The 66,043-nt window shown below is 41.5% G+C and overlaps 1 protein-coding gene across 1 annotated transcript; it reads left to right on the top strand.

Annotated features, from left to right (window-relative positions):
- The first annotated feature begins 6,891 nt into the window (after positions 1-6,891).
- LOC126455493 (uncharacterized) lies at positions 6,892-64,455 on the top strand. Its single transcript, XM_050091244.1, has 2 exons — positions 6,892-7,042; positions 64,153-64,455. The coding sequence occupies exons 1-2, from the start codon at positions 6,894-6,896 to the stop codon at positions 64,391-64,393; spliced, it is 390 nt and encodes a 129-aa protein (XP_049947201.1). The 5' UTR covers positions 6,892-6,893; the 3' UTR covers positions 64,394-64,455.
- The last annotated feature ends 1,588 nt before the right edge of the window (positions 64,456-66,043 follow it).

The raw sequence follows: 66,043 nt of genomic DNA, 5'->3' as shown, positions 1-66,043 counted from the left end.
ATAAACCTACACATTTTATCATCTTGAATGTCTACTGTATAAGTATGTCCATATAAACACAAATGAGGTGCGAGAGCGCTAATCATTTCGCAGAAAGTATGAAACTATCACTTGGGAGTCTTGGCAGTTTCGTATTTCCTGCAGCAAATGCGCTGCTTTCGTGTTGTGTGACTTACATACTATTCAATTGGCTGAGGACAGCCATAGCTGAAGACAGAAGAACCACCACGAACGGAAATGGAGGTGGGAGCAAACTGCAGAAACAACGAATATGCTACTGGGATTCCCACATTCCGTTAGTATGGGTAATATACCCATCCTGCTAATTTCCATGCACACAAAGGGAATCATTGTGGATAATAGGCACAGTGACTATAGACTCACAGATAACACCAAATAATTCAAATAAATTACAAAATATAACAGAAAAAATTTCGCCTTTCAAGGTGTTTCGAACCGTTACTATAACGTCACCATGTTTCCCAGCCCTTCCCGTTCACCACTGCACTATCAGTGATATGTCAAACAGATTGCTTGCAATTATACCTAGATCAAATTTGTGTATATATCTAATAACTGTCACTCTACGCCTTTTTTTATTCAGAATGTTGTAGGCTTACTTGCGTTTCTTAATACGATTACTGTACATGAAAAGAGAAGCGTACGTTATAAAAAAAGTGTAATTTAACCGAATGATTTTCACATATTTATTATTTTGAATGTGAATAGTATGCGTTGTTTCATTGTTTGGTTAGTGTTTATAAAGCCGATGTACGCCATTTCGTAGTAGGACAGTCAGCCAGAAACGCAGCTTTATTTTCGGATAACTTAAGCTTCATTCTATTGCTTGTTAAAAATATTTCGCCACTCTTGAAAGTGTTTCATTAAGTGTTATGTTGTGTTTCAGTGTCCGTGCCGAGCCCGAATCTCGTACGACACAGAGCGGAATGAAACATCACTGTTTCGATACAATTAGTCCGTTCCAAGCGCAGGTGGACTGAAACAGCCTTATTTTGAAACAACGATACAGTTTCTGTGTCTGGCTCGAGATCGAATCTGGTGTGGTTATCCGAGACAGGGGCGGAATGAAACACCACTGTTTCGAAACAGTGCACAGCCGTTCCGAAACACTGAAACAGTTCCACGTATCGATACATTGTATCGAAACATAGAAACAGTGGCCAAGTCTATTGTGGAGGATGATCAGTGACAGTAAACCCGAGGCGTTGGCTTGTTGCCGCGCTCGTGTGTGGTGTGGCATTGTGATGCTGCAAGATGAACTATTCGAAATCGTGCTTTCAGTTTTCTGAGCTGTTTCTCACTCACACACCAACGTAGTTACGTTACACACCGCCATGTTACACCCTATAATTGAGAGCCCTCTAGCGGCAAAGGGTTGTAGGTTGCGTCAGCGAAGCGGGAAAGTCGAGCAAGTAATGTGCATGACGTGTAACATTTCAACCGATGCTGAAAACAGAAAAAAATTGGAAGCATTACCTTTCAGCACTCCTTCCTAGATATACAGCCTCATATTCGACAGGTGTCGCAGATTTGCTATGGGATAAGATTACAATACAGTGCAGAAAGAATTTAAAGTTTTAGTTGACGATGAAAGCGCAAAAAATTACAACGATCGACAGTCGAGATTCATTGTCGTGTACACCAAGACGCACAGTGTTCAAAATTCTCAAGCGTGTAACACACAATGAAACTGATGGTACGAAACGTAAATTTTGTGAAGCACATGCATCATTCCTCTGTCAGTTGCAACAGTTTACCCACAGTAAGACACTGCATGGAGAGAAAAAACTTATTTACGATCTTATGCGGATGCATTTAAAAAGAAAATCGCATTGTGAATGGGACAAAAAAATACTGTCCATTTGCCTAAGCTCACTGGTGTTAAAGAAAACGAAAGATTTGAAGAAGTCATTGTGGTCTTGAAACAATTACAAGGGCAGTTTTCTAAACGTTTTTAGTACGACGCCAATTTTGCATCTGTGTTCGAGACCTTTGCTGTTTCAGTTGAAAGCGCTCCTGTGGATGTGCAGATGCAACTGACTGGTCTGCAGTGTAATTCCTGTCTGAAAGATAAATTCTTTTGTGTTAAAACAGTCCAGGAGAGTTTCCACGTATTCATAATTAGATTGCAAGCGCGTGAAGTATTTCCATCAACTCGTGCGTGTGACTAAGTCATTCATAATTACATCATAATCTTAAGTGCGAAAATCTGTGAAACTGTCTTGTGTCTGTCCGCATGCTGACAGATTGTGCCAGATAAAATTATGTCGTCAGCGCTCAAAAAGTATTTAGTAGCCAACGTTTGTTTCGTTTATGATCTACGTTGCTGAGAAATATGAAACCAAGTCGTATGCAATGCGACTGCATTGCCAGTTGAATGCGGCGCGTTTGCAGTGTGTCCGTCTTCAGCTGCTCATACTCGGCGCAGCATGGCAGTGGGGTTAAGTGCGCAGCCAGGCAAGAGAGCTATGGCATGCTAGCTAAAGCCCTTCTCGTGTGCGAAATTCTTTGGCTCTCCCTGGTATAGATTAATGACTAAACATAACGTAACAAATGACACATGTGTGCAGTTGCTGAAAATGGCTGTGAACCACACACACAAAAAAAGCTTTTTGCGTACTAGAATTTGTGCAAAGAGTTTTCTGTTTCTAACACAGTCTATGCTTACTACTTCTGTCAATGGCATCATCAATCTCAATATGCTGCAGCTGTAACTTTGACTCAAGCTCCAACTTGAAACTGATGGCAGGTATTTCATTTTTCAACGAGATGGCGTCCCTCCACATTTCCACGGTTGTGTACGAGATTATCTGAATGAGACGTTGCCACGTTGCTGGATAGGCACTACTCGAGTGGCAACCACGGTCGCTGGTCTTCACGCTTTGGAAATTTTTCTTGTGGGGTTACATCAAAGACTCCTCTGTCACAGAACCCTGAAGATTTACGACACCACATCGCAACTGCTCTTCTTACTCTTACTCTTGATGTGCTGGTTCGGGTATGGGCAGAATTGGACAATCGATTAGATGTGTGTCGTGCGATGAAGGATGGACATGTAGAGCATTTATATATTAAAAAAATTTGAGAGCAGGTCTTCCACGAACTTCGTAATTTATTACATTGTTCTCGGCCATTTACCTGCATCGCTTGTTTGAAATGTTTCATGGACTTCAAAACTACTCTATATAGGACGTGCTCAATAAGGTTGCCATACATTCTTACACATTTTTTCTGCCTTCCTTCCCAAAGAATCACACACTAGAGTGAGCACACATGACTGCCCCCGGATTTGCTCACATGTGTGGAACACATCCTTCTGTAACGGGTACACACTGTCGATAGTGATGAAGGCTGGTAAACGAGAGACTATGCATTCTCAAAGCCAGATATCTAGTACAGTTCTGTAATCCTAATCATACATGCAGGGTGTTTTAAAGTCTTTGCTGCAAACGTCTTGTGGTGATAGATCACGTCATGAGGAATAACTTTTATTATGGACAAACTGTTCACTGACACTTCCTGACTATACCAAACGTTGTTTAATACTTATTATGTACATGAGAAGTGATAAAGCATAGGCACTCTGCAGTGTTTGTATGCAGCGTGTTGCCTGTCATCTAGTCATATGCTCCACATGAAGGATGGTAGCCCAGACAAAACTGAAGCCCCTGATTCCCCTCTAAAATGATTTGCTCCGGTTGGAGACACCCATTCTTGTGGTTTTCTTGCGGAAAATCACTATCAGTTTACCGAGTTAATTAGTGTGCTACGCACCTGATAAGCTGGTTTGGTGAAATCTCGTAGTTCCAGAGTTTTCAAATACTAAGCTGGGAAGCAGCAGTGAGCAGTTTTTCTCAAACAAAAGTTATTTATTCCCTGTAACATGATCTGTCACCCATAGACACTAGTAACAAAGACTCTGAAACACCCCGTATATTGCCATGTACCTAATGTGTGGAATCAAAGTTCGTATCAAGTACTACGTATCGATTATATTGTTGCAGTTTTCTTAACATTCAATGGATTAACAGATTTCAACGACAATTGTCCATATAGGAGCGCCCAAATTTATAATCCATTCCCGTAGTGAGGTTTCTCATTGTAGACGCCATCCTTCTTATAACTGTTGAGCAACTTCTGACGTTCCCGTCACTTCCACCCATGCGCGCTCAACTATTACAACCTACGTGTTGAAATTACATCGGCTCTAATGTAAATAGCTCTTATAATCTTCAGTCTCTTTCATACTAATTTCGTACAGTAGGTTGACGACATAATATTTTTTAATATCCCTTCATTCAGCGACTGCATTTAAGTCTACATGTTAAGCCTACAGTTAAAATTGAAGCGATACGCTTTTTCTAATCAGCATTTGTGTTCACAATTCCGTGAGGTTCAACAACGTAAAGGATGGCTTGTGCAACCACCAAGTGAGTACTGAAGAAATATACTGACAGATAACGCTGATTTCAAAAATGACGTGGAACGATGAAAATAATGTGGCAGTGGTACTGATCACCAAGGTTCACTCAAGCCAGATTAATTAATTAATTAATTCATTCATTGTGTTCCAGAGATCCCTCCAAGGATGAGAATATTCACGGGTGTGAAAAAAGTCAAGATATGCATTAACCAAATACAAATAAAGCTAGATCTTTCGAAGTTGTATTAAATAGCTAGTTTGTATCTCCTATTGGTACCTTAATATTTCCAGAATGAAATTTCACTGTGCAGCGTTGATCGGAAACTTCCTGGCAGATTAAAACTGTGTTCTGGACCTTAGGTAAAGGTCTTAGGTTAGAGTTCTGACTCGACAAAAAGTTTTAATTTGCCAGGAAATTTCAAATCAAGCAGAGCGCCCAGGCTGCAGCTAAGTCTGGTAATCACAGCATCCATTCCTCCTGGAGTGCTCGTACCACAAGATGTGCAGGAGAATTTCTGTGAAGTTTGGAAGGTAGGAGATAACTGGTGGAAGAAAAGCTGTGAAGGGGGAGGGGTGGGTTGCGTATCGTGCTTGGATAGTTCAGTCGACAGAGCACAGAGCACTTGCCATCAATAGGCAAAGGTCGCAGGTCCTGGTCTAGCACACAGTTTGAATCTGAGAGGAAGTTCCGAATCACCTTAAAATTTGTTTCATTACGTTGGTATTTTTAGAGAAAATACTTACCTACATTTGAAGTCTGTTTACAGTACATTACTGCTATGCAGCTTTACGGTAAACTCTACTGCTTTCCATACAGCAGACAGGCATCATCAATCCTTGAGTCTAGATAGTTAGATAACTTGTCAAAAAGGAAATGGTTAGTTAGACACGTGTTGTGTGGTCCAGTTATAGGATATTCGGAGAAGCTGGCTATGCGTGAATAGCACTTTTTAATTCACACGTCCAACAACTGGCTTAACGCTGTTTCAGTCAGTCGTCCTTTCAAACAGTAACATACGGAAACCTGGTATATATTGACGTATTGAAAACCTCATTAACTGGATACTGGGAACGTAGGAAATCTCCAAATGTAGGAAGGAATCGCAAGACATTGCATATCCCGTTAGACCACTCGTGGTGATGAGATTAGCAGCGAAAACTGAGGGGAAAAACGTTTTCCACTATAATCATAACAAATTTTGAAGCTTTCAGTGTGTTTCAGGATTGCAAAACATGGTCGTACTTCTAGATACCGGAGAAGAGTAAAGGAATCAATAAAAAAATCTCAGTTTTTGTCAAGTGTGCCCCTGTTCCTCATATTTTTCAAGTTTATTCGTATGAAATATAAAATCAGTGAAAAAACAATCTAGACCGCGATGGTTATTTTATTAATATGACTGGTTTCGGCCTAGTCTTAGACCATCTTCATACAGCACCAACAGCAAAAGTTGACGATGTTAATTTAACTCAGTCGTTGAGCAGTTTCAGCGACTGAGGTTAAATGACTGTTCTACAAATTGTCAGCTTCAGCTGATGGTGCTGTCTGAAAATAGCCTAAGACTAGGCTGAAAGCAGTAGTTCTAATAAAATAACCATCGCGATCTAGACTATTTTTCACTGATTTTATATAGCTTCCAAAATAGCCGTTTCCCAAAAATGTTACCAAAAATTTTGTATATGAAACTGGTTGCAGGATACTCAGCGGCAACGCTTTCATTACTTGTACATACTATCTTCATTCCTTACGAGTAAACTACTGTAAAGTATACCTACTAGTGCAGTACTCCATGATTTGTTACACAGCCTTTTCCTGAGTACTTCCAATCTTCCAGCCCATACCGCACTGGACAACGCTCCAGGCCGGCCGCGGTGGTCTAGCGGTTCTAGGCGCGCAGTCCGGAACCACGCGGCTGCTACGGTCGCAGGTTCGAATCCTGCCTCGGGCATGGATGTGTGTGATGTCCTTGGGTTAGTTAGGCTTAAGTAGTTCTATGTTCTAGGGGACTGATGACCACAGATGTTAAGTCCCATAGTGCTCAGAGCCACCATTTGAACCACAACGCTCCAGGCTCCCGAAGAAATCGGCAGACCTGTATGGGAAGATGATGTTTTGTTGCAATGTCAGCATTCCTGAGGAAGCGTGGAAACAAGGATGTAAGTATAATAAAGGTTTTCTTCGTAACGGCTACGAGGACCCCACCATCGGAAGTCATGTACTTTTAGGTAGGTTGACTGACTCATCTATGCGGTAAATTATAACCCGCTCCGTACTGTTTACGTACGCTATTTTAGCGCTAATGTGGGAGATTAACGAAATACACAGTCGTTCTTTCGCGGTCGTACTACTGATGAAGCCAATCGATTCGCAGTAGCCTTTCGGCTGTTTCTATGGTTACAAAACAAACGCTGTAGTGAGAGCGCGTTCAGTCGGTGAGCAAACAGCTACGAGATGGGCGATGAAGTAAAAGAGGCGCAACCTTCCTTCGTGTACCAGCCGAAGCGCAAAGTATGGGACATCAAGGAGAGGGTACAGTTCCCCGAGCTATTCAGAAGCACTGATTCAATACACCCCAGCTACACTGGCTTTATTCTCCCGTAGTAAGTATACCTTATTTGGGATTAAGCATTACAGTTCACACCACTGGATTTCCGTTTACTTCTTCACGTTGGTTAATTTCTCTAATTAATGTAAAGGTTCCGATCATAGAATATCTGTTAGTTTAGTGATTCACCTTAAAGATGTTAGTTGTCGATTAAGAGTTGAACCTAATGAGTTCAGTAAGGGGGAAGTTTCTGATTGTTGCAAGTAGTTCAACATAAAACTTTGATGATTAACTAAAGTATCAATAAACTTAGTTTTGGGAGAGATTTGCATATATGCTTCTCTTTAAACGATAGGTTTTACCTAACTTTTTGTGAAAAAATTGGAAATACGAGCAGCATGTTGTAAACAGAATTCATAGTTCTCACTAATTAGAGCCTATAGGTCATACGTAATAAACTTTCAAGAAAGTTAGTTTCATACGAGGAATATAATACCTCAAACATAAAAAAGGTTTATTATATAATATAGTGTCATCTCCTACGTTTGTTACCGCGGATGCACTGTAGTACATTAACGCGAAAATAAAACTTTAAACTGTACACTCAGGGCACTATTACAAGAAGATTAAAGTCTTTTGATACTAGCTGAAATTACCAACTTCAACTGTTGCTTTTTTCCCGTAGGAGAGCAGAAGCAATATGATAAACACAAAAGTATTCATTATCTATTCGAGAGCCTTTCGTTGTCTCCTTACCTGAGAAAAGTTGTCCACTTTACTCGCTCCTAGGTAGTACAGGTGAAAGCTGGACAATAAATTGTAATTTTCTACGAGTTTAGAAAGTCTGTATCTGCCAAATGCAGTTTCTTGCCAAACTGTAGCAGGGTGGATTGCCGAAACAAGAGAAATCTGAACACGTTACCTACCAGGTAGGAGGAAAACAGTTTACATACGAGATTCAACTGTATGCAGCACGTACCAGTCTACACAGAAAAAAATTTTGGAAGAAAGTTCATACCATCTTAAAATTATAATTAGTTTTTACTTTAAAAAATTCATTTACGCAACATCTCCGCACTGGTCCTACACTAAGACAATTTACTTTTAAACTCCAAGAATATATCTTGTTATAATGAAACAGGTACATTTTCCAAAGGTCGCAGTAAATGAAATAGTTTGAAGTTTAAAAGAGACGACTATCTGAATTGGCAATATTGCTTAGTTCAGAACGATTTCCTCTTATGGCGACTGTTGATGTACGACGTTTTTTTTCTTACCTCAAGATAATAATACTAAAAGATACATTCAATTTCATTAGTTGTGTTACACTTTGCCATGTTTTTTAACTGATAGATCAGTCATTTTGTCAAGATTCCATTCATGTTGTGTTTGGCATCTAGGATCAAAAAGTCCTTCTTAAGAAATATTTAACAACGGAGCTTTATTCTTTAGCCTAAGTGTATGGAACCATTTCATCAGTGTTCATAACGCCGCTTTCAGAACTTCCAAACATTTTAATATTTACGTACAATAAACAAAATACCGCCAAGATCTCGACGATATTTTGCATTTGTATCGCTGGGAACATCATTGGAAGCCCCTCATAATGGCAATTTTTAAACGTAATTCGCCTTCTTTTGAGTAGCGTGTAGACCTACTAATTTTTCACCTCTAGGCATCGATTATGCCCAAATCGTCTAGAGTTTGTTTTCCACATTCTCATCTTCACCTGGTGCTAAAAGGTTTTCGCCTCTTACGCTCATTCCAGTGTGAAACTTGTTATCCTTCTACATCTCAGCACGTGTCGCATTAACGTAGCCCTTCTTGTCGCAACTTTTGCCGTGTATATTTTTCCTTCTCGAGTTTCCCCCGTACCTCTTCGTCTTGCTCGTCATCTGTCCACTTAAATTTTAAAGTTAACTGAATTTTCCGTCGGTACTTGGCGGACAATGATAACATTATTAAAAATTATATTTATTCGTTTACGAATCGGCTTTTGATTGCGAGATTCAGCTCTCACCTGACGGTGGCCTAAGGAGCCGAAGTGTTTAACATTTACTATTATTACTTAAATTTGAACATACTTCGGCAGTATTGCCTTTCCAGTGCTTCTAGGTTCTTCTTTAGTTTTCTCGTAGTTAACTGTTCAGACCAGTACACTGCTGTGCTGCAGACGTACAGCCCAAGAGTCTTTTTTCTTATTTCATTGCTACTAGAGCCCACATTACCTGTTGAATCTCTACGTCCCTGCCCCAGTTTGTTTTTGGTACGTTCATGTGATGTAATCTTGCTTTCTTTTACTGTTGTGGTTTTCCCAGTTCTGATGTTTTGGCAATAGTTTGGTTTCCTCTTGATTCGTCCTACATGTTACATATACTATCACTTCCGTTCGATAGTTTATTTAAGTCTTCTCGACTATCGTTTAGAAGGGTTACAACATCTTACATCACAGGCGAAGAAAATATGTATGTCTTTCAGTGTTAAGTCACTTCTTGCTAGATGTCTGATTACCTTGTGCATCAGCTAGACTGAACTAAGCCTTTTGCAGGTCTCATAATTCGTACATTTCTGCTAATGATTCGCGAGAAAAAACAAAAGTGACAGTTTGCGTAAAACCGGTTTCAGAAATAGCCTTCGAAAGCAAGTATTCCGTTACGATACACACTTTTGCAAGCTTTATAGTCGTCAGTCAACAAGAATCGATAAATTATATACTTCAAGTTATGCAGACATGGGGAAGCAGGTATTAATTTAACAAAGATACTTCCGACAAACAGCAAACGTAGTTCCAGGTATGAAGAATGAAATGAAATGATCGTATGGCATTGTTGGCCGGGAGGCCCCATGCGGGGAAGTTCGGCCGCTGTATTGCAAGTCCTTTTTAGCTGACGCCACTTCGGCGACTTGCGAGTCAATGATGATGAAAGACACACACCACACCCAGTCATCACGAGGCATAGAAAATCCCTGACCCCGCCGGGAATCGAACCCGGGACCCCGTGCGCGGGAAGCGAGAACGCTACCGCATGGCCACGAACTGCAGACAATGTCTGCATAGCTCCTGCCGCTTACATTTATTTGAATCTGCTTGCTGTATTCAAACCTTGGTCTCCTCTATAACTTTACTTCCCTCTTACTAGAAAATCAACTATGCCTATTCCCATCCTTTATTCTATTAAAATATCCCTTCTTTTTGTCAAGTTGTACCACAGATCTCTTTTGTCTTCAGTTCTATTCAGTACCTCTTCGTTAGGAACTCTATATACCTTCCTACTCTTCAGCATTTTTCTGTAATTCCGTATATCGAAGCTTCTATTTTTTTTTTCGTTTTACTGTTTATTGTCCACGTATCACTTCCATACAACGCTGCATTCCAGGCAAATATGTCCAAAAAGTCTTCCTAGCGCTTAAGGGGGTAGCCCTTTTTGAACGCATGAAAAGTAAGTGATATTCGTGATTTTTTTCGAGTAAAATAAAAAGTAATGCTTAATGTGTTGATATGATTTTATTCCTTACACTTTTGTCTTTAGGATTTTTTTTCCCACATCGGAGGCTTGCTGTAAACTCCGCGACCTGGTGGAAGGACCCCCTACAGCTGGAACATTTGTTATCGGCGGGAATTCCCGAAGCCCTCCTGCTGGACTTGTAGCAAAATAATCACAGGACCATACTGAAATCCTTCCAGACCCATAAGAACGTCCTCCTCCATCTTCTTTGTGGCCATGGTGGTCTTGCGAGCCTCTTTGGCAACTTCTATCATTCGCTCTTCTGATCGCTCGATATGATTTTTGTCCGCTTTTGTGGAGAAGTTTTAACAGGGTGGTCCGATATCATGTTCGAGCACGTCCATAATTTTCATAATGCCTGTTAGCACGTCGTTGGAATTACAAGCTGCCACATTGGCCGCAATGTCAACATTCTTTTCCCCGCTGTGATTGGTTTTCGGAGATAGTTTTTCACAAATCGTCTTGTAACTCGATAAAGGGTTTCTGGCGAACTTGGGATGAACACAGCAATAAAGTGGACATTCCTGGAATGTTTTAGGCAAAAACAATCGATTTTCTGAAATCTTCAAAGAGGACTACTCCCTTAAACACATGTTCGATGTAACATATTTCTATTTTTCAGAATAGCTTCTCTTGTCATTGCCAGCCTGCAGTTAATATCTTCTTTTCTTCTGCCCCCATCCGTTATTTTTCTGCCTGAATAAGAAAACTCGTCAACTGATTTCAGCATCTCCTTTCCTGTTATAATTCCGCCAGCATCACCTGACTTAATTCGACCACACTACATTACTCTTGTTCTACTTTTACTGGTGCTCATCTTGTAACCTGTTTTCAAGAATCTGTACTTTCAGTCTCTCATCGGCAAACCTTAAAGTTTTAATTTCTTCTCCATGTACTTCTTTTTTTCTGCTTGTGTCGTTGCTTTTTCTTTGCTACTTGTCATAGATCGCGACAGGACAAAATGGAGGACAGGCTCCAACCCTACGCCACATCTTTCTCAACCACTGCTGAAATTCCATATGTTTTGACTACTGTAACTGCAGTGTTGTTTCTACAGATAACCTATCTCTCTCTACATTTTGCTCCCGATGATTTCAGAATTTGACAGAGTGTTTTCCAGTTAATAGCTTCAAAAGTATTTTCTAAGCTTGCAAATAATACGCGATGTGATTAGAAAGTAATGGGACTCTTTGTTTTTCTTAAAGAACCTTTGTTTGTTCATCAACATCAACTATGTTCTCCTCAAATATAATGCACTTGTGCCAGCGCTTTTTCCAGTCTTGGAAGCTCTTCTGAACTCACTTTTCGTCACATTGTGCAGCTCCTTCAGCGATTCTGTTTTTATTTCATGAATGGTGGCAAAACGACGTCCTTCCACGGTTCTCTTCAACCTCGGAGTAGAAAGAAGTCGCAGTGGGCTATGTCTGGCGGATACGGTGGCTGAGGCCATATAACGGTTTTGTTTTTCACCAGAAAATCACGAACAAACATTGAGGTGCGAGCGGAAGCATTATCATGATGTAATTTCCACGAGTGGTTTTGCCACAGCTTTGCTCTTTTTTTTCCGGACTGCTTCACACAGACGGCTCATAACTTCCAGCTGGTAGTCCTTATTGACCGTACTACCACAAGGCGGCAACTCATGATGGACCTGTCACGCTGTAATCGAAGGAGACGAAGCTAGAAATGTGATCGAACTTGTCGAATTTCTTTCGATCTTGGCTTTTCAGGCAGTTTACATTGGAAAGATTGGGCCACAGTTTCGACTTCATACCCGTACACCCATGTTTCGTCACCTGTTACAACCCGCGTTAGAAATTCTCGATCTTTGTCTACTTCATTCAGTAATTCGTGAGCGATGTCTACGAGACGTAGTTTTTGACCGAAATTCAATAATTTCGGAAGAAACTGCTGCTGCACGTTTCATGCTCAAAACATTTTTAAAAAAATTGCTTGGCATGAGCCAGAGGATATACCGACATCATCAGAAATCTCTCTAATGGTGATTCGGCGATTTTCATGGAACAATTTTCTTTACTTCTTCGACAACGTTGTCAGTAATTGATGTGGTAGGGAGTCAACGGCGGTGAGCGTCTTCAACGTCTTTTAGACCCTCTTTGAAACATTTATACCAGACTTAATTCTTTAATTCTTGTCTTCCTCATAGTAGATTCGCCAAAAGCCGCAGTCAGCATTTCGTATGCGGTTCTGCACTTCATTCAATTAATGATGCAGAATTTAACGCAAATTCTTGATCCATCTTTCTCGGAAGTGAAAGCTCGCCGATCTTTCGAAGGCACGTACAACAATACACTAAATATTCGGAACAGCTTAAAATGCAGACATGCGTCAGGGAATGTGTAGCAGCAAGATAAAAAATACGAGACTCGGATGTATAGAGCGCGCGGAATTTAAAAAAAAATGTTTTTCTCTTTCTTCATTTATTTTGTGAGAAAGGTCACAAGATCACTATTACCTCTAGTGTCCATAACAAGCGACGTGCGCAGTAATTAGCACACTGAATTCGAATCCGGGAGGACGACCATTCAAATCCCCGTGCAGCCATCCAGGTTTAAGTTTACTGTGATTTCCCTAAATGGCTGAAGGCAAATACCAGGATAATTCTTTTGAAACAGCATCGGCAGTTTCCTTTACCATTTCTCCCTAATTCGAACTTGTGTTCCGTGTCTAATGACCTCGGGACGTTAATCACTAATCTTCTTTCCTTCCTTCCTGCGAGTGTCCATATGAAATGATCGTGTGGCAACATAACCGAATGATACACATCAGTTGCTTCAAAAGTCGCCTGCGGAAACTATATCTACAAGCAGTGCTTCTGAATGTAATAAGATCAAGCCTAGTAGTATTGTGAGAAGCAATAACGACGGAAATGTTGCTGTGAAACTAAATATGCTGTCAAGACTTTTGAAGAGTGCTGTGAAATGTGAGTACTGCAATTGTGAAGATAGTGTTGACATTTCTGAGGACATTTCAGCAAGGAAGGGTTTTTCAAGTCGGTTAGTGATTGCCTGTAACTCGTGTAAGATGCACAGTGATACTGTGACTTCGCCATTAACTGATAGTCGACATTACAGTGTAAATACTCAGCTTGCTTATGCGATGCTATGTATTGGAAGGGGAAGGAGAGCTGCCCAGACATTTTGTGTAGTGATGGATTTGCCTCCACCTCTGCTGAGGTTTGACAGGTACAGTAAATTAATACATAATGCTTTATGTGGTGTAAGTGAACATTCAATGAAATGAGTAGCAGAAGAAGCAATAGCCTAGTATGAGAATACAGACATTGTAGCAGCATTTGATGCATCCTGGCAGAAGAGAGGTCATACTTCTCTGAATGGGGCTGTAACTGCCACATTTATTGGAACTGGTAAGATACTAGATTATGAATGTCTAAGAAAGCACTACCAGGGTTGTTCAAGTAAGTTTATTGGCATCCATGTTTGTGTAAAGAACTTTGATGGCCCAAGTGGAAATGGCCCAAGTGGAAACATGGAAACGAAAAGAGTTCTAAACATTTTTAGAAGATCAGAGGTCAGTCGTGGTGTGAGATATGTAGGCTACCTTGGGGACAGAGACTGTAAAGGACACACTACTGTTGTTAATGACAGACCATAAGGGGACACACTGATAGAAAAGCTTGAATGTGTTGGGCATGTGCAAAAAAGAATGGGAGCTTGGCTGAGAAAATTATGTAAAGACTTCAGTGGAGAGAAATTGTCAGACAGAAAACACATAGGTGGTCCAGGTCGTCTACAAAAAGTGAAATTAGTTCTTTGACTCAATATTACAGACTAGCAAGAAGGAGAAATGTAGGAGATTTGGTGAACATGTGACGAGCTATTTGAGCAACATGGTTTCACAGAGTGCCAACAGATGAAACCCCACAGCATGGCTTGTGTCCAAAAGGGGACGATTCGTCGTGTAAGTACTGGTTCAGCAATGCTACAGGCATACAATGTACCCACAAGCATTCCTTACCACTTGCTGTAATGGAGGCAATTAGGCCTATATATAGGGATTGGCAAATAAAAATCTTATGAGGAAATGTATGCATGGTCTCTCTCAGAATGCAAATGAAAGCTTCAACAGCTGTATATGGGAGAAAATACCCTAAAATGTATTTGATGGGCTGACAGTGCTGAAGACTGGTGTAATGGATGCAATAATAACATTCAGTGATGGTGCAATTTCAAGGATCAATATTATGAAGAAATTGAACATCCAGATGGGAAGAAATATGGCTTCAGCTCTAACTGCTATTGATGAGCGGCGGATATCCGAAGCAGAGACAGCTGCAGAAGCTGCTACCAAGGGGTCAAAGGATAAAGAAAAGAATGAAAAGAGAGTATGGAGGATAAGGAAACAGGACAACTGGAGTATGCAGCTGGAATGTTCTACGTGAGCATAGTGGCAAGTTAATAAATCTTTAAATCTTCTTTTGCGATTTACTGAAAACCTGAATTTTTATCATTCAGGTACACTTTTCTCCTAAATGACTAAGGTTAAACTCACAAAACTGGAACAGATATTTAGAATGACCTCTACCTCCCTTGCCTACTATTTCCTGAAAAATTTATAACATGATGATGATGTCGGTGATATATGAGCTACATTTTTAAATATTTTTGTTGTAGTAAAATAAATTACTTGCCTTTTTCACAGATCAGCACCAGGGCAGGAAATTGGAGGCATAAAACACTTTGTGAATGTTGTATGTACTCTGACTTTTTTTCCAAGCTGTGCAGTCAGTGGTTCCAAAGAAAATGGTACCGCGGTGAAAAAGTGTTCCGTTTTTTATACTATTATCGATATTGTTGTCAGTTCCAATATATAATAAATACCGCAATGATTTTTTGGGAAATGCTTTGACTAATGACCCTAATTGTGTGTAAACTTTTGAGCTATCTCTCATTTATAGATCAGCTGGACTGTGAGCGTGAAGATAATGTTAAAAAAGCAGCCCGTTCAGGGGCGTTCCCCTTAAAGGGTCGTTACAAAAAAGGAACTTAAACTCTTGGGTTATGGAGTGTCCCTGTCACCTGGAGTGACAGGCGTGCCAAAAATTCGAGAAATAGCTTCAGTAGATATTTAAACAGACGTGACAAGTCTCCGAAGGGTTGAGACTACAAATTACAGCGAGTTGTTGGAGTGAGCTGCCGGCAGAATCCAGTTTATGAGCGTAGATAGTGAGTCATACTTCATTCGTCCGGATGACGACGCGTGTTGGGCATACCTCTCTGGGCTTCGAGGAGGCGCGCCAGCCCCAGATCGAATCAACAAGTTCCCAGGTTCAAGGTCCCGGTCTAGCACACATTTTTAATCTATCAGCAAGTTGTAAGAGCAATTTCCATGCAAGGAACGGTGTAAGATTCCGTCGCCAATGTTTCAGGATCCATAATCATATAACCCCATGAAGATTCCTTCTGTTTTGTTCAGCCATGCATCATATTTTATTTTTTGAAATTTCTCTAGGTGTATGACACTAAAGAAATAACAATTCCAAGGGATGAAACTTCCTGGCAGATTAAAACTGTGTGCCGGACCGAGACTCGAACTCGGGACCTTTGCCCTTCGCAGGCAAGTGCTCTAGCAACTGAGTTACCCAAACACGACTCACGCTCCGTCCTCGCAGCTTTAATTCCGCCAGTTCCTCGTCTCCTACCTTCCAAACTTCAGAGAAGCTCTCCTGTGAACCTCTCCGATGTAGAGTGAAAATTTCATTCTAGAAACATCCCCCAGGCTGTGGCTAAGCCATTTCTCCGCAATATCCTTTCTTCCAGGAGTGCTAGTTCTGCAAGGTTCGCAGGAGAGCTTCTGTGAAGTTTGGAAGGTAGGAGACGAGTTACTGGCGGAATTAAAGTTGTGAGGACGGGGCGTGAGTCGTACTGGGGTAGCTCAGTTGGTAGGGCACTTGCTCGCGAAAGGCAAAGGTCCCGAGTTCGAGTCTCGGTCCAGCACACAGTTTTAATCTGCCAGGAAGTTTCATATCAGCGCACACTCTGCTGTAGAGTGAAAACTTCATTCTAATTCCAAGGAATCTTTAAAATCATCAAGACGATGATTTAACTACAAATTGTTCAAAAAAGGTTCAAATGGCTCTGAGCGCTGTGGGACTCAACAGCTATGGTCATCAGTCCCCTAGAACTTAGAACTACTTAAACCTAACTAACCTAAGGACATCACACAACACCCAGTCATCACGAGGCAGAGAAAATCCCTGACCCCTCCGGGAATCGAACCCGGGAACCCGGGCGTGGGAAGCGAGAACGCTACCGCACGACCACGAGCTGCGGACTCTACAAATGGTGTAGAGCTACGTTTATTGGGGGAGAACTCAAATTGTCTCTAATGTCGATCCGTGGTTTTGCATATCCGCCAATAGGCTATTTAGAAACATAGCCATTGAAGTGCCCACGGCCAACCGGAAGGTGACTGTTTTCAAATGTCGCGGCATTTCCTGCCAGTAGAAGCTTCCATAGTAAGCGACTGCTCTGATCCTAGGTCTCAGTCTCTCCAGTTCATGACCTGGAAGTCGTCTTCCTAACATGGTAGCTAGAGTTTGAATATAAGAATCAAGGTTTCATTTAGTGCTCATTTGCGGTTGACGGCGATCTCACCCTCGATCGAAATATTTGCATTTACGGCAGTTTGTATCGAAAGCAGTTGTGTCTGTATGCTTAACTACTGCGATATACTCAGTGCAGAAACACAGTAGGTTCCGAACTTGATGCAACAGTACAGGAAACGCTGCAAACAAGTAATGTAAATGCACAGGGACGCTACTCACAGGGCAACGGTCCTATCCGATATGTCAAATCTTACCCTCAAATTTTTCGCACTGGAAGAATACTTCGAAACAGATGTACTGTCAAAATTTTAGCTGCTAAGGAGCTGACGCTGACGCTAAACATACGGACCTGAACCATGGCCCGAGGTATGGGGTCTAAGCTTAGTATAGCTGTTCCTCCAAGATCCTAATGGGTTGGAATGGTGTTGCCTCTCGTTCTGGATGGTCCTTGCGTGTTGCCTGGTCGTAGATCCTGGTTGCCAGCATGCAGGCATGCTGGCGGTGACGTTGGATGTTCCTGTGGTACTAGGTGTTCTTCCCATCTCGCGCTATGTTGTTCAGCGCGGACTCCAGCTCGGGTGTGAGCTTCTTCTCTCCATCTCCGAATTCTTTCTTCATCCGCGCGACCGCGTCCTCCAAGATGAAGCCCCAGTCCCGCGGCGTGAAGATCGGGTTCGAGTTTATGGTGTGGAGGTCGTTCTTCGTGACGAATTCGAACATAATTGCCCGATATCCGCCACGAAGCTCGAACGGCCGGTGTGGAAGCGGTGGCTTCCGTTTCCCTTCCGCTTGCGCCAAAAGGTACGCTTTTCGCTGGACGTCGTACCGCCCATCTCGCACCATGGTCGCGATCTTCTTCAGGACCGCTGGGAGGTTGGTGACGTCCGGGAAGGGGATGGTTTCGGAGTACATCCCTCCCCACTCTTGTTTGTCCTGCTGCTGCTTCTTCTTCTCCGCAACCGGCTGTGGCGGCGGCGGCGGCGGGACAGGCTGCACCACGTCCATGGGCGTCTCTCCGGTTTCCTGTATTGCTACAGGTTCCGGGGCGACGTCCGTTTGCGTGGACACGTCCACCCCAGCTTGTCGTACCACCGTAGGGTGGCATCAGGGGCGGGTGGCTTCTTTTGCAGCGTTCTTATTTCTTCCCGCAACTCTTGCAGCTGCCGGTGAAGACCGACGATCTCCTGCATTGCCGCTCTCTTTGCCGCCATCGTGGCTTTGAGGGCGGCCACGGTCTCGTCGGCGGCGGCGCTGGGCGGGATTGCGGCCGTCCCGTTTCCCCCTTTGAGAGGGGGTGGCGGGACGGCTGCTCCTCAATAAATCAGAAGCAGCCAAATGTGTACTTTCTGATTCAAAAGCTGAAGGAGGAGGCAGTGAATGCTATTTTTGAAATTAAAAAAGATTCCATTGGCCTATCTCTTCAAAAAAGAAAGAAAAGGTACACAGATCTTGACAAAAGATTGAAAGACATTATGAAAACATATGAAGACACTGGAGATTTAAAAAGGTATTTAAAATCTCTAGCCTTTTTACAAAAAATTGAATAAGAAATTACGATTGATAAGAAAAAAGGTTATCAATTTGCTACTGTAATGTCGAACAGCAACAACAACAACAAAAACAACACAAAATAAACAAGAACAATAACAACAAAAACAACAAAAAATAAATAAAATGAAAAAATGAAAAAAAAATTAAACATGCCTATGTACTACGTGCATAGCCAGTCCTAAGCCTGGATAAAATGTGAAGGGATGTTCTTATTTTCATGTCAGTGGGATAGTTCACGGTTTCGATATTTATTTGTAGTCGGAAACAAGAGCGTCAACACGGAGGGGGTCTAGAGATTCGAAAAGTTGGATGACAAAAAATTTACCGTTCTATGTGAAAAATTCTGGGATTTGCTGTGGGCCTTAAAAATATTGTTGTTTTATAACGGTATGTGTAAATACAGCACACATTTTACCAGCATCAATAATTTCGCAAAGTTAACTTGCCGATTCTTGAGTTTCGTCATATATGTCATACGAAACTAATTATTTGTATTTCACAAAAGTACGCTTTTAACGGTATTTCTAAAGTTCTGGTACAAAATCTGCTATTTACTGAATTTTTAACTCAACAAAACTGAAATTTTACTTGGTAAATTTCTTACATAACATGGTCACTCGTCCAGTGAAGCTTCCAGAATTTTGGTGAGGAAGGCCGAATGAGGACTCACACACCTGGTTGCCCAATTTTCTGTCAGAGTCTTTTAAACACGATCATATTTGCCTTTATTGTGCTCCAACAGGAGCATTTTTCAGCTGATTATTATGTAGTTCATTTTATAAAGATGAAATTCCAACTAGATGAACTCTGGTGGAGTCATCTGTATGAAGCAAAGAATTTTATCATCAGTAGACATCAAGAACATTACTCTAATTATCGAGACTTTATACGCCGCATCTAACCATAGGAAAATATTCTGTAATTACATTCAGATGAACACGCCCATTGTCGCGTAAATCCTTATCTAATTAATGACAGTAAACCCAGCGTTACCCGGATATTTATTTATCCCAGTTTTATGTCAGTTCATCCCCTCTTCCCTCATCTCTCTTGTCCATTTAGTCCTATCTCGTCTCTCTATCCACCTCCTCCTTCTGCCCTTCCGTCTCTTTCCATCTCCTCCATCTGCCCCCCTCTCTCACAACACTTCCTCCTCCTCTCCATCCTCCTCTCCTTCTCCATCCATCTTCCCATCTCTGTCCACCTCCTCCTCCACTTTTTCTAATAGTACATCAAATTCACAATAACACTCCTAATTTATGTATTTATTACAGTGTTCCATTAGTCATTCACCACCTTCCCCCTTTCTCTGTTTACCTGCTGCTCCCTCTCTCTTTTAATCTGCTTCTCTCACTTCTCTGGATGCACCTCCTCCCCCTTCTCCGCGCCTATCACGTTCTCCTCTCTCTGTATATCTCCTCCTCGCCTCTGCCATGCCATCTCCTCTTTCCCCATCTATGAAAAAATACGTATATCTGCCAACTTTCATTCTGATTGACGAAACGATGTTGAATTTATTTAAAGGTAGGCCAACCCTCCGCCATCCAGCATACGTTGGCTTGTATAAATGCCTTCACCACGAAAACATACATACATGAGCCAACTCCCAAGCTGATCAGTCAAACAGCGTGTAATTCTGTTGTAAGGTACCCTCCGCCATACACCGTATGAAATTTCACGTAGACGGTGAGGTTCCCCTTGTTTTGAAGATCAAATGTACAAAATTTCATCAAGATCGGAGCAACACTGTGGATTTTGTTCAAACCCGTAAGTAAAGTACCCTCCACCATGCACTGAACGAAGTTTTATATAGACAGTGACCTTCCTCTTGGTTTGGGAAATAGGGATTCATTTTTATACACCCCGCTCGCCATTTGCCGACTTAGTTGAGAAACATAAATAATAGATTCGAACAACAGAAATCATGTAATGATTTCTGTCGTATAAGGGGCAACATAGCTATTAGATAATAGCAACGAGATTACGAGAGCAGTCACTTTCAGTGTTACGTAAAATAACGTTATACCTTGTAAATTATCACGACACAAAACGAAGATGATAAGCAATGTGGGACTTCCTTCCGTTTGCGTCCGAAACTCTCGAACTCTTGTGCGGTGAGGAGGGTGGGAGGGGACAGCAAGGGGAGCCTCTTTTGCCGGCCCGGGCCTCTGACAGGTTTAGTGCGCCCCTGCTCATAGGAAACCCCACGGTAGGAACCCCCACGACACCCACTGAGCCACCTTTACAATAACAGGCCGCAAAAGAAACGAACACCTTGTCCTGTACAATAAGAAACGTGCAGACCTTCTTTGACCTTTCTCGACGTATGTCGTCAATCCTATGTGATAAGGATTCCACACCACACAACAGTAGTCCAAAAGAGGACGGACAAGTGTAGTGTAGGCAGTCTCTTAAGTAGAACTGTTGCATATTAATATTGTTCTGCCAACAAAATGAAGTCTTTGGTTTGCCTTCCTAACAACATTTTCTATGGGTTCTTTCCTATTTAAGTTGTTCATAATTGAATTCCTAGATATTCAGTTGAATTTACAGCCCTTAGATTTGATTGATTTATCACGTATAGTCCAGTCAAATAGCAGATATACCTTGGTAGGACATGTTCTGAGACATCGAGGGATCACCAATTTAGTATTGGAGGGCAGCGTGGAGGGTAAAAATCGTAGAGGGAGACCAAGAGATGAATACATTAAAGAGATTCAGAAGGATGTAGATTTCAGTAGGTACTGGGAGATGAAGAAGCTTGCACAGGATAGAGTAGCATGGAGAGCTGCATCAAACCAGTCTCAGGACTGAAGACCACAACAACAACAACACCTTGCAAAAGGTGGGTAGAAGAGTTTATTTTTTCAACTCGTTCATATGGTTGGAAAGATTAGAAAACCGAGTTTTTCCAACAAAATTTCGCTTGGGAAAACTTTCTGCAGTCAAAAAAGTTGGAGATTTCAGTCCTTTTTTCAGTTTTTTCAAAATATCTCTGTTTCATTTGCGCCTATCGCTTTGACGTTTCGTTTCTTTTTTAAACAGCACAAAATTCTCTACAAATTTTATTCTTGCCATTTTTTTCTACTCCCAATATCTAAGGCGCTACAGCGCCTCAAAAAATACTAATTTTTCAAATTTTGAGCATAGTGGCAAGATACCTTATTTTTGAACACTATTTTTTCAGTTTCTGTTTGTGTAGTATAAATACATTATACATCATGTTATATGTTGGAATTCACCACCTCACTTTCAGGTATTCAATTTCTCTGTATGCAACATGAGGATTGCTGGGCACCCAACTATTGTGATTCTTACATCACTGCCTGAAGTTCACTATGGGCCACCTCAGCCCTGGTATTTGTAAAACTATAAATATAAAAATACATCATTAAGACACACACACACACACACACACACACACACACACACACACACATACACAAAATAAATTGTCTCAGGAAACTGAACTATTATTATCTGCAATAGGCAACCTAATTAGGTAGGTAATTATTCTTGTATATAAAAGCCACACAGTTGACATTAAAAATAAGTAGCTTTATTACAATTAAAATGCATTGTAAGTTACTAAAAAATGTTGACAGTTCTGGGTGCGTAATACTTGGAATATCGCACTTTAGCCCACTTGAGACAGATATGAGCATCACTTCCAACGTTTTGATGGGCCAGGTTCCTCAGTGTCACCAGAAATACCTTGATACGGATTCAGGGTCTGTACATAGAGTTGATCCCAGATTGACCTCTTCTTTAAACAGCGAGTCAGGCGCAGCAAGTTCGTTGATTTCGTCAGCATTTTCCTCAACATCCTCCATAACATCTTCTTCACTGTCTTCATATAATTTTGGCACGCTTTCACAGTTGACCCCAATACATTTCTTGCAAATTGAAGAACATTTCAAACTCGCTTTTCTGCAGGAGCACACTCCGCCACAGTTCAGCTTGCATGAGCATGAGACAATGTGAAGAAGTGCTTCAGGTGCTGGATCTTGGCTCATTATAATGGGTATTGGACCGTGGTCACTGTAATTCCAGCCCCATTTCTCAGGAGGTTTCCAATTTCCCATCCAACTTTGGACTTGTTGGTAAGTCCGCAACGAATGATGTGCAGCATCTTGTGTAGGTGGCAACCGTGCAAGATTCAGTTTGCTTTTTGTGGCAGACTTGGCGAATAGTTGGTACCGCAAATGGTCTGGTGTGTGGGAACTGCTGATACCTCCACTATACAATGCGATAGTAACCTGTTCTCCTGCTATTATTATTTCTTCACGGGTAGCATGTGGTTTATTGAACGTGCAAAGCTCAGAGGTTAGGTGTTAATTTTTCGCAACAATATTGCAGCACTAATTTTTCCTTGACCAAAAAAAGCGGATGTTGTATCACATCCGCTAAAGGCGTGAGTGAACAGAATATATTCACTGTCAAACTTGTAAGATGCAGTGGAAAACCACTTGCCTTCTGCATTTCCTCTTCCTGGCTTTAAGAAAAATAAGTTTTCAATGCCTTGCCCCAAACCGGTCATGAGCACAAGCAGGTCAACAACTTCTCCTACAATGACAACACTTCCAAAATCTTTGGTTCTTGAAATGGCAGATGTTACAATCATAGCGTTTGCATCTTCTTGTGCCTGGTGCACTTCAATGCTACACTCCAGAAATTCCTTTTTAAGAAGTGTGATCAAACGCATCTTGTTTCGTTCGTTGTCCTGAGGGACTTGGTTCACCATCTCTGATTCAACCACAACGTCAACTGAAGAATGTTTTTTGGACCTACGAATCCTCTCAGCACTCTTTGTGCTACATTTGTCTCTCTCACATGGATACCCATTAAATACAATAGTAAATGGAGATCCAAAATGACGTTGCAGGTAAGAAACATAGCTTTTTGGGCTATTGACTTGAAGCAAACATTTCGAGTCGAAGTCACTTTGTGGATAAGGTACCCTCCATCAATGACAAAAAATTTACTCGGTCCACCTGACTTCACATCTTCCACTGGAACGAAGGCATTGTAGAATGAAGATTTTATTCCTTTTCGCATGCCTTTTCCTGAGAATAGGGACATTAGGTAAAGAGCAAGTACATATTTCAGAAAGGCTTTTAACTCTTCTTCACTTTGTTTCATTAAACAAATCCTTTGGAAAAGAGTTAAAGGATCAACAGGAGTAGTTTTAGTGCTCCCAGCTTTCACAGAATTGCACGCAGAAAGGAGAGTCACAACTTTATCTTTTCTACGGAACTTTACATTGTGGAAATTGTCGCCAACTGTTCTTTTCAACCCTTTTTCCCCCTCTTCGTGACACATATGACAATTAACATCCTCCGTTCCGACAACACCACTGCTGATAGACATTATAAAATCACTTTCAGGGAAGGGAGGGTGCACTGAAAACCATTCACGCAGCTTACGCAAGTCTGTGCCATCTCGTTCGATGCGTCAACTTCTTGCAACTACATGCTGTTCTGATGTTACTGCGCTCACTTCGCAATACGACTCAATTTCTTCACAAATGTTCTGCATGTGAATCATACCTAATGTCCATCTGGTTAATACGCTATCCGTAATTCCTCGGCCAGAAGTAAGTCCTCCAGAACTTTTCATGGTTCTCATCAATGTTTGTTCTATAGTCATGTCAGAAGGAACCCCTGACCAATACTTTTCTGATCGCCGGATTGTGAAATGTTCTTTCGTTGTGAACTTCTCATATTCTGATAAATCCATTTTTTCCTCGAGTTTCAACATATCCTGTAAGTAGAGGTGGCCACTTTTAGCGTACATAAGATGTCCAGCTGAATGGAAGTAGAGAAGCATTTTTCGCACGCTCTCAAGATGAAGTTTCCTATTGCCTGATCGATCCGTTTCAATAAATTGTTTCATGAGAGTGACCATCTTGTAGTACTGAACCCATAATTTTGCTGTGGATCCCTTACTTTCAATCGTTTTCAGGGCAGTTACAAATTTTTTTATGACTTGTTCCCTGAGAACACTGGTATCCTGGCCAAATGACAGTTCTGACTCACCACAAGGAGAAGACAAGTCATCCAATGTCCCACGTTCATCTTCTGTTAGCTCAATGTGATCCCACATATAGAGATGGGTCGAACTCGTTCATTCCCGTGAACTACTTCATTCATTTCAGTCTTTGCCGTGAAGCGTTCAAATGAAGTAGTTCTTTCATGAAGTACGGAAGGCTGGCGAAGTTGCCCAGTTCGCCGCTCAGCCGCGGCTATGCTCGCTTCGCCTCGCTCGTACAATAAAGCTTCGTAATACTTCATAATTTTACCAACAGATGGCCGAACTATGCAGTAACGTGCACGCAACGTTTTACGCTCTTACAGTGTCTGAGAGTTAAATAGAGCATGGTCGAAGGGGACAAAGGAAAGATAAACAGAGAAACCTGTCACATATAAAGAAGGTATTACATTTAATCTTGCTCGACATTTTCTCATGAAGCGCCCAAGTCTTTATCTGCCAAGTGAAACCTTATTTGTTGTATTCATGGACTGAAAACTAGGGCTACCAACGAAATGCAGTCCAATTTTGTTCCTTTTAAAATTTAATCCAAAACAGAATGAGTATGTTAACCACTGTTACAAAGTCTATATACCTACGTTAAGTAATTATTCAGAAGTTTTCCTGTAGATTTTATTTTTGTTGAGAATAATAACCCTCCAAATTCAAAACGTAAACTGCCACCCGTAGTCATTGGTATGATTTCAGGTAAAATCCCTCTTTATTTTCTTTGGAAAGCAGTTTTTGTGTCTGTTCACTCTTATACAATGGCTAGTAACTCGCGATCGCGTAAAAGCAGTGAAATTTGTGGTTTCTTCGCCGATTTAGGTGATGGGAAAGCAAAGTGCAATTGTTGTTCTAAGTGTATTTCATATAAAGGAGGAAATACATTTAATCTAGCTCGTCATGTTCGAGAGCTGCATCCAACAGTGTCATTGTCAGTCAGGCGCTTAGCGCCCCCTGCTCCTGCATCTTCCAATATTTCTTGGACAAAAAACCCGGACAATCCGGAACCAACATCAGCAAATGCCAGAAGCGAACAGCAGTTGGCGCCAGAAAATAACAGTATCACTTCAGTATCAGAAAGCAGACATCAATATCACGGAACATTACCTATGTATTTTCCGAAACCTCTTTCTAACAAAAGAAATCAGGAGATAGATTTCGCACTTCTGCAGACTGTTGTAAAGGATTATTTGCCCTTCAACATAGTGGAAAGCAAACATTTCCAAAGTTTTGCAGCAAACTGAATGGTGCTTACAGAATGCCATCTCGGAACACCATTTCCTATGCACTGCTACAATAACAGTACACCATGATGAAAGAAATTGTGAGAGTCAAAATTAATTCTGCGGAAGCGGTTGTGCTGACAATGGATGGGTGGACCTCAACTACAAATGAGAGTTATTTGTCGGTGACAGCACACTACGTTAAAGACCTGGAGCTGGCGTCTTCTCTCCTAGAGTGCTTTAAATACGATGAAAGGCACACGTCAGAAAAACTCTCGGAAGAACTGCTACGTGTCACAAGGGAATGGGGCATTCAAGAAAAAGTCGTGTGTGTTGTCAGCGACAATGCTGCTAATATTGTGGCAGCTGTAAGACTCACAGCCTGGAAACACATCCCCTGCTTTGCGCACACACTCAATTTAATTGTTCAGAATGGGCTTCCGCACATTCAACCCATTCTGAATAAAGTAAAAAAAAATTGTTGAATTTTTTAAAAGAAGTTCGCAGGCCTGCACGAAACTGAAAAAGATGCAGGCACAGTTAAAAGAGCAAGTTCTGACACTAAAACAGGACACTGTTACAAGATGGAATTCAACCTATGATATGCTGCGAAGAATAATCGAGGTTAAGAATTCCCTAATGACAGTTATCACTCTGAATTATCTGGATCTTCCAAATCTGACTGCAGCGGACATTGCAAGTGTAACACAAGCCTGTGACCTGTTGAAAGTTTTCAAAGACCGCACTGAGAAAATGTTAAGTGAAAATGTTGTCACTGCTTCTAAAGTTATACTCCTTAGTCGCTCGTTGAAAAAATGGTGTTGCAGGTTTGTTAATAACACTGAAATTCATGTAGACGTGCAACAGATGGCCGAAAAGTTAGCTGAAGACCTACAACGACGATTTAGAAATATAGAGGAAAATTCCATTTTCGCGGAAGCAACTGCACTGGATCCCCGGTTCAAATTACATGGTTTTTCTGATAAAAATTCTGCTGGGAAGGTGAAATTAAACCTGATCAGGCACTGTGAGAAATTTGTGACGAACACATCCACTGCTACTCCAACAATCTCAGTTCCAACCACTGAATCTACTTCTAGTCTCTGGCTCGAATTTGATGAAGTATTTTCCAGGCTGCAGAGTAATCCACACCCGAGAGCTGCTGCAATAGTGGAAGTGGACAAATACTTACAAGAGTCCCTGCTACAGAGACAAGGCAATCCACTTCAGTGGTGGTCTGAACGGCTGTCAGTATACCCCTTGCTCTTTGAACTTGCAAAAATACGACTGTGTATTGTCACAACCTCCACGCCGTGTGAAAGAGTGTTCTCGAAGGCAGGACACCTTATAACTGACAGAAGAAATCGCCTGACAGGAAAAAAAGTGGAACAAATCATGTTTTTAAACGGAAATCTCTGAAGATTCACCAAATTCGTTGATGTTTATTCAAAAATATATATGTGTATTTTTTTAAAAATTTAATTAGGACAATCCTCAAATTGACATTTAGTGTAACTATTTCAATAATGTGTACGAGATAAACATTCCTACATGAACGATTATCTTTCAAGCGTGGATTGCGCGCATGCTTCAGTTCCAGACTCACAAGGTAAGCATTTTATTTTCATGTTGGCTGTGCGTGCTCACACAGCCAGCCTCTTCGTTTGTATTTTAATATTCATTTGTCTGCAAGCGCTGCCAACGGTAGCTTACCCGTAGACGCGAAGTATAACTGCACAAATAGTCGCGGGTAATGATGTCAGCACTGCAGGAAGGAGCTGACGCTACCTTCCCCTCGCCCCTCACCGCCACAACCCCTCATAACCCAATCGTTCCCCACAAACATCGCGCGATTCGTTGACTGGCAGTAGAGGGAGGACTGAAGTAAAGGGGAATGAGTGACGTAGCGCCGATGTACTGGGGGAGGGAGAGGGGAAGAGAGTGAGTGAACTAGAAAAAAGTGTGGAGTGTGGTATCTGTGAAGAGTTTGAAGTACCAGTTCATTGAAACTGAGTGGTTAGTTCACACTTCACTAGAGTGAAGCGTTCATTTGAACGGTTCATTCACTAGCTCCCCATCACTACCCACATACTGATTTTCAGCACCACAACATATACTGAATGGAAGTGACTGCAAACTGTAGGACCCTTATTGTTGTGTGCCGATAGCTGTCAGCGCGCTGTGAACAATCACCAGAGATAATCGCCTTCCGCCCGCCAAAGAATAAATACGCTTTTGTCCGCTAAAGAGCAATTCCTACATACTTTTTCTTGTAACTGATCATTAACGTCAATCAACTGTAGAAAATGTACGGCACCTGCATGCAATCGTATTACATATTGTAACACAAATAAACTTCACGCAATCCGACGTGAATGTGTTCATTGTTACTGAATATGATGCTGTTTGTCCTGGCCCTGCAGCAGAGTGAGATGGTAAATTCCAATGAATAACATGATGAGTAATATGTTTATACTACACAAATAGAAACTGAAATAAGAGTGTTCAAAAATGAGGTAATTTGCCACTTTGCTCGAAATTTGAAAAATTGGTATTTTTTGACGCGCTGTAGCGCCTTAGATACTGGGAGTAGAAAAAAATGGTAAGAATCAAATTTGTAGAGACTTTTGTGTTCTTTAAAAAAGAAAATAGACGTCATATCTATAGGAGCAAATGACACTTAGATATTTAAAAAAAACTGAAAAAAGTCCGAAAGTTTCGTAGTTTTTCGACTGCAGAAAGTTTTCCCAAGAGAAATTTTGTTGTCAAAACTTAGTTTTCTAACCTTTCCAACAATATGAACGAGTTGAAAAAATAAAATATTCTACCCCACCTTTTGCAAGGTACAGGCTTTTTTTTCTGACAGTTTCACTGGACTAGTAGCTGAAGTTAACGGATTCCTCCTACAATTCATGTGGGTGACCTCGCACTTTTTATTTAAGGCGAATTTCCAATTTCAGCACCATATAGGCACATTACCTAAATCATTTTGCAATTTGATTTTGATCTTCTAATGCCTTTCCATTATTTAAGACGAACTGCCAATGTAAGCACCATATAGACACATTATCGAAATCATTTTGCAATTTGTTTTGATCTTCTAATGCCTTTGCTAGCAGATAAACAACAGCATCATCAGCAAGTAAACTAAGATGGCTGCTAATATTGTCTCCTAAATCGCTAGTAGTGGGGCAACAAGGAAGTCAGGACTTTTTTTAGTGTGGGGTGCCTACACCAGGGGCAGGTATGCACTCAGAGGCAAACCTATTGTTCTCCTTAGAATGACAGGTACTTAACCTATTGTTCTCCTTTGTTTGACAGTTACTTAACCTATTGTTCTGATAAAAGGATCCTTCTTTTTGATTGACAGGCACTCAACATTTGCACCCCCACCCCCTCCCCCTCCCCCATTCAGGAAATATCATCTCTCGCTGCTACAGGTACACTTTCAGGTCTGAGTTATTGGATAGCACCTCTCAACCTTGTCAATTTGGTTTGCTACTTAATTAAGTTGATCAATTAATTAACCTCCCCCCTCTGGTAACCCCTCCCCTCCCACCCTCCCTCCTGGAAATTAGCGGGAAAAAGACTCAGTTGATCGATCATTTGGAGGGAATTCGATTGTAACGTATGGAATATTATTAAAAGAATTTAAACATTCTGTGGAATGTTGTTTAGGTAAACAATTTAGGAATTCAAAGTAGTGTATGGAATACATGGAAATTGGTGGAGAGAAAGGATCTCATAACAGAAATTCAAGGGTATATTGTTTATTTAGGAAAAATTCAATTTGTGGGGTTGGATTTCTAATTCCCACCATTCTCTGCTGTTTGGAAACAAGTACATCTTTTGAGAAGCAATTACATGGGGCAAACATGTTGCATAATGTAATGTTCAGCACTGTACTCTTGGTGTCTTAACCTAATGTTCGAGCCTTTGTTGGCACTTAACCTATTGTTAAGTGGATTCCCATGTCACCCCCATTTCCTTAAACTATTTTACAGCCTTTGATACTAAACTAAGTAATTAGTTATGTCCTCTCACCATTTTCTGGTACACTTCTCGAATTTTACATGCTTCTGAAAGCCATTTCTGGCGAATTCTTCTTTGTCACCCACCCCTTAAACTATTGTATGCGTTTTACATAAAAATTATGCAAATTAACCTGCACTTAAACTGCTGTTCTGCTCCATGTCACCCACTCACGCACACCCTCCCCTTAACTATGTACCGATAACACCACGTTGATATAAAAAATTTATGGAAATTAATTAAATCGGTATTCTTCACATGTATGGGATAGTTTTTTTTTTAATTCGCAGCATCCTATTGGTCTGTGAAACCGATGGAATACAGTTTAAACAAAAGATCACTAATAAAAAACACATCTGGCCACCTGATGCCCGATACCGAAGCCGGAGTCCGGGTGCATCGGCGGGCCCTGCGAAGTGGCAACATGGCCGTCAGCTGCAAAGCGAGGCACAGGTGTCGATTCGGGCCCTGAAAGCGTGAGGCAGCATCATCCCTTTCATAACTGACACCTGAGAAATTTCAATAGAAATACATGTTAGCCGAGGTACCGTTGCTGGCACGATGACGCATCGCTGTGGTGCAGGTCCATGGCCGAGAGATGTTCCAATGTTTGCAACGATAGCACAGGGTGCATTGTTCCTAGCGATCCTAAGAGGGACAGCGCGTTTGTCACTGAAATTAGCTGTCAAACTGCTGCTGCCGGTGGTGTGGGAGCACCATTCACCATGGATCTTTGAGGATGAGACATTCAGCGGCAAAATTAATTTGTACAGATCGCTACATTCCACTGACAGTTAAACCCTGCAACAATTGTCTGCAGATCATCAAATACATGCAAGACTCACAAGAATATTGGGAGCCAGGAACACACTTACCAGTGTAACTGCAATTAAATATTACGATTGCTGCTGCAGTCTGACACCGATCGATGTACAGGTAATGTCTCCTCTCGACAGCAGTGGTTCTGGAATGAATCTCAGTATCTATAGCACACATAATTTTCCACATAAAAATCTCTCTCATAACCTCATGGTTATCAATGCACTCAATCTATAAGTCGGTCGCAATAGGGCACTGGTCATGCCACAACATAAGTCACAGTAGCATTACTCTTCAATATATACACATCTTACACAAACAGTGCAGTTATCTTTTATATTTGTACAGCGCCCAAAAAAATTATTGTATGCCTACACTCACACCGGTTATATGTCTCGATTATCCTCAGTCCTATCAAATTATGTAACATTGTATTCGAATCAGTGCTTCTGGAAGGTGCTGCATCCTGCCAAGATTCTCTCAAACAAGTGTTATCCGACACAATGTGATTATGAATACCACACTTGCAGACGTAATGCTCGGAAAGAAATTACGGGCACGTGTCGGTGTACGGTAATCAACATCACTATCGACAGAACAACAAGAAAAATGCGAGGGTACGCTTAGGGGTGCTGATGAGGGGACATATTGTTACAGCTGTATTGCCTGTACTGTTTGTACGCTATAGCAGGTCCAATTGAACACTTGCATTACTATATTGCGCAGCTGTTTAAAAAATGAATCTATCACCACTTACATTTGGATATACTCAGTGCACTGAAATCACAATTCACCATGTCCAATCTATCCTTCCACTATGACTAGGCATACACATTTTTCTTTCTTTTTTTTTTTTTTTACTTGAATAGTAGTCTGATTACTTCCCACAACCGTATGTCGGAACATAAGCCACCTTTACGTTCAAGCAGCAGCATGTGCACCAACAATTAAACCTTGTAAAGTGGCCTACAGATCATCAAATATGGAAAGACTCTTACTCAATCACACTGCTCTGCCACTGAGGACAAGAACTTGAATATTAGTGTGAAACCAATCTCCAACCCAGGAATATATCACCGTGTAACGTGTCGATGTAGTAAGCATACAATTCGTGTCCTGCGCCATACCAAAATCGTCCCTTTTACATCATTCGTATAGACACTCCTATATATACCGCGAACACAGGCAGCACCGTATACGAGGTGCGGCTAGAAAAAAACCGGACTGATGCTGGAAAAAACATTTATTTACAATTATTTACAATTTCATGTTATCTCCTTCAATTTACTCTCCTCCTCGGTCTCTACACCGCTCCATACGAATTTTCCACTGTTCATAGCAATGCTGCAGATCATTTTCGGTAAGTCCATACATTACTTCCGTCGCTTTTTCTTTTACTGCTTCAACAGTCTCAAATCTAGTTCCTTTCAAAGCTGACTTGACTTTAGGGAAAAGAAAAAAGTCACAGGGGGCCAAATCAGGTGAGTAGGGTGGATGATCTAAGATGGGAATGTTGTGTTTTGCCAAAAACGTCTTCACTGACAACGCACTGTGAGCTGGGGCATTGTCTTGGTGAAGGATCCATGACTTTTTTCTCCACAAATCGTTCCGTTTTCTCCGTACTCGCTCACGTAGGGTAGCCAGGACGCTAATGTAGTAATGCTGATTCACTGTTTGTCCCTCTGGTACCCAATCAATGTGCACAATCCCTTTGATATAAAAAAAAAACAATCATCATTGCCTTGAATTTCGATTCTGACATTCGTGCTTTTTTTTGTCGTATACTCCTCGAGCACTAGATATTTTCTGGCAGCTGATGGTCACAAGTCATCCACTCCCTACACGTGACCAGAGCGCCCTCAGCAGACTGTAGTCACTCTCAGAACTGTTCTACAAATTTGGGCTCGTTTCCCCTCGGCACAAACGAGTTACTGTTTCTGGTCCGGTCCTGGTTGCTTGCTTGCTTTTCTGCACCCATCTCCAGACTCAGGGATTACAAGAGCACATATATTTTCACATGGATTGTCTTAATAATAAACCATTTTCGCAGTACTTCTCGATGTCAAGCACACAGCAGTATCCTACTGATTGCTCGCACAACATAATTCTGAAGATATACACTAGAACTTATTTCTCTACAAACCCGAAACTCTGACGAGGTGAAGCATGCTGTAAACCACTGAGTAACTAAAAACTTATCCCGTCTACGAAGACCTTTACGTGAGAACTCGAAAAAAATAGAGGAAACTGAAATTTCCACTCGCGAATACAGATGTCGGTGATGTAACAGATTCCAAATCATAATTTAGAAAGTCAACTAAGGTGTTTCTCATTTCTAGAGAACCAGCAAACGTGTCCTCCACCTGCTAAATGCACACACCACAATCGATGTTCCCTCAACTAAATAAAGGAGTCAAATGCGAAGAAGCAGTCAACAGAACAATTTACATGGGAGAGAATAACGGTCCAGCGAAAACACATGTCCATATTGAATCTTCACATGCCCATATTGAATCTTCTCAAACTTCCATGCGATCACGAAAGCTGTCCAACACATACTGAGTATTAGTCCGCTATTAGGCCGTCTAAAGTGTTACCCGATTAAGTCAACTACATTCCTACACTCCAACATGCTTCAGCATTCGGACAGCTCGTACCATTGGGAAACGGGAAACATTCCCGCCACATGTCACCGGCGCTGCACGCCAAGCACGCATAGACAGAATCGTCCTAGGAAAAAAACTGCCCTCATATATATTTTATCCCTGTACTTACAACTAAATGTTACGATTGTGGCCTCAGTTGCACGACATTCGACAATGAGCCAAGTATCGGAAATGCACCCTGCTTACGGCTGTGGCTCCGGAAATAGAAATATTGGTACCATTCTTATGACTTGACATACTCTTCCCTTTGCTATCACAGTACTCCACGTCAGATCCATACCTTCCCTATGACTAGACATAGTCATTTCCTTTGCACATGTCAGAACACGAACACATGCTTTATATGCCTGATGCTCAAGGCGAACCTATCACGCATCCCCTACTGCAGGTATAATACTTCATCAATAACTCATTGCTGGCGATATGAAATAATACAGACCTAAAATCAACGATCGGTGGACATGTCTCATAAGTTTTTCTTGCAAGTGTTACCACTGTGTCTTAGAAAGAGAGGCATAATCGTATTACAAACCGCTATATGCTAAGAAAAACACAACCACATTGTCACTTAGAAGAAACTGTAAGTAGATTAATGACAAATACTAACTTCACTTAACTAAGGTTTATTCAGCACATACAAGAACGCGAAGCGAACTGCTTCTGGCCAGAACACATACAGTATATATACAGATACAGAAAATTCCATTACAATGATTCTTGACATTTGTGGGTACTTCTAGAATGTACTCGAACCGGACATAGACGTTAAAATTGTACATAGTCCAGGTGACTTTTGAACTCACGACCACCCCTGCAACATTTTAGTATCATAACCACTACACGACAGTGCTACTCAGTTTCTCCTGCAGGAACGTAAGCGCAGAGTCTGAGGGGTAGTTGCAAGATGCATAGGGGCTACCTAAAACTATGTTGGAATTTTACTGTAGCTGATAGGTTCGAGAACGGTGACTTGTTTCGAGATATGAGAGTGCCAGAAATATGATTCACTAGTGGCTGCAATCATTAAAGGGCTTCTCCATAGGATCCAACGCAAGTATGTGATTGAAGGGAAAGACTTGATTCCAAATCAGAGTCATCATTTCTACCTAATGCGTAGCACTAGACATCTGAAAAGCTAGTGTACATTTCTTACGACCTCAATCATCACATCAACTAATACTGTTTGTGATCCTTCTCAATCAGTCGTCGCCTATAACACAGATGATATATCACAGAACTTCTGACACGGCATCGAGACAGAATGTGTTACAAATACTGGGGTTACATCTAGTGGCGGCGGCGTCAGGGACTTGCAAATACCAGTTTCACACCACACTCCTTACCCAAATCACTTTCAAAATTCGGTAATTTTATTATGAGGGTGCATCGTCGGCGACGTGTAACTGCACCGTCTATAATTAAAATCACGGTATTTGTCTGGAAAAACCAGGTCATCTCTAGGTAATGATATGCTAGGATTTATAAAGACGGTATAGATTTTAACATGGATACTTGCGTGCACCTTTAGAACCAAGACCGCTTCTGATGGTAATATGGCTCTGCTTTTTTTGTTTTTTTTTGTTTTTTTTAAGCATATAGCGGTTTGTAAGATGATTATGCCTCTCTTTCTAAGACACAGTCGTAACACTCGCCAGATAAGCTTATGAGACATGTCCACCGATCGTTGATTTTAGGTCTGTATTATTTCATATCGCCAGCAATCGGTTATTGATGAAGTATTATACCTGCAGTAGGGGGTGTGTGATAGGTTCGCCTTGAGCATCAGGCATATAAAGCATGTGTTTGTGTTCTGACATGTGCAAAGGAAATGACTATGTCTAGTCATAGGGAAGGTATGGATCTGACGTGGAGTACTGTGATAGCAAAGGGAAGAGTATGTCAAGTCATAAGAATGGTACCAATATTTCTATTTCCGGAGCCACAGCCATCAACAGGGTGTATTTCCGATACTTAACCCATTGTCGAATATCATGCAACTGAGACCACAATCGTAACATTTAGTTGTAAGTACAGGGATGAAATATGTAAGAGGCCAGTTTTTTCCTAGGTCGATTCTGTCTATTCGTGCTTGGCGTGCAGCGCCGGTGACCTGTGGTTGGAATGATTCACGTGTCCCATTAACGGTAGGAGCCGTACGAATGCAGAGGCCTGTTGGAGTGTAGGAACGTAGTTGACTTAACCGTGTAGTCCTCTAGACGGCCTAATGGCGAACTAATACTTTGTGTTGGACAGCTTTCGAGATCGCGTGAAAATTTGAGAAGATTAAACTTGGGCGTGTGTTTGCGCTGGACCGTTATTCTCTCCCATGTAAATTGTTCTGTTGACTGCTTCTTCGCATTTGACTTCTTTATTTAGTTGAGGGAACATAGATTGTGGTGTGTGCATCTAGCAAGTGGAGGACACAGTTGCTGTTCTCTAGACATGAGAAACACCTTTGTTGACTTTGTAAATTATGATTTGGAAGCTGTTACATCACCAACATCGGTATTCGCGAGTATAAGCATCAGTTTCCTCTATTTTTTTCGAGTTCTCATGTAAAGGTCTTTGCAGATGGGATAAGTTTCTACTTACTCAGTGGTTTACAGCCTGCTCCACTTCGCCAAAGTTTCGGGTTTGTAGAGAAATAATTTCCAGTCTGTATCTTCGGAATTATGTGGCGTGAGCGATCGGCAGGATACTGCTGTGTGCTTTAAATCGAGAAATACTGCGAAAATGGTATAATATTATGTAAAAAACATGCGAAAATACATGTGTTCTTGTAATACGAAGATCTGGAGATTTATGTAGGAAAGCAAGCAAGCAGGCACGTCCAGACCAGAAACAGTAACGCGTTTTACCAAGGGGAAAGGAGCCCAAATTTGTAGAACAGTTTTGAGAGTGACTTCAGTCCACTGAGGGCACTCTGGTCACATGTTGGGTGTGGATGACTTGTGACCATCAGCGGCCAGAAAATATCTAGTGCTTGAGGAGTTTATACGGTGCTGCCTGTCTTCGCGGTATATGTAGGATTGTCTATATGAATAAAGTAAAAGGGCCGATTTTTGTATGGCACCAGATATGAATTGTATGCTTACTACATCGACATGGTACACAGTGATATATTCGTGGGTTGGAGGTCGGTATCACATTCTAATAGTCAAGCTCCTGCCCTCAGTGGCATTGCAGTGTAATTGAGTGAGAGTCTTTCCATATTTGACGATCTGCAGGCCACTTTGCAAGGTTTAGTTGTCAGTGCACACGCTGCTGCTTGAACATAAAGGTACCATGGCACATGTTCTGACAACCATTAGTGGGAAGTTATCAAACTACTATTCACATTAAAAAAATAAAATAAAATAAAATAAAAAATAAAAATTACGTATGTCTACTCCATGAACCATGGACCTTGCTGTTGGTGGGGAGGCTTGCGTGCCTCAGCTATACAGATAGTCGTACCGTAGGTGCAACCACAATGGAGGGATATCTGTTGAGAGGCCAGACAAACGTGTGGTTCCTGAAGAGGGGCAGCAGCCTTTTCAGTAGATGCAAGGGCAACAGTCTGGATGATTGACTGATCTGGCCCTGTAACACTAACCAAAACGGCCTCGCTGTGCTGGTACTGCGAACGGCTGAAAGCAAGGGGAAACTACAGCCGTAATTTTTCCCGAGGGCATGCAGCTTTACTGTATGGTTATATGATGATGGCGTCCTCTTGGGTAAAATATTCCGGAGGTAAAATAGTCCCCCATTCGGATCTCCGGGCGGGGACTACTCAAGAGGACGTTGTTATCAGGAGAAAGAATACTGGCGTTCTACGGATTGGAGCGTGGAATGTCAGATCCCTTAATCGGGCAGGTAGGTTAGAAAATTTAAAAAGGGAAATGGACAGGTTGAAGTTAGATGTAGTGGGAATTAGTGAAGTTCGGTGGCAGGAGGGACAAGACTTCTGGTCAGGTGACTACAGGGTTATAAACACAAAGTCAAATAGGGGTAATGCAGGAGTAGGTTTAATAATGAATAGGAAAATAGGAATGCGGGTAAGCTACTACAAACAGCATAGTGAACGCATTATTGTGGCCAAGATAGATACGAAGCCCACACCTACTACAGTAGTACAAGTTTACATGCCAACTAGCTCTGCAGATGACGAAGAAATTGAAGAAATGTATGATGAAATAAAAGAAATTATTCAGATAGTGAAGGGAGACGAAAATTTAATAGTCATGGGTGACTGGAATTCGAGTGTAGGAAAAGGAAGAGAAGGAAACGTAGTAGGTGAATATGGATTGGGGCTAAGAAATGCCGCCTGGTAGAATTTTGCACAGAGCATAACTTAATCGTAGCTAACACGTGGTTTAAGAATCATGATAGAAGGTTGTATACATGGAAGAACCCTGGAGATACTAAAAGGTATCAGATAGATTATATAATGGTAAGCCAGAAATTTAGGAACCAGGTTTTAAATTGTAAGACATTTCCAGGGGCAAATGTGGACTCTGACCACAATCTATTGGTTATGAACTGTAGATTAAAACTGATAAAAAGTAGTGAAGGCAGCAGAGGACCAAGTAGGTAAAAAGACGAGGGCTAGTAGAAATCCTTGGGTAACAGAAGAAATATTGAATTTAATTGATGAAAGGAGAAAATAGAAAAATGCAGTAAATGAAGCAGGCAAAAAGGAATACAAACGTCTCAAAAATGAGATCGACAGGAAGTGCAAAATGGCTAATCAGGGATGGCTAGAGGACAAATCTAAAGATGTAGAGGCTTATCTCACCAGGGGTAAGATAGATACTGCCTACAGGAAAATTAAAGAGACCTTTGGAGAAAAGAGAGCCACTTGTATGAGTATCAAGAGCTCAGATGGAAACCTAGTTCTAAGCAAAGAAGGGAAAGCAGAAAGGTGGAAGGAGTATATAGAGGGTCTATACAAGGGCGATGTACTTGTGGACAATATTATGGAAATGGAAGAGGACGTAGGTGAAGATGAAATGGGAGATACGATACTGCGTGAAGAGTTTGACAGACCACTGAAAGACCTGAGTCGAAACAAGGCCCCCGGAGTAGACAACATTCCATTGGAACTACTGACGGCCTTGGGAGAGCCAGTCCTGACAAAACTCTACCATCTGGTGAGCAAGATGTATGAAACAGGCGAAATACCCTCAGACTTCAAGAAGAATATAATAATTCCAATCCCAAAGAAAGCAGGTGTTGACAGATTCGAAAATTACCGAACAATCAGTTTAATAAGCCACAGCTGCAAAATACTAACACGAGTTCTTTACAGACGAATGGAAAAATTAGTAGAAGCCGACCTCGGGGAAGATCAGTTTGGATTCCGTAGAAATACTGGAACACATGGCGCAATACTGACCTTACGACTTATCTTAGAAGAAAGATTAAGGAAAGGCAAACCTACGTTTCTAGCATTTGTAGACTTAGAGAAAGCTTTTGACAATGTTGACTGGAATACTCTCTTTCAAATTCTAAAGGTGGCAGGGGTAAAATACAGGGAGTGAAATGCTGTTTACAATTTGTACAGAAACCAGATGGCAGTTATAAGAGTCGAGGGACATGAAAGGGAAGCAGTGGTTGGGAAGGGAGTAAGACAGGGTTGTAACCTCTCCCCGATGTTATTCAATCTGTATATTGAGGAAGCAGTAAAGGAAACAAAAGAAAAATTCGGAGTAGGTATTAAAATCCATGGGGAACAAATAAAAACTTTGAGGTTCGCCGATGACATTGTAATTCTGTCAGAGACAGCAAAGGACTTGGAAGAGCAGCTGAACGGAATGGACAGTGTCTTGAAAGGAGGATATAAGATGAAAATCAACAAAAGCAAAACGAGGATAATGGAATGTAGTCAATTAAGTCGGGTGATGCTGAGGGAATTAGAGTAGGAAATGAGACACTTAAAGTAGTAAATGAGTTTTGCTGGGGAGGCTTGCGTGCCTCAACGATACAGATACCCATACCGTAGGTGCAACCACAATGGAGGAGTATCTGTTGAGAGGCCAGACAAAGGTGTGGCTCCTGAAGAGGGGCAGCAGCCTTTTCAATAGTTGCAGGGGCAACAGTCTGGATGATTGACTGATCTGGCCCAGTAACACTAACCAAAACGGCCTTGCTGTTGTGGTACTGCGAACGGTTGAAAGCAAGGGGAAACTACTGCTGTAATTTTTCCTGAGGACATGCAGCTTTACTGTATGATTAAATGATGATGGCGTCCTCTTGGGCAAAATATTCTGGAGGTAAAATAGTCCCCCATTCGGATCTCCAGGCGGGGATTATTCAAGAGGAAGTCGTTATCAACAGAAAGACAACTGGCGTTCTACGGATCGGAGCGTGGAATGTCAGATCCCTTAATCGGGCAGGTAGGTTAGAAAATTTAAAAAGGGAAATGGATAGGTTAAAGTTAGATATAGTGGGACTTAGTGAAGTTTGGTGACAGGAGGAACAAGACTTTTGGTCAGGTGAATACAGGGTTATAAATACAAAATCAAATAGGGGTAATGCTGGAGTAGGTTTGATAATGAATAAAAAAATAGGAGTGCGGGTAAGCTACTACAAACAACATAGTGAACGCATTATTGTGGCCGAGATAGACACGAAGTCCACGCCTACTACAGTAGTACAAGTTTATATGCCAACTAGCTCTGCAGATGATGAAGAAATTGATGAAATGTATGATGATATAAAAGAAATTATTCATGTAGTGAAGGGAGACGAAAATTTAATAGTCACGGGTGACTGGATTCGATAGTAGGAAAAGGAAGAGAAGGAAACGTAGTAGGTGAATATGGATTGGGGCTAAGAAATGAAAAAGGAAGCCGCCTGGTAGAATTTTGCACAGAGCATAACTTAATCATAGCTAGCACTAGGTTCAAGAATCATGAAAGAACGTTGTATATATGGAAGAACCCTGGAGATACCAAAAGGTTTCAGATAGATTACATAATGGTAAGGCAGAGATTTAGGAACCGGATTTTAAATTGTAAGACATTTCCAAGGGCAGATGTGGACTCTGACCACAATCTATTGGTTATGACCTGTAGATTAAAACTGAAGAAACTGCAAAAAGGTGAGAATTTAAGGAGATGGGACCTGGATAAACTGAAAGAACAGAGGTTGTACAGAGTTCCAGGGAGAGCATAAGGGTTCAATTGACAGGAATCGGGCAAAGAAATACAGTAGAAGAAGAATGGGTAGCTTTGAGGAATGAAATAGTGAAGGCAGCAGAGAATCAAGTAGGTAAAAAGACAAGGGCTAGTAGAAATCCTTGGGTAACAGAAGAGATATTGAATTTAATTGATGAAAAGAAAAAATACAAAAATGCAGTAAGTGAAGCAGGCAAAAAGGAATATAAACATCTCAAAAATGAGATCGATAGGAAGTGCAAAATAGCTAAGCAGGGATGGCTAGAAGTCAAATGTAATGATGTGGTGGCTTATCTCATGAGGGGTAAGATAAATACTGCCTATAGGAAAATTAAAGAGACTTTTGGAGAAAAGAGAACCACTTGCATGAATATCAAGTGCTCAGATGGAAACCTAGTTCTAAGCAAAGAAGGGAAAGCAGAAAGGTGGAAGGAGTATATCGAGGGTCTATACAGGGACGATGTTCTTGAGGACAATATTATGGAAATGGAAGAGGAGGTAGATGAAGATGAAATGGGAGACATGATACTGTGTGAAGAGTATGACAGAGCACTGAAAGACCTAAGTCGAAACAAGGCCCCGGGAGTAGACAACATTCCATTAGAACTACTGACAGCCTTAGGAGAGCCAGGCCTAACAAAACTCTACCATCTGGTGAGCAAGATGTATGAGACAGGAGAAATTCCCTCAGACTTCAAGGTGAATATAGTAATTCCAATCCCAAAGAAAGCAGGTGTTGACAGATTCAAAAATTACCAACTATCAGTTTAATAAGTCACAGCTGCAAAATACTAAAGCGAATTCTTTACAGACGAATGGAAAAACTGGTAGAAGCTGACCTCGGGGAAGAGCAGTTTGGATGTCGTAGAAATGTTGGAACACGTGAGGCAATACTGACCCTACGACTTATCTTAGAAGAAAGATTAAGGAAAGACAAACCTACGTTTCTAGCATTTGTAGACTTAGAGAAAGCTTTTGACAATGTTGTCTGGAATATTCTCTTTCAAATCCTGAAGGTGGCAGGGGTAAAATACAGGGAGCGAAAGGCTATTTACAATTTGTACAGAAAGTAGATGGCAGTTATAAGAGTCGAGGGACATGAAAGGGAAGCAGTGGTTGGGAAGGGAGTGAGACAGGGTTGTAGCCTCTCCCCGATGCTATTCAATCTGTATATTGAGCAAGCAGTAAAGGCAACAAAAGAAAAGTCTGGAGTAGGTATTATAATCCATGGAGAAGAAATAAAAACTTTGATGTTTGCCGATGACATTGTAATTCTGTCAGAGACAGCAAAGGACTTGGAAAAGCAGTTGAACGGAATGGACAGTGTCTTGAAAGGAGGGTATAAGATGAACATCAACAAAAGCAAAACGAGGATAATGGAGTGTAGTCGAATTAAATCAGGTGATATTGAGGGAATTAGATTAGAAAATGAGACACTTAAAGTAGTAAAGGAGTTTTTCTATTTGGGGAGAAAAAGAACTAATGATGGTCGAAGTAGAGAGGATATAAAATGTAGACTGGCAATGGCAAGGAAGGCGTTTCTGAAGAAGAGAAATTTGTTAACATCGAGTATTGATTTAAGTGTGAGGAAGTCGTTTATGAAAGTATTTGTATGGAGTGTAGCCATGTATGGAAGTGAAACATGGACGATAAATAGTTTAGACAAGAAGAGAATAGAAGCTTTAGGAATGTGGTGCTACAGAAGATTGCTGAAGATTAGATTGGTAGATCACGTAACTAATGAGAAGGTATTGAATAGAATTGGGGAGAAGGGGAGTTTGTGGCTCAACTTGACTAGAAGAAGGGATCGGTTGGTAGGGATTGTTCTGAGGGATCAAGGGGTCACCAATTTGATACTGGAGGGCAGTGTGGAGGGTAAAAATCGTAGAGGGAGACCAAGAGATGAATACACTAAGCAGATTCAGAAGGATGTAGGTTGCAGTAGGTACTGGGAGTTGAAGAAGCTTGCACACGATAGATTAGCATGTAGAGCTGCATCAAACCAGTCTCAGGACTGAAGACCACAACAATAACACACTTGAATTTCCTGTTATGAGATCCTTCCTCTTCACCAGTTTCCATATATTCCATACACTGCCTTGAATCCTCTAAATTGTTTAAGTAAACAGTAGTCCACACAATGCCTAAATTCTTTGAACAATATTCCATACACTGCAATCGAATTCTATCCAAATGCTCGACCATACTGTTTCTTTTTCCTGGCAATTTCTAGGAGGGAGGGTGGGAGGGGAGGGGGTTTACCAGAGGGGGAGGTTAATTAATTGATCTACGTAATTAAGTAGTGAACCAAATTGATAAGAGTGAGAGGGTCTATTCAGTAACTCAGATGTGAAAGTTTACCTGTAGCAGTGAGGGGTGAGCTTTCCTGAGGGGGAGGGGGTGGAGGGGGAGTAGGTGGGTATGCAATAGGTTAAGTTCCTGTCAATCAAAAGGAAGGATCCTTTTAGCAGAACAATAGGTTAAGTACCTGTCAATCGAAGAAGAACAATAGGTTAAGTACCTGTGAATCAAAGGAGAACAATAGGTTTGCCCCTGAGTGCATACCTGCTCCTGATGTAGGCAACCTGCACTAACAAAATGTCCTGACGTCCTTGTTGTCCCACTACTATCTTTTATATAGATAAGAAACTTGTAGTTCATATCAATAGCTAAACTGTTGTACAGGTAGACTTTGCACAAGTGAGTAGAAGAGGAAAGGAAATTGAGGCAGTGTATGGTGTTACATTACAGACAACTTCCATCAATTTGGATATTAATTTGTTGACATAAAACATTTTATAACTACTTCTGTAACCAACTACTTATGAGAATTTTTCAATAAGGTACTAACAATGAAACAGTTCCTGTACTCATCACAAAATTGCGGCATATGTATAAGGTGACGAAAACAAACTTTTTCCTTCCACTAGACACACCTGTTGAAAGAAAAATTAAAGCATCCAGGCATTTCATAGTAATTACTGCTTTTATTTAGACAAAAGTGAGATGGAGTAAGAAATGGTCGCGGCCATTGTTCTGCATAGTCTCGTGCATATCAGGCGTAAACTGGAAATTTGTGGTAAGGTCTAATGGGAGCAAACTGCTGAGGTCATCGGCCCCTAAGCCTGCACACTACTTAATATAACTTAAACTAACTTATGCTATGTACAAAACACACACCCATGCCAGAGGGAGGACTCGAACTTCCGACGAGGGAGCCGCACGGACCGCGAGAAGACGCCCTAGGCCGCGCTGCTACCCTGCGCGGCGTATCAGGCATACTTGATCAAGTTCGTAAACTATGATGATGCAAACTATCAATGAACAAGTGGCTGAAGTTTAACAATACTGTTCCGCTGATAAACCTGAAATGTCAAAGAGCTGTCGGAAATTATATTGTCTGATTATATACTGAAAAATGCTTTACATTCTCGAAAAATCTTTGCGAGACGCTGAATCACACTATTGTTTCCGGGTGGAATCCAAATTATAGTAACAGTCTTTTCGTCGTCCTCCTAAAGACAGAGGTGTTGTTAAAGTCCAGGCCAAGAGTCCAAAGAATTATTTTCTGCAACTGGTAAGAAGACGTTTCATATGCAATATTGAAACTTACTGTCTCCCATTTTCCCATATTTTTCTATATCAGCTATAAGGTTTTTGCAAATAAACGGTAATATTATTTAAAATTTTTGGACGTAATTTGTTTTCGGGTTTCTGAAGAGAAACATACTCTGTGGAAACAGTTATTTTTCTATATCAGCTATAAGGCTTTTGCAACTAAACGGTAATATTATTTAAAATTTTTGGACGTAATTTGTTTTCGGGTTTCTGAAGAGAAACATAAACTGTGGAAACAGTTATCCGCTGCTACGTAATCCAGTGATATGGTTGTATGCGAATGTGTCATAACATATCGATTACAAAGCAACTCCGTGTTTTTTCGCTTCAAAAGATAAAGTGCAGTTTGCACGCAGTTCTCGCACGAAACCTGACTATCTTTATACACAGAATTTTAGGAGATAACAAGAAGGCTCGCTTTGACGTCAGCTACGAGTTTATCTATAGTATTACATATTTATGACATCTCCTCTACACGTTTCCTTAACGTAAACGTCGTAATTTTGTGTCTTTCTTTTTCCGTATAATTTCCTGAATCTGTTTAAATTGTTCGAAGAAGCCTATCGAAGGAAACTAAAATTCACTTCACAAATTACGGGCGTGTTGTGACGTGTTATCTGTTTACCAATGACTGTCAATCAAGACGATACACCTGCCATGTTGTATGAGCGCTGTCTGCTACAGTTAGAGTAGGCGTATACATTTCTCTAGCCGCCTATGGAGCTACGATTTTGGCAGTTTTCAACGTTTAAAAAAATTCTTGCAATGCGTTTTTGCAGCTAAATTTCTGATAGTGTTTCTTTTGGTGTATTCTTCCTGTATAAAAGAATTCGGTGTAGGTTTCGAAATATCGGATTAGGCCATCCCTTGTTGGTCGTGTGCAGTACGTTGAGTATTTGGATCGAACGAGAAGCATGCTTGGGTAGCTGAAGCAGTTAAGGTGACCAGTCACATGAAGTGGGAAATCCGGGGGTCAAATCCCAGTCTGGCACAAATTTTCAACCTACGCCACTCAAGTATTTCAGTTTCCAACGGCAGCTGAAGTCAGCACCTCCTCGAAATATTGATATTTATGACCGTTGTAGCAATAAACAGTGGTATCTTTTCTGACGGATGCGTCCGACAAAACAGGCAACACACGTATACAATAAATCGAGGATTCGCCTCCCAAAGTGGAATATAGTACAAATACAATAACACATAAAGATTTTGATTTTCCTGTCAATTCTGCTGGTGTTACAATATAAAACATCGGGAATATAGGAGATTTTTTCACATTCGCTACAGGCTTACGAAGTAGTTGATGGTCACTATGTTTCACACCTAACTATTGTTTCACTATTTGCAAGTGTTTCATATGCTGACATTAGGGTAAGACTCAGCTTGAGTGGAGACCTGTCCACCATTCTAGTCGCCAATAGCTAGAGTGTAGCATGCATTTTTTTAAGTTTTTCATGTGTCTGACCTCCTACCCAAAGTGTTGAGGAGAGGACAGAAATGATACCTTAGTGGATAGCTCGGCCTTTGCTTTTTATTAAGTGGTCAGCCATTCACATGTAACGTGAATGTTTTAGCATTTTTATTCAGCTGATTCTCGTTTCGTGAAGTTGCATCTAAGGTCAGGACCATTAGAGTTTTCTTCTACTACGAAAGTGCTTGTATGCCAACCACCGTGGAAACAATGAGCGTGGAAACAATGAGCTGTGTATTTTAAGTGTCATACATTACTGGCCATTAAAATTGCTACACCAAGAAGAAATGCAGATGATAAACAGGTAGTCATTGGACAAATATATTATACTAGAACTGACATATGATTACATTTTCACAAAATTTGGGTGCATAGATCCTGAGAAAACAGCACCCATAACAACCACATCTGACCTTAATAGCGGCCCTGATACGCCTGGGCATTGAGTCAAACAGAGCTTGGAGGAGGAGGAGATTAGTGTTTAACGTCCCGTCGACAACGAGGTCATTAGAGACGGAGCGCAAGCTCGGGGTGAGGGAAGGATGGGGAAGGAAATCGGCCGTGCCCTTTCAAAGGAACCATCCCGGCATTTGCCTGAAGCGACTTAGGGAAATCACGGAAAACCTAAATCAGGATGGCCGGAGACGGGATTGAACCGTCGTCCTCCCGAATGCGAGTCCAGTGTGCTAACCACTGCGCCACCTCGCTCGGTAAACAGAGCTTGGATGGCGTGTACAGGCACAGCTGCGCATGCAGCTTCAACACGATACCACAGTTCATCAAGAGTAGTGACTGGCGTATTGTGACGAGCCAGGTGCTCTGCCACCATTGACCAGACGTTTTCAATTGGTGAGAGATCTGGAGAATGTGCTGGCCAGGGCAGCAGCTGAACATTTTCTGTATCCAGAAAGGCCCGTACAGGACCTGCAACATGCGGTCGTGCATTATCCTGCTGAAATGTAGAGTTTTGCAGGGATCGAATGAAGGGTAGAGCCACGGGTTGTAACACATCTGAAATGTAACGTCCACTGTTCAAAGTGCCGTCAATGCGAACAAGAGGTGACCGAGACGTGTAACCAATGGCACCCCATACCATAACGCCGGGTGATACGCCAGTATGGCGATGACGAATACACGCTTCCAATGTGCGTTCACCGCGATGTCGCCAAACACGGACGCGACCATCATGGTGCTGTAAACAGAACCTGGATTCATCCGAAAAAATGACGTTTTGCCATTCGTGCACCCAGGTTCGTTGTTGAGTACACCATCGCAGGCACTCCTGTCTGTGATGCAGCGTCAAGGGTAACCGCAGCCATGGTTTCCGAGCTGATAGTCCATGCTGTTGCAAATGTCGTCGAACTGTTCGTACAGATGGTTGTTGTCTTGCAAGCGTCCCCATCTGTTGACTCAGGGATCGAGACGTGGCTGCACGATCCGTTACAGCCATGCGGATAAGATGCCTGTCATCTGGATTGCTAGTGATACGAGGCCGTTGAGATCCAGCACGGCGTTCCGTATTACCCTCCTGAACCCACCGATTCCATATTCTGCTAACAGTCATTGGATCTCGACCAACGCGAGCAGCAATGTCGCGGTACGATAAACCGCAATCGCGATTGGCTACAATCCGACCTTTATCAAAGTCGGAAACGCGATGGTACGCATTTCTCCTCCTTACACGAGGCATCACAACAACGTTTCACCACGCAACGCCGGTCAACTGCTGTTTGTACATGAGAAATCGGTTGGAAACTTTCCTCATGTCAGCACGTTGTAGGTGTCGCCACCGGCACCAACCTTGTGTGAACGCTCTGTGAAGCTGATCATTTGCATATCACAGCATCTCCTTCCTGTCGGTTAAATTTGGCGTCTGTAGCACGTCATCTTCGTGGTGTAGCAATTTTAATGGCCAGTACTGTAGTTCAGTGTGTTATAAGGACGGTTTCCCACGATTGATGGATTTACTAATCACAAACTAACTGATAAATTGAAACTTCCTGGCAGATTAAAACTGTGTTGATTTAGTAAAGTCGATGATGCCTACGTAGTTGAGCTACCTACATCAATACTGTCCTGGTAGTCTAAACATCCAAGATACGCAACACTAGAAACAGTACTTGAAGCTAAAAATGCTAAATTTATCTATTGGCCACTTATCTGTGAATGTTGTTACAATTTCTGGCTTTCTCGTACAATAATCTGGCTGTATGGTGAAAGCAATGTCAGGGATATTGCACTCCACAAAACTGGTGGAACGGTGCTGTTACGAATTCCGTGGGCAGGTTCGTTCTTCTCTACCCACACTACTTCAACACTGGCCACAGCAGCGTGGTGTACTTGTTCCGTAAGGTCTTGTCCATCTGTGGAGATGGTTTGGGAACAAGGCTGAGGAGCAGGTTCAGAAATGTGAGCCGCACAGCTGTCTTTACTCATGTGCAGTCGATGTGAGGCTGCGAAGTTAGCTTACTGTCCAGGGTGGCGGCTAGACACTGCAACGCCTTCACCCACGGTACAGCCATGATCCGAACGCTCGCTGGTGTTGAGACGTTGTGGAGAGGCTATAATGAATTCTACTCTGTAAATGATGAAAGTCTATGTGAATGCAGCTTGCCGCTAACTTGGTGTAATGTTTTGCCTGTACAGAGGTGTATCTGTCGCCTTTATTACTCTTTCACTCTCACACATAAATCGGTACAATAAAGTCAGGGCTTCGTGTTTTCTTATTAGGCTGATCCGTGAAAAGACAGACAAACAATTATGCTAATGGAGGATTCTGAGTAATTTCTCGAATTTCATTCACTCTCTCTCTCTCTCTCTGTCCTTTTCTGTGTACAGTTTAAATATATTAATTACGTGAAATCAGCCTAGTAGAATCTCTGGTGGAGCCCTTCGTCTTAATATTCAGCGGCTGGCTTGCTAGAAAAGATCTTTACATTTGTTATTATTATTAAGCGCTGCATTCAGTTGGGAAAATCGATCGTTTGAACAATTCGTTCAGTTTACGACAGATCTAAAATTTCAGATGTGGACGAAGCCTTTTTGGACGATTTCAAAAAACTCAGAGATTGCAGGCTCTCTTCGTCACAGCTGAAACTTCCCAATTAATTACAGGGCCCAGACAATCATCAATGATTCAGACAGAGAACTCATTCGTCATTCACTCTAGAATAAAATGGTCACAAACCTTATTTCTGAGGAAAATTGTATATTGAATCCATTTTCGTACATGTTCCGTTTTCTGTTGGTTCCAAGTCTCATGTAATTTTCTTTTACAGGTTTTTCTTTATCTATCACGCTAGCGGCACAAACTTACCTAGCTCGCTTTAGCGCGAAGAAGAGTAAATAAAATCTCCTTTAGCAATCCGACAATCTTCCAACCGATACTTCCGAAGCTGTTCCTTTCTCCCACTATAATAACCATGGAGCATACATTTCTGTACCTCTGTTGTTCCAAAGAATAAACGTACTAGAAAAATACTTTGGCGTCGACGAGCTGTCGGCGCATATATTACTAGAAAATCTGATCAGATACTTTTCAAACGTAAATAAATGTGGATGATTTGATTGACCATTATTAATTATTGCGTGGTAGAGGGTAATTTTCCGTGGGGAGATTACAATGCCCATCGCAGCGAGCGAAGTTTGTGAGCTCAATTTTGATTCACCGAACACACTTCGCGAGCTATCTATTAGCGTGGATAACCCGGAAGTGATGATTGTCAGTCCTCCGACTGAAAAGGAATATTATATTTGAGACAGACGAAGAAAAGAAATGTTGAAGACAGAAGAAATGAAGAGACCGGTACCGCGGCTGTATTGCTTTTACGTGCATCTAGGTGTTATATTTGCTGTGCACAACCAAGGAAGATGATCTGTCATGAACTGATGTCAGGGTCTACCCATTCGGGAACTTTCTTAAGCAGGGAAACCTTGGAAAACCTCTTAAGCCTAGACCCCCAGCCTACGGTATATAGAAGATAGGAAAGCCTATAGAAGAAAAAAAATATAATTTTGAAATAGATCTCTAAAGGAAAGACAGGGATCAATTTGTATCACGATTTGGAGAAGAGTGGTTTGTGCCTCTAGCAAAAAAAAACGTTTTACAATAAATAACGTGAATTCTCGTTTTACAATCTTGCTCCTGGTACAATATCTTGCGGTGCTAAACTCCCCCGGGTCTTGCATGTCCCCGACGTCCACATTTGTAGTCGGTCTTCTACGCGGCCCCCTCTGTAGTTGATCTTCTACGCGGCCCACAATGGGAAGAGTAGAAGGAACAGGGATACTCGAATTCACATGCAACATTCATTCCAAAAGAATTAGCAATGACCAAAAGGAAAACTCTTCCTGTAAGAGAACTGATTAGGTTGCACCGTCCAAGATTCTCCTTTTTGAAAGCAAAATCCTTATGGCTTCATGGATCCTTTTTGTTACGACGTACTTCAAGGAATTCAACCATTAACTAATGATGTTGCCAAAAGCATCATCCGATTTACTCCCTTTTGAATACTCCTTTTGACTTTGCCTCCCCACTTGTGCTTATAAGTCCAAAAGTTCTAACACATTTTCTATCACTGATTTGTTCTTCGTAATTTAAAGGATTCATGTAACTTACTATAGATTTTGGATTCAAATCATCGAATAATGGAAAGTGTAGTTCATTTTATACCAAGACATCATCTATATTTCCTCGATAAGTCATATAATTTAGCTATACTCAAAACTTTTTATTCTAAATACATATATTTCTTCGCTTGAGTGCTGAAATGTAAAAGTTATTAGCATTGAGGAATGCGGATTCGCTTCTTTCACTTACTCTCTGATTCATACGGTTTTCATCCATGCTCATATACAGAAATGGATTTTTTCACACAAAATTCCCAAACGAACACGAACCATTAAATTACTACTGAATCTATGAATATTACTTTCTTTAATCATTCATTAATAAATTAAAAACTCTTAACTTCTAATTATAACACCTATTCCTTCTAGAGTTCAACATGAATGAGTTTATCCTCGCTTTTGGTGCTAGTCTCTTACAAAGCATATCTGTATCGTCTATATCGATTTTAATTCTCGCGCCGACGTCAACTGTTTGGCGCGGGAAATTATCTTTGCGGCGTTAACCGTCACTCACGATTCACTACCACAACACATCCCTTCACACGTTTACACATGTAAGCGTTCACATGAGATTATATATGAATATTCACTCGGAACCTCTTTTGATTATTCCTCGTCATTTGCGGGAAACATTTCATTCTTCTTGATGGTCAGTTAGATCCTTAATCATTCTTGATGACATTAGCAATGCTAAAGTTCTATGTTCACCCAAACCACAGGTGAAGCCTATCTCCACTATCTTCTTTACAACACTCGATAATAATAGTTAGTCACTATTTCTATACTCTATGACACTGATTAACTATTTCAATTTAAAGGTTTCTATCACTACACACACACAGTTTATTATTATGTTTTTTACGAGCGTTCATTTCGCTTTTGGCACGACAAACAAAACTTGAGCCTTTAACCTCCAGAGAACAGGATAGAAAGTTCTACAATACGTTTCGTGCGGCTTAACGTAGAGATGGCATATGTATCCATTAATAACTCCTTGCCTTTCATCAAACACGTTTTCATACGCTAATAATAATTCTTTGAGCTGCTTCTTCTGCCCTTCAATAATGCAGTCGGATTCATTTAACTTCTCATACACTAATTGACCGAAATCTCCTTTGACTTGGAACTCATTATTTACGTGCTGTTTAGAATTTTGTGCAGTCCTGATTACTTGCACACCGATCCCACTATTATATTTTCTGGTAATGCTTTCCTTTTTCAACAAGTCCAACTCAATTTCTTGTTTATTTACATTTAACCAAATTTTTCCTGTTTTAAAATCTATTCTGCATCCGTATTGACGTAGGCTGTCGACTCCTATAATGCAGTCTACCACCAAATTTTTTACAACAAGGAATGTGCTTAATATTGCTACATTTCCGACTTCTACACTAAGTAGTGACTGCACTTTTACATTAGCCGATCTAGCCCCAACGGCGCCTATTATTCTGCAATTTTGAACTGGAAAAATTGGTACTCGTCTTATATTTCTGATCTTGAATAGAGCCTCCGAAATAACATTCGTGGTTGCAGCTGTGTCCAAAACCGCCACTATAGGTACAGTCTCCAAAATGACTTGAACTTCGGCTACTGCCACCTGTTCCTTCTCCTCATCTTGGAGTTCTAAGTCCTCGGTCAATTCATCTGCCAGTAATCGTCCATCATTATACGTTAGCATGGGTACACATATCCTGTTGCCCCTCAACCAATTGTTGACCGCTCCTCCGGGGCACGAGTGGGTCCTTACAAGTTTGTTGGATTTTGATTCGCCTGGTGGTTGACATCGTCCGTCACTTCGGTAATTACCGGTTGATTCGTAGATGTCCGTCCCCACTGATGTTGGTTATTTGAATCTATTCCCCCCGGTTGATTCCACTTTCTATTACTGTTATTGTTCCAGGCTTGCGGTCTGAAATTCCTTTCGTTCCCCCATACGGGATTGTATCGTTTCCCATTCCTGTTGTTCCTTGGATAGCCCCTCGCAAGACTATTGCCGGTATTATTATTGAGATTTTGAGGGGTTTCTCCACTATTTATCGATCTCTGTGCGTTCCCTTGCCTACCATTTGGCGGACGTTCTATCTCCCTATATTGGAATCTGTTGTTACGGGCTTTCTGGTTGCTCTCTTCTATAATGTCTATATGATCTAACGTCGTGAGGAACGACTCCAAGTCTTTATCGTTCCCGTACATTAATTGATTCCGGATGTTAGTTGGTAATCTTGCCTTAATTATGTTTATTATGTCTGGCAAAGGCATAGGTCTGTCCCAATATCTAGTTTTGTTTATATATTTTTCAAAATACTTCCTAAGGCTTCCTTTTGAAAAAGAGAAAGGCTCTGGGTAGAGCACCTCCTGCCTTAGGCGTTCCTGTACCCCTTCTGACCAGAACTTTGCTAAAAACGCTTTCTCAAAATCGTCATATGTCGAGCATACAGCAGTCATGTCCGAGGCCCAGATCGCCCCCGAACCTTGTATATACCCAGTCACGAAACTGATTTTCTGCCACTCCGACCAATTTCTGGGTAGCACTCCTCTAAAACTTCGGATAAAAACAATCGGATGGACCCCCCTTTTGTCAGTGTTAAAAATCTGGAATTGCCGATGCTTTATCATTTTTTCTTCGGCATGGCAAAGGCTTTCGTAATCTCCGTCAGACAAAACTTCACGCGAACAACTAGCTCGTGGCAATTTAATATTCGAGTTACTCACACAAGTCGGTATCGTGTGCGAATGTGCAGTAACTGGCTCTACAGACGCTGCCAACTTCTGCTGCTGGCCGGTATTCATTTGTTCTGAGCCTTGTTGTGAAACGCGTATCGACTCTTCTATCGTTTGTTTCCAATGCTCGAAATCAGCACCTAACTGCTGTCGCACTTCCTCAAGTCCTTTCGCAAACAAATTCTCTTCCTGTTTGCCGCATAGACTCTGGAATGCTGCTTTAACATTTTGCTCAACGTTTTCACACATTAGCCTTTTGTTTTCTAATGTGATTTCGGATAATTTACCCGTTAATACATTAATTTGGTGGTCTATAACGTCTTGACGTTCGGTCAGATGTTCAACACTTTCCTTTAGGTTCGTCTGCGTACGTGCCAATTCAGGAAGTTGCGCAATTGCACATGACATGGCATCTTGCTTTTGTACTAATTGCGGAACCATTTCCACCTGTTCCCGTACGGTGTCTATCTTAATAGCCACATACTCCTTCATTTCTACACGTACGCGGTGAATAGATTCCTCACATTGAGCTTTCACCAATTCTATTTGTGCAGTTAATTTTCGTTCCGTCTCTTCGGCCTGATCTTTAAGTTCCTTTGTCTTCGCCTCTATCCGTAACTGAGGCTAATTTCGTATTCAAATGATTTTGCCCTTCAGTAACTGAGGCTAATTTCGTATTCAAATGACTTTGCCCTTCAGTAACTGAGGCTAATTTCGTATTCATATTATTCATGGTCTCAGTTAACATCTGCATCTGCCTCATGATAATAACCAATGGATCTAATCCATGTTGCGTACTTGCTGTTACATCTCCAGCCGTGTCTACCGGGCGTTCTATTGCACTATCTATAGCGATCGGTTCTACAACACTTCTTACTACCTCATTATCATCAGTGCTAACAGCTGAAGGCTGTTACGTGTTGCTCCGCTCTGCTTGACTCATCTTTAACATTGCCCTAGTTAAAACCATATAAATGTTCTACAGTCAATATGTATATATCTCCCTTCACACAAGAATACTTCTGTGGCTACTTTCTTATTGTACTTATACAGGTAAATGCAACTAGGGCAGGTCAATCAATCCACATCTGGCATGAATACAATAAGTAAATGTTCAAATCTACGTCTACTTCATCAATACTAGCAAGCTTTCATAAAAAAATTATAGATCTGGCCTTTTAATTCTGCGCCCAGCGTGCTGCTTTTATTTGTAGATGGACTTTATATGACTGCGAGTATTTCTTCTCTTTTCCAAGTTAAGTTGTCTCGTCGTAGTTCACATGAAACAGAGAACAAAATTATTTTAACAACGTCCAAAAACGTGTCCTGTCACGGATTGGCTATTATAATGAATTCTTTACTCTGCTTTTGTAAATGATGAAAGTCTATGTGAATGCAGCTTGCCGCTAACTTGGTGTAATGTTTTGTCTGTACAGAGGTGTATCTGTCGCCTTTATTACTCTTTCACTCTCACACATAAATCGGTACAATAAAGTCAGGGCTTCGTGTTTTCTTATTAGGCTGATCCGTGAAAAGACAGACAAACAATTATGCTAATGGAGGATTCTGAGTAATTTCTCGAATTTCATTCACTCTCTCTCTCTCTCTCTGTCCTTTATCTGTGTACAGTTTAAATATATTAATTACGTGAAATCAGCCTAGTAGAATCTCTGGTGGAGCCCTTCGTCTTAATATTCAGCGGCTGGCTTGCTAGAAAAGATCTTTACATTTGTTATTATTATTAAGCGCTGCATTCAGTTGGGAAAATCGATCGTTTGAACAATTCGTTCAGTTTACGACAGATCTAAAATTTCAGATGTGGACGAAGCCTTTTTGGACGATTTCAAAAAACTCAGAGATTGCAGGCTCTCTTCGTCACAGCTGAAACTTCCCAATTAATTACAGGGCCCAGACAATCATCAATGATTCAGACAGAGAACTCATTCGTCATTCACTCTAGAATAAAATGGTCACAAACCTTATTTCTGAGGAAAATTGTATATTGAATCCATTTTCGTACATGTTCCGTTTTCTGTTGGTTCCAAGTCTCATGTAATTTTCTTTTACAGGTTTTTCTTTATCTATCACGCTAGCGGCACAAACTTTCCTAGCTCGCTTTAGCGCGAAGAAGAGTAAATAAAATCTCCTTTAGCAATCCGACAATCTTCCAACCGATACTTCCGAAGCTGTTCCTTTCTCCCACTATAATAACCATGGAGCATACATTTCTGTACTTCTGTTGTTCCAAAGAATAAACGTACTAGAAAAATACCTTGGCGTCGACGAGCTGTCGGCGCATATATTACTAGAAAATCTGATCAGATACTTTTCAAACGTAAATAAATGTGGATGATTTGATTGACCATTATTAATTATTGCGTGGTAGAGGGTAATTTTCCGTGGGGAGATAACAAGGCCTCTAATTTAATACAGTACACTGGCGCAAGGTCTGGTGATCATTAACTTGCACCATTAGTATTTCTTCCTCCAATAGGTCCGTCTACAGATGGATTCGTTGGTGGATAAGTCCTGGTAAAGCTGCTAGTGTAGTGGACCACCAGCAGTTGGCACATGGTTATGGAGCCTACAGTGACACGCCGTAGTACAAAACAAAGCAGAGGAAGAGGCATATGACATTGTTGGCTGGACGACGCTGAGGGTTGGCTTCAGCTGCCTATTCGGAAAAGGTTTTTGGTTTCATCACACAATGGTCCTCTTCCTTGTAGAGTGTGAGAAATTTGTCTTAAGTAGGTATTGATGGTAGGTGACTCGTTTTAGCAAACGGCGCGCGGGCCGTCGACCGCGTTTTACTTTTTATCAAATGGCTCTGAGCACCATGGGACTTAACATCTGAGGTCATCACTCCTGTAGACTTAGAACTACTTAAACCTAACTAACCTAAGGACATCACGCACACCCATGCCCGAGACAGGATTCGAACCTGCGACCGTAGCAGCAACACGGTTCCGGACTGAAGCGCCTAGAACCGCTCGGCCACAGGGGCCGGCCTTACTTTTTATCCATCGCAGCGATATGTCGAAGGACATATAATCTTTAGTTCAGGACCTCCGTTTCTCTAGGCGTATTTTATAGACCTTTCTCCATGCCCCTGTTTTTAGCTGTCTTCTCTTCCCTCCATTGCGATTAACATGTAATCGTCTTTAACTCCTCTCTTTGTCTTCGTGTTCTACAGTTCTGACATCGACGCGTATGACTCTAGTTATTTTTGGGCCGAAAACAAAACAAAACAACCTGTAAAGGGTATGTGTATAGTACGGTGTAGTGTCATGATAAGTGAAAGGAACGGATGAAAACTGATCTCGCCGCATAACCTATTCGTTCTGAACTGCATCAGTGGGGGCTAAACGTTCCCTTGCAATGAATGGATCGTCATCAACAGTGTCACATGCGATCATTCTGTGAGACACTCTGAAGAGATATTCAGTTTAATCCAGGACATCGGCGCGAAGTCTAGATAATTTACACCACCGCCTTAGCTCTCATTGCCAACCTAATTCTGGCAGTGAGAATAAGGACGAACTCATTGGTGGATGTGTCCCAATAAAGAAAGCGACTAATGTTGTGGACCACAACCAGAATGCGCTTTTGAAGACTCCAGCGACACACTATAAAAAAGAAAAAAAGAAAGAGGCTATGAAATCGTTGGCTGGCAGACAATGAGGAGTAGCCCGAGCAGCGTATTTGGAACATATTTTCTGTCTCCTCAATAGCATCTTTTCTTGTGGAGTGTGAGAATTGTATCTTAAATGTATCTAATGAGTGTAGGTAACTGCAATGGCCTTCTGTGTGTAGTATGGTGTCATGTTTGTGTCATATGACGACGAGGGAAAGACAAACGAGTAACCTGGTGGCAATAACTCCTATAGTCTAGCAGTTAGGAGGCCATTAAGTTTAACGTTGTCTTCCGACGAGAGCAGCGCCATCAACAGTGTCACTTACTGTAACTCCATGAGACACTGTAGAAGGGTTTACGGTTTAATCCAGGAGCTTGCCAAAATGTTTGGGTTGTTGTTGTTGTTGTAGTCTTCAGTCTGATACTGGTTTGATGGAGCTCTCCATGCTACTCTATCCTGTGCAAGCTGCTTCATCTCCCAGTACCTACTGCAGCCTACATCCTTCTGAATCTGCTTAGTGTATTCACCTCTTGGTCTCCCTCTACGATTTTTACCCTCCACGATGCCCTCCAATACTAAATTGGTGATCCCTTGATGCGTCAGAACATGTCCTACCAGCCGATCCCTTCTTCTAGTCAAGTTGTGCCACAAACTCCCCTTCTCCCCAGTTCTATTCAATACCTCCTCATTAGTTATGTGATCTACCCATTCTTCTGTAGCACCACACTTCGAAAGCTTCTATTCTCTTCTTGTCCAAACTACTTATCGTGCACGTTTCACTTCCATACGTGGCTATACTCCATACAAGTACTTTCAGAAACGACTTCCTCACACTTAAATCTATACTCGATGTTAACAAATTTCTCTTCTTCAGAAACGCTTTCCTTGCCATTGCCAGTGTACATTTTATATCCTCTCTACTTCGACCATCATAAGTTATTTTGCTCCCCAAATATCAAACTCCTTTACTACTTTAACCATACAGTAAAGCTGCATGACCTAGGGAAAAATTACGACTGTAGCTTCCCCTTGCTTTCAGCCGTTCGCAGTACCAGCACAGCACGGCCGGTTTGGTTAGTGTTACAAGGCCAGATCAGTCAATCATCCGGACTGTTGCCCCAGCAACTATGTTTGGGTATCAAGAGCGATATAACGTCTACCTTCCTGTACTCCCTTTGCAGACCTGACGTTATGGTGGAGACCTCTGCCATCGCCATGAGTAGCGCCCGCTATCCCCGAGTCGAACTCCTCTGTGCAGGAGTGAGTTAGTGACCTCGGCTATTGACATTGGCCACGCTACAGAAAGACGTTGTTGGGGACTCTGACTTGCTGTGGAACTTTCAGTTAAAGAGTACAGTGCACAACACATTAAAAGTACCACTTTTTCGATACTCCGTAATTATCTCCCATTGCATTGTGTAAGCCTGAAACTTGGCTGAAAGTACCTACAACATTCCCCTGTAATGATCCAGAACTATGTCGCCCTGTGACGTCACCATCGGGGTCGGACGTTCTAGACCAGCAACCCTACTGACCGCGATCGCACCCCTTTGGAGTACAGTACGACCACAATTTTTGCTCTAGTGTGCAGTTAGGAACCACGAGGGATCGTTCAGAGCCATTCAACAAAATGTGAATGGGATTCAAAACAGCTTATACTTTTTCAGCTGTCCTGTTCCCGCCCTCCTGAGCATAATCACAGAGGGGCGGGACGTCGACACAAGTGTGAATAAAATGGCAAAGGGTTCCCCAAATACCCACCAGTTTGGCAACACTTTCAGTGCCACCTGGTCACCTTTGTTGATCACTTGTAAAAATTTACCTACAGAGAAAGACGCTGTGACGAGAGACCCAGGCTCCTGCAGGTAGGCTACACTGCTGCTCTTGGGCCTGCTAGTACGCATGCGGATTCGGAAGGTTGTCTAAGGATTGCCTCGGCCACCCGCCTGGTCGTCAATGTTGGACATCGCGGTTTTGCTATTCATCGCAGAGGTGTCATAAGAAGGGGTGAAATGTGGGTAAGAGAGGGTGTGACGATCTTCCTATCGTGCGACACGTCCACGGTGGCACAGGTCAAAGTCTGGTGCAATTTCGAGCCAGTGTGATATAATTAACCCACCTTACACCAGTGACAAATTTCTGGCCTCTGGCCTTTTTTTCCGCATATATCGACACCATGCTGTCTGAAGCGTCGCTGAAACCGAGGGTGACGTCGCAGGGCGCCACACTTCTGCACCGCTACAGGGGAAGATTGTAGGCACCCTTCACCAAAATCTGGAACTTCTGCGTCGCAATGGAAGGCAATTACTGCGTCTCGAAAAGTGATCCTTTAATAGTAGTATTGTATTGCGCAATCTACACTTACGAGGTGCGACAATAAAGTAATGAGACTGATGTGAAAAGAAAAGTTGCTTATCGTTTTAGTCAAGTTTAGTGTTGTCTCCTTCAAAGTAGTTCCCTTCTGATTGCACACACTTTTTCCAGCGCTTCTGCCATTGATGGTAACATTTCTGGAACTCATCTTCTGTAATATCGTCCAAGACCCCCGTCACAGCTTTTTGGACATTTTGTGTTGTTTGAAAAAGGTGTCCCTTGACCTCCGTTTTGACTGTTGGAAATAGAAAAAAGGCGCACGGAGCGATATCTGGTGAATAAGGTGGCTGTGGTAGTACTGAAATTTGTTTTGAGGTTAAAAATTGCTGTACTGACAGAGCAGTGTGGGATGCAGAATCCAATTATCAGCAATGTTGGCACGGACATGAAGAACTCTTTTACGAAGTTTTTCTAAAATTTCTTTGTAGTAATTTTGGTTAACTTTTTGTCCACGAGGCACCCACTCTTTATGAACAGTTCCCTTGGAATCAAAGAAGCATACAAGCATACATTTGATTTTTGACTTTGACATGCGAGCTTTTTTTGGTCTGTGTGATCCCTTTGAGCACTATTGAGAACTTTGGCGTTTTGTCTCTCGATCATACTGAAAACACCAACTTTCATCACCAGTGATAACACGTCTCAACAATTCTGGATTGATTTCCGTTTGCTCTAACAGATCGGCTGCCACATTTTTCCGTGTTTCTCGCTGTTGTGGCGTGAGAGTTTTGGGGACCATTTTTGCACAAATCTTTCTCATACCAAGATCTTCAGTTATTATTAGATGAACCGTTTGTCGATTGATGTTCGGTTCTTCTGCAATCATTTTCACGGATAATCTCCGATCAGATCGTACGAGTTCACGCACCCTGGCCAAGTTGACATCCGTCCATGAGGTTAATGGTCGTCCACTGCGGTCTTCATCTTTCTTCGTCTTCAACATTCGTTCTGCCTTCACTAAACATTTTGTGCCAACGAAAAAGCTCTTGACATAATCTCCTCTCCAAAAGCCTTCTGAAGCATACCGTACGTTGTCGTCGCGTTTTCACCCAATTTAACGCAAAAAGAAATGGCATACCATTGCGCAATATTATGCGGTTCCATTTGCGTGACGACAGACACAAACACGTGTTAACTTATTACTGCACAACTCACGACTGAGCAGTTACATCGTTGTGCCGCTTGGAATAGAAGCAGCTTATGGACCAAGGTCAAAGATATTGTGCCTACACAAGCCTGCAGGGTTGCCACATTTTGCAAAGAAAATCAGTCTCATTACTTTATTGTCGCACCTTGTAAAAAACACGCGCGCGCGCGAGAGAGAGAGAGAGAGAGAGAGAGAAAAGAAGTAGACGCACCACGAAGATATTATCCGACGAATGGGACGGAAATCGGTAGATGTGATTTAAATGCACAGACAAACAAATGATTACAATTTCACAAAAATTGGATGATTTATTCAAGAAAGAGAGCTTCATAAATTGAGGAAGTCAACAATGCGTTACGCAAGCAGTTATTCGTCTCGACATTGACTGACAGAGATTCTGGATGTCTTCCCGAGAGATAACGCGCCAAATTCTGTCCAATTGTCGCGTTATATAGTCAAAATCCCGAACTGGTTGGAGGGCGGTGCCCATAATGCTCCTGGTATGAAAGGAAATGTCTCACCAGATCATCACACCTGGTTACCGGGCCGTATGGGAGATGACAGTCAGGTTGATATCTCACTGCTGTCCAGGGTATCTCCAGACACGTCTTCGCTGGTGATTGGGGCTCAGTTCAAAGCGGCACTCATCACTGAAAATAATTCAACTCCAATCAAGATTCCAGGCCGAAGAGAGTGAGGAGATGCCCCGACTATCGCCTGCCGTACTGCCTGAGGACCAGGATTGATGGTCTCGGCTGTCTCGCGTCCGTCGGCCGTCGTAATTTAATTTATTATTTACTACAGAAATTGATTCGTAATGGTGATTGTTGCCGCCTTACGTGGTGGGCCTAAATCAAAATGATATTTCATTCAATTTTGATTTACAATTAAATGCTTTTGTGAAGTTCTCTTTTTTAACAATATTAATCTTCAGTGGAAATTATTTGTTACGTTAATGAACGTTAGCACAACTTGACCAGAAGAAGGGATCGGTTGGTAGGACATGTTCTGAGGCATCAAGGGATCACCAATTTAGTATTGGAGGGCAGCGTGGAGGGTAAAAATCGTAGGGGGAGACCAAGAGATGAATACACTAAGCATATTCAGAAGGATGTAGGTTGCAGTAGGTACTGGGAGATGAAGAAGCTTGCACAGGATAGAGTAACATGGAGAGCTGCATCAAACCAGTCTCAGGACTGAAGACCACAACAACAACAACAAATGAACGTTAGACTCGCTGAATCTTAAAACATGAGAATAGAAGTTGGACAATGGAATAAACTTTTCATATTAATTTCCTCGGCTAGTCAGTTCACTTTAAAGCAAAAAATCTTTAGTTATTAATTACAATTGCGGCCCCCACACGCGCGAGAGTATTTTTTCTTACCTCCGTTAACCATTGCATTGTAGTCGTAGTCCTGGCTCTGGTTCTCGGCTGTTGTACTGAAATAAGAATCTTAAAGCTACGTGCTTTCTGCAACGTCGGGCAGCTGTGGAGAGAAATGTATATTAGGATAATAGCGGGCGAGTTTTTCGCTTCCGCTAATTTTTACAAGTTAATATCGCCACGTAATGGCGTCGTTGGCTGCATCGGCCGCTGCGATTGTTGCACTGTAAATTACTTGAATGCAGGTTAATTCAAGGAAGGCGGACATGAAATCGGGATCATCTCTTACAAATTAAAAGTGAACAATATTATTAAATCAATATATTATCTGCATAATTAGTACAAATATGCTTACATTTGCCAGCACTCGCAAGATGTCCGTCTACACGCAACCAGGACAAGAGAAGAAGTGAAAACGACTAAAAAATTAACAAAAGAGGCTATCCTGTCGTCTCTTTAGATAATTTTCTTATATTTCTTTGCCCTAGAAACTTACACAGAGAAATTATTATAACACGGTTACATGAGAAAAATGTATGTTCTCCTGAGCGGCTGGTGTTCACTTATTATTCAATTTTTAAATGTCTCTTCTTTATAAATACTGTTTTTTAAGTCTTTTCTTAGTGTTTCACTGGGGACGGTATAGCTGCTATTTTCTTTCATAGCAGGACCCCTTTGCTTCTCATCCACGGCACCCTTACCTTTCGACGATATTCTACGCTTCCTTTTGTTGCCCTTCATTACAAGCCGTCCTCGGCTTACATTTTAGTAAGGTAATACCAGGTCGCACAAGGCTAAAGTTTCTACTGCACCTCTTCGTGTTTGCCAAACGCTATCTCTGCCCAGCAAGGTCACCGATCTCTCCTCAATCGAGAACGTTCGGAGCATTATGGGTACGGCTCTCCAACCAGCTCAGGATTTTGACTATCTAACGCGACAATTGGACAGAATTTGGCATGATGTGCCTCGGGAAGACAGCAAGCATCTGTCAGTAAACGCCAAGAAGAAGAACTGTTTGCAGAAGGGACAGAAGTGGACCAACGCGTTATTGACTTGCTCAGTTTGTGAAGCGCTTTCTCTTGAATAAATCATCCAGTTTTTGTGAAATTGCAGTCATTTGTTTGCCTGTACGTCTACGTCACACCTACGATATCCGTCGCATTCAGAAAATTCCTTCGTGGTGCCTGTTTTTTTTTTTTTTTTTTTTTTTGTCACAGTGTATTTGGACTATCACTGTGTCGCTAATAGCTTTCGTCTGTGGATAGTTTGGCTTGCAACTTCCCTCCCTGAAGTACCTCGCCTCCATGGCTACGTTTGTAGTAATGTTGAATGTTATTGAAGTTTCATTATACTCAACGACCATCAACATATCAATCAGCATTAATAGATTCGCGGGCCCGTTGTAAAGGAATTATATAAAATTTTTTGTGAATATATAGACACCAGTTCAACTACCAGAGATTAACGCGTAAAGCATTTGCTGAACAAAAGAAGCTTTACGCTCTTCGTTTTGCCGCGCGGGATTAGCCGAGCGGTCTCAGGCGCTGCAGTCATGGACTGTGCGGCTGATCCCAGCGGAGGTTCGAGTCCTCCCTCAGGCATGGGTGTGTGTGTTTGTCCTTAGAATAATTTAGGTTAAGTAGTGTGTAAGCTTAGGGACTGATGACCTTAGCAGTTAAGTCCCATAAGATTTCACACATTTGAACATTTTTTGAGTTCTTTGTTTATTAGTCTTAGAATAAGTTACCTTTCGCTGTTGTCCTGTCCTAGTGTTAAGACGTGTTGTGCCTTTTATTACTGATAAAATTGGGTTAATTAATGAAAGTGATTTTGAAGCAGAGCGATTTCGTCTTTTGTGATACCATGGGCCCCAGCTCCTGAAATTCTTGAAAATTATTACTATTATTTTAATTTTACGCAGAGAATTTAGATGGAGGCGACGATCTTCACGGTGACGTTGCTCAACAATAGAGGTACGTAAATGTGTTCATCTTTTTCCTTTCGTGGCCGCTACCGTCAATTTCAATATATTTGCCGCAACATCCAGAACCTGCAGTCTTTCTTTTCATTCAGTTTCGAAGTCCACGCATTATGTTCTAAGATGAATAAATGCATTTAACTGTAATTCTTTTTATCCAGGCCACTGGGGTATGATTACACTCAAGATGTATGTGCCTCTATCCCGTTCGTATGTTCGCATACATTTGAGTATGTACAAGCGTAACTATATTTCCTACATAGTACTAACGCTTTTTTTTTTTTTTTGACCACTCATTCGCGAATGTACGTGCCCTCTTATTTGATGTAGTCAGTCGACCATATTCTTTAATAACATTATTTGTAATATTCAGTGGCTTTGTTTCCACAATTGATCTTTGCCTGTGTCTAAACAATGCTTCACGCGAAATATTTATCACGCGACATCCACAATAACTTTTATTTCAAAATTTCGACGACCGACTGAATAAAGATTTTTCTAACAACAACAATAGCAAAACGTAATAATATAAGAGGACGCGTTACACCGTGTACTGTTTTTTTCTGAAGCCACAGTTTACGGGTGTAACGGAGGAGATACTGGACCTGCTGATATTGTTTTCAGCGACGCAGTATGCCGGCAGCGTTACCATTTCATGAAGCAGCAGCACCGGAAGCAGTTCTGCAAGGAGGTGCGCAGGATGGAGATGCTGCAGTCGACGGCGCTGGACGGCGTGCGGCTGCACATGGTCTTCTGCAACTGCTTCTCGTACCCAGAGCCCAAGAAGGTGGTCAGCCCGCTCACCTCCAAGGAGCGCCTGCGCCTCGAGGACATCATGAAGCAGCGCAAGGGCTTCTTCTGCTAGCAAACTGCGTTTCCGGCCGACACCGAAATCAACTCTCATCCACAATTAAAAGGAGAATGTCACTAGAGTAAATAAAACTCAGTATCAGAAGCAAATAATAAAAGTGAGTCTCATGTAATGGCCATTTCTCGCAGCGTCTACGAGAGGCCTTCAATAAGTAATGCAACACATTCTTTTCTAGGACAACTTCGGTTCAAAAAGACTGAATTTGTTGTGGGACATCGTGGAATATTCCTACTTCAGTCCCTAAAGTTTCGTGAAGTTACGCTAGGTGGCGGCGTCATACGTAGCTTTCAAAATGGCATATGTAAAGGAGGTGCGCTCCAACGAGAGAGCTGTCACTGAGTTTCTTCTGCTGGAAAACCAGAGCATCGCAGATATTCGTATGAGCTTGCAGAATGTCTACGGAGACCTGGAAGCGAACAAAAGCACGGTGAGATGTCGGGCGAGGCGCCTGTCATCATCGTATAATAATATTAATAATTGATAATAATTAAATAATCAATCAAAAGGAAATCTACTAAATGAAAAACAAAATGGACCTAAATATTTCACACCCACATACACATCACTTTCTTAGTATCTGTAATGAAAATTATTATTTTTTTTCGAAACTGCACTCGATATTATCAACTACGTAAAAAAAGGTCACTTCACTCCTTAGTTAATGCTGTTCTTTTTTTACCTTTTTTATTGTTTGAAGTGAAGGTCGGTAGACTCGTGGCGTGCTGTAAAACGTTTAGTTTGGGTTTCTATAATCTCAGGGAAATTACTAACTGTCTTCTCGGCTCGCGAGAAAATTCAGAATAGTTTAATTTCGTGGGTATCGCGTTGGCAACGTAAGAAAAAATGTAGTAAAGCAAATTCTATAACATTTATACATTGGGGATTGATGATCGTTACTATGAAATGAAAGCAGAAATGCCAAACTAAACAATTATTATTTAACGAAAGAAGCTTTTTATACATACACCTGACATCTCGTGCATTGATCTCACAGTTTTGAACATAACAAAGGATTTTTTGCCGTATTCCGGCGAAATACGTAGAAATTACAATAATCTTAGCCCGACATTGGAGCGAAAGAAAAAAGTATTTATAGAAAAGTCATATCAGTAATCGCAATTGGCGATAATAATGGCACAATTACACAAATTCCTAACTGGAATAGAATTTCAGTTCATTTGAACAAAATGGAAGAAAATAAGAGTCTGATAACGTAAGATGCTGTCGGAAAGGCGCGCGACTAAAGAAGAAGAGGGGAACAGAGACAAAAAGACGAGCGCGCATTCTTATATAGAACAAAATACAGATGATAATGTTACGCCGCTCTCATTATCCTGGGCGTACATATTCGCTGACCTGCAGCGCAGATCATTGACTCAGTTGTTAAATTATATCTTTAACTCTTGGTATTTCGATAGAAAAGGAAAGCAGTATGTTATTACGTCGCGGACAGGGAACAATATTACATCGCCCCCTGGACGGGAATATAAAAACTATTAACAATATTTTAAAATTCTCGTCGAACTTTGATAACAATAAATCCTCTGATTAGTCATGAGCATGTATCAGTTATTTCAATTGATCATAGGGTTACATTCCCTTTACAATGTTCATTGTTTAGCTTCCAATGGCTATTTATCACTG

Source organism: Schistocerca serialis, chromosome 2 (assembly GCF_023864345.2).
Source record: "Schistocerca serialis cubense isolate TAMUIC-IGC-003099 chromosome 2, iqSchSeri2.2, whole genome shotgun sequence".
Lineage (NCBI taxonomy): Eukaryota > Metazoa > Arthropoda > Insecta > Orthoptera > Acrididae > Schistocerca > Schistocerca serialis.
The sequence above is the reverse complement of the archived record's forward strand: the minus strand, read 5'-3'. Positions and strand labels throughout refer to the sequence as shown.

Excerpts from the sequence above, each read along its gene's own strand:
- LOC126455493 (XM_050091244.1), top strand. The coding sequence starts at position 6,894 with ATGGGCGATGAAGTAAAAGAGGCGCAACCTTCCTTCGTGTACCAGCCG. Across the intron at positions 7,043-64,152 it reads ACTGGCTTTATTCTCCCGTA|CGACGCAGTATGCCGGCAGC; the intron begins GTAAGTATACCT and ends TATTGTTTTCAG.